We start from the raw sequence: 72,089 nt of genomic DNA, 5'->3' as shown, positions 1-72,089 counted from the left end.
CATGGAAGAAGCACACCAGCCTGTGTGATCATAAGGTGTGGAAGAATCAAGTACAGTATCAGGCATTAAAGAACAAAAAAAATCACATCATTGTGTGCCCACCTTCCCTGTTCAATCACTGAAGACCAATGGGTACATAAGCAAACCTGGTGGAGAAAGCTGATGGTGCCCAGCTATCAAAAGATAAAGCATCTGGGGTTTTCAAGGTTTGAAGGTAAACAAGCGCCCATCTAGCACAGAAGCATCAAAGTCCACATAGAAGAAGCACACCAGCCTGTGTGATCACGAGCTGTCGAAGGGATTAGGTATCAAGTATCAAGGGACAAAAATCACATCATTGTGAATGAGGGGGGAGTGCAGAGTGGGAACCCAAAGACCATTTGTGGGGCAACTGGACATCCCTTCACAGAAGGGTTGCAGGGAGGAGACAAGCTGGTCAGGGTGCAGTGTAGCAACGATGAAACATACAACTTTCCCCTAATTCTTAAATGCTTCCTCCCCCCAACTATCATGATCTCAATTCTACCTTACAAATCTGGCTAGACTAGAGGCTGTACTGGCTCAGATAGGAACTCATAACACAGGGAGTCCAGGACAGATGAACCCCTCAGGACCAGTGGTGAGAGTGGCAATACCGGGAGGGTGGAGTGAAGGTAGGATAGAAAGGGGGAACCGATTACAAGGGTCTACATATAACCTCCTCTCTGGAGGATGGACAACAGAAAAGTGGGTGCGGGGAGACGTTGTACAGTGTAAGATTTGACAAAATAATAATAACTTATCAATTATCAAAGGTTCATGAGGGAGGGATGAAGGGGGAAGGAGGGGGGAAAATCAGGAGCTGATACCAAGGGCTCAAGTAGAAAGCAAATGTTTTTAGCATGAGGAGGGCAACAAATGTACAAATGTGCTTGACACAATGGATGTATGAGATAAGCATTGTATGAGCCCCAATAAAATGATTTTTAAAAATATGTTTGTGCTTGATGGTATACTAGCATGTTCATTTGTTTCCTGAGCCTCATTAATTACATTCGGAAAATTAGGCTCACTACCTGCATTGGGAATACTGCATGTTTTACAATCAGGAAAGGTGTGAAACAGGGTTGTATCCTCCCACCATACTTATTCAATCTGTATGCTGAGCAAATCATCGGAGAAACGGACGTGTACGAAGAATGTGGCATCAGGAATGGAATGAGGATGATGAACAACCTGAGATTTGTCTATGACACAACCTTGCTTGCTGAAAAGGAGGTGGACTTGAGGCACTCGGTGATAAGATCAGGGATTGCAGCCTTCAGTATGGATTATGACTTAATGGAAAGAAGAACAAAATCCTCACATCTGGACTAATCTGCAACATCATGATACATGAGAAAAGGTTGAAGTTGTCGAGAATTTTGTCTTACTTGGATCCACAATCAAAGCTCATGGAGGCACCCTAGAGATCAAAAGACAGGTTGCATTAGGTAAATATGCACAAGTACTGAAAAGCAAGGATGTTACTTTTGGGACCAAAGTGCACTTGACCCAAGCCATGGTATTTTCCATTGCCTTATATGCATGTGAAAGTTGGGCACTGAATAAAGAAGACTGGGGAAGAATGGATGCATTTGACCTGTGGTGCTGGAGAGGAATATTGAAAGCACCATGCTCTGCTGAAAGGACAAACCCATCTGTCTTAGAAAAAATATGGCTGAATGCTTCTTAGAGGCAAGAAGGGCAAGACTTCATGTTAATATGCTTTGGACATGTTGTCGGAAGAGACCTGTCCCTGAAAAAGGACATAATGTTTAGTTAAGTAGAGCAACAATGAAGGAGAGGAAGTCCTTCAATGAGATGGATTGATGTCGTGGCTACAACAATGGGCTCAAGCATAGAAACAATTGTAAGGATGATGCAGGACTGGGCAGTGTTTCATTCTATTGTGCATAAGGTCACTGCAGTAGTTACAGAATCTGGTGTCAATTTGGGACTTGAGAGGATTAAGAGAGAATGAAGGGGTAGAGTCTAGTCTGTCAATCAGGTCATAGCCAATGAGGCCTCTGTTTGGGCATGGCCTTCTCCTGAAAATTCTGGAACTCCTGTATTTCCTCCTTGGAGGCGACTCACTCCCTTGGAGACTCTCTACTGACAAGACTCACTCCCTTGGAGACTCTCTACTGACAAGATTCTCCGGGAGACTCTCTACTGATAGGAAACATGACACCATGCTGATAGACTCCATGTCCTGGGAACTGAAGAAGCCACATGGAGACCCCTGCCAGTGCTGAGATGCTTTTACCACCACTGTATCTACAAGACTTTGCACCCACTGACCTGTGATCTTCCTTCCTTTGGCATCATTGCATGTGGTTCGTGAATCTGAAGAGGACTTTATAGATTGGTATCAGACATATGGCTAATGTCAGACTTATGGACTTGATCTGGACTGGGCTGGGATGTTTTCTCAATATTCAATTGCTCTTGTATATAAAGCACTTTCTTATAGACATTTGCATGTTTATGAATTTGTTTCTCTAGTCTACCTGGACTAACAAAGTCACTATGGGTCAAAACCAACTCAATAGCACCTAACAACAACAATAATTCTGCACTGGGCAAAGATTTTTATGAGATATTCTAAATACATATGTAAAAACACACTGCCACTGAATCTATTTTGACTCATATCGATCCTACATAGGACAAAGTCGAACTATTCCTTAGGATTTCTGAGATTAAATGAATTTTTATAGAAACAAATAGCCTTATCTTTCTTGCTCAGAGCAACTGGTGGGTTTGAATCACTGACCTTGTGGTTAGGAGCCCAATATTTAACCCACAGCAACACCAATGTATATAGTTAAATTAACAAAAATATAAAGATCCTAATAATGATAACATTTATATCTGAGAGACAAGATGAGCTCTATGTGTTATTTCCTGCTCTTCCCAATAAGAACAACTACAAGTATACCTTGGCAGAATTGTGAGGTTGAGTTCCAAACCACTGAAATAAAGAAAACATTGCAATAAAGTTAGCCACATTAATGTTTGGTTTTCCAGTGCATATAAAAGTTGTGTTTACACTATCCTATAGACTAATAATTAGAAGGCGCATTGATGGTGTAATAGGCTGGACGCATTGATTGGAGGCCCTCTGTCAACATAAACCAAAGAGGATCTATTGGCAGTTGTGCCATAAATAAGGAACCTGAGGAAGTACTCTTCTTCCTTGGTGAGACTCCTCTTTTCCAGGAAAATGATGGAAGTAAGCAAGAGGAATCAGTCAAAGAGACCCACGTTAAACAGATGGCCCAAGTCAAGGCAGCCTCTTTATCCTCACTAGTCAAGGCTCTCTTCCCATACCCAGAGATACCAGAGTTATTAGAAGATTCTACCAAGCCCCTGAATCATGAAGATACTTAGTAACCCGAATCGAACCAAAAATAAAAACCATTGCCATCTAGTTGATTTCATCTAGTTGATTTCATGCCATCTAGTTAACAGCCCTGTAGGACAGTGTAGAAATGCATTGCAGGGTTTCCAAAATTATAAATCTTTATGAAGAATGCTGCCACAGTTTCTCTTACACTGTGGCTGGTGAGTATGAATCAAAGACCTTTTGCCTAGAAGGCACTTGCTTAACCATTGTGCCACCAGCTTTTGGTGACCCAGGCAGAGGAAATTCCTTTTGCTACTTCGGATATCACTAACAGACCAGTGGGAGTCCCACAGCACTAGATACTCCCAGCAGACCAAAAATCCACCACAATGACTTTGATAAGTAAATGGCATTGGAACCATGGCTTACAAAAGTAGGCAAAAGCCAATATTCTAAACCGAAACAAAGTGGCTCCCTATGAAATCGAAGATTTACACAGGACCCAGAGGATCCTAATAGAAGACACAAAATGTATAGGATGACATTTAAAAAATCACCTATCATACCAAGAAACAAAACTTAACTTGCATGAGAATAAGGAATCAACTGATGCCAATACTAAGAAGAATTATTTGTTGAAATTTATCTAATATGAATTTTAAAGCAGTCAACATAAAAGTATTTCAACCATTAATTTAAAATTCTCTTAAAACAAAAAGAAAATCTGAACCAATGAATAAACTAAACACATTGCTATCAAGTTGATTCTGACTCACAGTGACCTTATAGGTCAGAGTAGAACTGCCTGATGGTTTTCCAAGGTTGTACTTCTTTGTAGGAGCAGAAAGCTTAATCTTTCTCCCTTGGGATGGCTGGTAGGTTGGAACCAACTCATAACTCATTATGCCAGCAAGGATCTAAGTGAAGAAATCGAAATAATAAAACAGTAAATTACAGAGCTGAAAGCTATGAGAAATTTAAAACTCAATGGATGGGCAAACCAGTAGAGAATGAAATCAGTGAATCTGAGGACAGATTTGTTTTGACTTGAACAAAAGAGAAAATTGATGGGGAAAAAATATCAACAACAACAAAAAACAGAGCTTCAGAGATCTGTGAAAAATAACAAAATAGCCAACATTTACATAATCAGAGTTCCAGAATAGAGAAGAGTGGGCCTAAAAGAATGTTTAGAGAGAGAACTGAACATTTCCTGATTGTGACAAAAAATACCAATCTAGAGATCCAAGAAGTTGAAGGAATTCAACACAGGACAAACTCAAAGAAACCCATGCCAAGATAATTTATAATTAGGCTTTTGAAAAATAAAGACAAAATCACCTCACAACATTATTGTAAGCATGCTATCTTAGCCTGAGTTCTCAAGAGTAGCAAACCCAGTGAAACTAACATATGTGCTATGCAGAGAGGTTTACATCAAAGAAATGGCTTGAAACAATTCTAGACAAGCAAGTTAAAAGTTCTGGGTCAAATGTCAGGCTAGAGACTTTTCCTGGTTCACATAGCTTCAGAGGCTGATGAATCCAAGATCCACAGGTCAAATGTCAGGCTTCTGGCTAGAGAGGCAAATAAATCCAAGGTTGGCAGCTAAGTTGGCACACTACTGACAACTCCCAGGATCAGGAAACAATACAGTTGGACACTGGCTCAAATTCAAAGAAATAGGAGTCTGATGATGAGCCAGATGCAGGAGACAAACCTAGCTAAAAGCAAGTGGGCTTTTTCATAGCTTCCAGTTATATTGGAAACTAGACACATCCAGAAGAAACCTCTTCTTACTTGATTGGTTGCTAATAGCAGATCTCATCGTAAAAGATTATTACCTCTAAACTGCCAAAGCACTGAAAATCTTGGCCCAGGATTTTCAAGTTGGCCAGTCAAGTTGACACAGAACCTTAACTATCACACATGCTACGCTAATTTTTATAGCAACATGTTTATTAAAAAAAAAAAGACAAACCATGCTAATGAATATATCTCATAGAGGATGACACAGTTGACAAAAGATGACAACATAGAACATGCATGTTATTTGCATAAAATACAGTAATTGACCTAAATGTAAATGGCCTCAAATCCACCTATCAAAAGACAGGTTGGAACAGTAGACTAGAAGCACACTCCTACTGTGTGTTGCTTAAAAGAAACTTCAAATTCAAATGCTGGTAGGTTGAAAGAAAAATGATAGAAAAAGATATACAGTACATGACAGAGTGAAGATGGCGTCAAGGTAGAATCACCTGCCTGGTGCTCCTGTTGTTTGATCAGAAAATTAAGAGGTAAGGAGACCACTATTGGGACGCTGGGTGCTAAAAATAGATTGAGTGTACTAGGGTCTGGTTCAGACCTCCCCTGCGATTTTCTCCCACAGAGCAATTCAAGACCTCGCTGAAAAGCTGTAAGGTATGTTCAATAACTGACTGGATATTAAAATGCCCCCACCTTATTGCAGAACCATATCTTGTTTGTGCTCTCAAACATAGCTTAAAAGTAAGTATCAGACTTACAGCTGAATTTTGTGGAGTTGTAATTTGACAATAAGAATACATTGTGATGTAGGTGCCAAAAATATTTTATCTGGTCATGCATTAACAGACGTCTATTTAGAGAAAGGCACATCCTGGTTCTTTTGATCAGACCCCTTGTGAAGTGTTGGTTGCATTTAACTCCATGGATCACATATTAAGGGGACTTTTGACCCTCTGCTGCATTCCAGGGAAAGCGCAGTTTTCAGAAAAGGAAAACCAGGGAGGTGAAAGAGCTGAGCTATGCACACCCTGTGAGCAACCGCTGAAGAACTGAGACTCTTTAGCTTGGTGAGCACTTGGTGATTATCCTCCAATTGATGAAAATCTAATTGATGAAAGAGGGCGTTATGCTTAGTCTTACTGAAGAACTGAGACTCTTTAGCTTGATGAGCACTTGGTGATTATCCTCCAATTGATGAAAATCTAATTGATGAAAGAGGGCGTTATGCTTAGTCTTACTATAAAAGAGAGGAAAGAACCAATGGTGAAGTTTGAGAGGAAGCTTTTAGTTCAGCTTCAGGAAAAATTGTCAAACATTTGTTCCCAAACCAGTGTTCTATAGACCACTGTACCACAGTAGGTTAAACCAAGTGTCTTGTGGGCCTATAATATGCAAATAATAGAGTTGCATTCCTCAGACTTGTTCTTTTTGTTGTTGCTAGGTGCCATCAAGTCGGCTCAGACCCAGAGTGGCCCTATGCAAAACAGAACGAAGCACTACTTGGTCCTGTGCCATCCTCACAGTTGTGCCCAGGCCTGAGCTCATTGTTGCAGCCACTGTGTCGGCCCAGCTAAGTGAAGGCCTTCCTCTTTTTGGCTGCCCCTCTCCTTTAGCAAGCATGATGACCTTTCCCAGGAACTGGCATCTCCTGACAAATGTCCAAAGTATGTAAAACAAAATCTCACCCTCCTTGCCTCTAAGGAGTGCTCTGGCCATATTTCTTCCCAGACTGGTTTGTTCTTTTGGCAGTCCATGGTACTTCCAATATTCTTTGCCAGCACCACAATTCAGACACATTATTCTTCTCTGGTCTTCTGTATTCAATGTCCAACTTGCACATGCATATAGGCAATTGAAAATACCATGTCTTATACCAGGCACACCTGAGTTCTCCCAATAGAATTCTTGCTTTTCTATACTCTGAAGAGGTCTTGTGCAGCAGATTTGTGTAATACAGCTTGTCTTCTGATCTCTTGGGTGCTGCTTTGATGAGCATTCACTGTGGATCCAAGCAAGACCACATTGATCTGGTTGTGAAGATTTGGGTCTTCGTTACATTGAGTTGTAGTCCATACTAAAGGCGGCAATCCTGGATCTTCATCCACAAGTGCTTCACATCCTGGGTCATCTGTGTCACCTCAGCTTGCTGAAAAGTCTTCCTGCAGTCTCGACGCTGAATTCTTCTTATAATCCAGCCTCTCGGATGAGTTGTTCAGCATACAGATGGAATGGGTATAGTGAGAAGCTACAACTTTGATGCATACCTTTTCTGAGTTTAAAACGTGCAGTGTTCCCTTGTTCTTTTCTCACAGTTGCCTTTTGATCCATGTACAAGTTCTGAATGAACAAAATGAAGTATTCTGACTCCTAAAGGTCAACATACTGACATTGAACTATTTATAGGCTTTTCTTTTTTTTTGTCCTTGGTTTGTTATTGTTGTTTTGTTTTGGTCTGTCTTGTTTTTGTGCTTATTATTGTCTCTGCATGTCTATCTAGATAAGGGAAGCGGGATAAACTATCCGGAGGAGAAAACAACAGGACCGATGGTTCTGGGTGGACACGGGAGATGGAGAGGCGGGGGAAAGGAAGTGGATGTTAACAAAGGAACAAGTGATCTAAAGTGGACGTTAACAAGCGAACAAGTGATCTAAAATCAATGGCAAGGAGGGTGTAAGAGGCCTGGTAGGTCTTGATCAAGGGCAATGTAACTGAGAGGAATTACTGAAACCCAAATGAAGGCTGAACATGATAGTGGGACAAAAGGAAAGTAAAAGGAAATAGGGGAAAGAACTAGGAGGCAAAGGGCATTTATAGAGGTCTAAATACAGGCATGTACATATGAAAATATATTTATATATGATAATAGGGAAATAGATCTATGTACATATATTTATAGGTTTAGGATTAAGGTTTTTGGCCTCCACTCAAGTACTCCCTCAATGCAAGAACACTTTGTTCTAATAACCTGGCATTCCATGATGCTAACCTTCCCTACACAATCGCTGAAGACAAAGCAGATACATAAGCAAACGTGGTGAAGAAAGCTGATGGTGCCCGGCTATCAAAAGATATAGCATCTGGGGTCTTAAAGACTTGATGATAAATAAGCGGCCATCTAGCTGAGCAGCAACAAAGCCCACATGGAGGAAGCACACCAGGCTGTGTCACCATGAGGTGTCAATAGGATCAGTTATCGGGCATCAAAGAACAAAAAATCATATAACTGTGAATAATGGGCAGTGTGGAGTGGAGACCCAAAGCCCATCTGTAGGCAATTGGACGTCCCCTTACAGAAGGGTCGCGGGGAGAAGACGAGCAAGTCAGAGTGCAGTATAGCACCATTGAAACATGCAACTCTCCTATAAAGTTCTTTAATGCTTCTTACACCCCCCCCCCACTATCATGACCCCAATTATACCTCACAATTCTGGCTAGACCAGAGCATGTACATGGGTACAGATAAGAACTGGAAACACAGGGAATCCAGGACAGATAAACCCCTCAGGATCAATATTGGGAGTAGCAATACCAGGAGGGGAAGGGGAAGGTGGAAGGAGAAAGGGGAAACCCATCACAGTGATCTACATATAACCCCCTCCCAGAGGGACAGACAACATAAAAGTGGATGAAGAGAAACATTGGTCAGTGTAAGACATGAAAAATAATTTATAAACTATCAAGGGTTCATGAGGGAGGGAAGGTGGGTGAGGGAGGGGGAAAATGAGAAGCTGATGCCATGGGCTCAAGTAGAAAGAAAATGTTATGAAAATGATAATGGCAACATGTGTACAAATGTGCTTGACACATGGATGGATGGATGGATGGATGGATGGATGGATGGATGGATGGATGGATGGGTTGTGGTAAGGGTTGTACGAGCCCCCAATAAAATGATTAATTTTTTAGAAAAGAAGTGTTCTGGAATTCCCAATCTTCTCAAGGTTATCAACAGTTTATTATGGTCCACCCAGTCAAATGCCTTTGTATAATCAATGAAACACAGTAAATCTCTTTGTGGTATTCTCTTCTCTGAGCCAAGGTCCATCTGACGTCAACAATGATGTCCCTAGTTCCGCTTCTTCTTCTGAATCCAGCCTGAATCTCTGACCACTCCTTGTCAATGTACTGCTACTATTGTTGTTGAAGAGTCTTCAGCAAATTTTTATTTGAATGTGATATCAGTGATATTGTTCTATAGTTTGAGCATTCTGTTGGGTCACCTTTCTTTGGAATGGACACAAATATGGATCTCTTTCAGCCAGTTGGCCAAGTATCTGTTTTCCAAATTTCCTGACATAGACAAGTAGGTGCTTCTAGCGCTTCATCAGCTTGTTGAAACATTTCAAATGGTATTCCATCAATGCCTAGAGGTTGCTTTTGCCTATTGTCATCTGTATAGCTTGAATTTCTTCCTGAGTATGATCCACTCTTGATCATATGTTACCTCCTGAAATAGTGGAATTTTTATTCATTCTTTTTGGTGCAGTAACCCTGTGTATTCTTTCTATCTTCTTGTGATGCTCCCGGCATCATTCAATATTTTTCTCATAGAATATTTTAATATTGCATCTCAAGGCTTGAATTTTTCTTGTGTTCTTTCAGTTTAAGAGATGCTAAGCATGTTCTTCCAGTTTGGTTTTCTAACTCTAGGTCCTTGAACAGTTCGTTGTAATATTTGACTTTGCCTTTTGGAGCTTCCCTTTGAAAATGTCTATTCAGCTCTTTGACTTCTCCTTCCTTCCATTTGCTTCAGCCACTCTTTGATTAAGAGCAAGTTTCAGAGTCCCTTCTTCTCCTGGTTTTATTTATTTTTTATTATTTTCAAAACTATTTTATTGGGAGTTAATAGAGATATCATGCCGTTCCATCACTTAATCACATCAAGCAATATTGTACACTTGTTACCACAATCCATTGCAAAACATTATTTCCTTTCCTGAACTCCTTGACGTTAGTCCCCTTTTACTGCACCCCCGCACCCTACCACCACCACCACGGTATCCCCCACAAACGATGATTCTACTTGCTGTCCCTATAGGCTCATTGATCCTGGGGTTCATATACTGAAAAACAAACAAAAAATGAAAATTCAAGAGGGTGATCCCCAATGACATAACACATTTGAGATAAATCCCAAAATAAACAGACCAAAAAAAATACAGAAAATGTTAAAAACCAGATCAGGTCTAACTGGCATCAGAGTGGGATCAACTAGCCAGGTTTTAACTGTTAAAGCCAGGTTTATCCTTTTGATTTCTGTAGTCATCTCTGCAATGCACTGTATTTGATTCCTAGTTTCCTCCCATCTGTCTATTATGGATAGAGGGAAATCACTAGAGGTTTATTTCCTGTGTAGATCCCACAAATGTATCTTGGACTTCCACTGTCATTCATAGCCTTCCGTAAACTGGATTCTCACAATTTAGGCTCTGATACTATTCCCTCCTTTGACTTCAGATTATATGATTTACAATCCTTTGGTCATTGATGTTGGTGTGCTTCTTCCATGTGGACTTAGTTGACATCTCACTTACATGGCTGTCTGTTTGGAGACAGGCCTTTTTCATCTGATAGCCAGGCACCATCTCTATCTTCACCACACTTTGCTATTATTACCCATATCTTCTGTGTTCCCTTCCTGAGAGTGAGTATTGAGCAGGGCCATGATGTAAGAATTAATTGTTCTTAAGTTGGAGCTAGGATAAATGTGAGCCCCAAACTCATCCTGGATTTGTGTTTTGATTTTATCTGCCTTTACTCCCTTTCAAAACATCCTTGTTAATTTATGGTAGAGAGTCTTATTGATCATCCCCCTGTGGCATCACAATCTTCCATTAACCCCTGGTACTAATTTTTTAAGGCCTGTTGAGAGAGGGATATTGGGCCAATATAGGCTAACTCCACATCACAGTAACTGGGTTATTCACTTGTACAGAATCAGTTCTTTTGTGACTGGAAGCTATTTACACAAACAATGTGAGTTGATTGTCAGGTAAAATTTACACTAATATCCACTGAGAATGTCAGCCATAAGTTTGCTAGAATAATATACATGGGGGTACACCCCCCAAAACAGAATTTTTTGTCAAAGCTATGTATTTAATTTTTTTTTACAAAACAACCTTATTTCCTTCAAACTACTCTCCATCCTTGGAAACATTTTTCAAATTCATCTGTTTGGATGGCTGACAGCACCTCCCTCAATTTTTTCTTTACCTCTCCCACATAGTCAAATCACTGTCCTTTTGTGTCCCTCTTCATTCTCAGAAACAAAAAGAAGTCACACAGAGCGAAGTCAGGTGAGTAAGGTGGATGGGGCAAGAGAGACATGCTGCTTTTTGCCAAAAACTGGAGCACTGAGATGTCTGCATGGGCAGGTGCATTGTCATGGTGGCAAAACCAGTCCCCCATCTGCCACAAAGCAGGCCTTTTTTTGTTGCACACTGTAATGTAATCTTTTCAAAACCTCTAGATATAAAGCTTGATTAACAGTCTGATCTGGTGGAATGAACCTCAAATGAACAATCCCTGTCACATCAAAAAAACAAATGAGCATCATCTTGATCTTTGATGACCTTTTTTGTGGTGAGGTGATGATGGCGCCTTCCACTGGCTTGATTGATGTTTGCTTTTGGGGTCATAAGAAAAGCACCATTGATGTCACAAGACCTTGTTTGTCTGCCTACAGTCTTGGTACAGCTGTCTTCCACGTCCTCAGACATCGATGACTGTCTATCTTCAGACATCAGGTTTCAAGTGTGTCTAAGGTAGAGTGCAGTTAACCCGGTGGATTGTCTGCATCGGATCTCACTGATGCAGCCTCTGGAGCAGGCCATGTGCCTTGAAGATCCAGGATCCAATGCCCCAGTGTTCTATGGCATCCAGCCTGGGTTCCCAGGATGTGCCCAGAAGCCTGAGTCAATGTGACTGGCCCATTTGGTGTGTACCACCAGGAATCCAAGTACCTTCTGACATCCACTTTGATCTTTTCTTTCTTTCCTGTCATCTAAAAAAAATCATTTTATTGGGGCTCATACAACTCTTATCACAATCCACACATACATCAATTGTGTAAAGCACACTTATACATCTGTTGCCCTCATCATTCTCAATATTCACTTTCCGCTTAGGTTCCTGGAATCAGCTCCTCATTTTCCTTTTCCCCCTCCCCCTCCTTTCCCTCTCCCCCCTCCCTCATGAACCCTTAATAATTTATAAATTATTATTTTATCTTATCTATTACACGTACCTGTCATTTTAATGACCTTTTGCTTTCCTCACGAATGATGTTCTTGGTGTCTTCCCACAGCTCCCCAGATCTTCCGTCATTAGTGTTCAACGCAGCAAATTCATTGAGATGTTCTCAAAATTCAGGTAGAATAGACTCAAGGTCGTCTTTTAGCTCTCATGACCTTGTCTTGATTTGCTTCAGCTTTAACCTGAACATACATATGTAATGTACAATGTCTGTTCCAGTCACCCACTGGGCTGGTTTTAGCTGAGATTGAGCTTCTCCATCCTCTCTTCCCACAGATGTAGTTAATTTGATTTCTGTGTGTTCCATCTGGAGAAGTTCCTGTGTGGAGTTGCCTTTTGTGCTGTTGAAAAGATATTTGCTATGAAAAAGTCATTGATTTTGAAAAATTTTATCATGCAATCTCGAGCTTCATTTTGATAACCAAGACCATATTTTGCACTACAGTTCCTTCTTCTTTTCCCCCCAACAACTGTATTCCAACCACCAATAATTATCAGTGCATCTCGATGGCATGTGAGATCAATTTCAGGCTGAAGACACTGTTAAAATTCTTCAATTTCCTCATCACTAGTTTTGGTGGTTGGCACATAAATTTGAATAATAATTGTATCAATTGAATGTCCTTGAAGCCAGATAGGTGTCTTATCACAGACTGCATTGCACTTCAAAATAGATCTTGACATGTCCTTTCTGACAGTGAACACAATGCCATTCTCTTGATGGGTCGTTCCGGGCACAATAAGCCATATGATTTTCTGACTCAAACTGGCCCCCATCAGTCTATTTCAGTTCACCAACACCTAGGTTATCAATCTTTATGTGTCCTATGTCATTTGTGACCACTTCCAGTTTCCTAGGTTCGTACTTCACACATTCAAAGTTAGAGTTTTGCAACTATTTCTTCTGAGCTTGAGTCGTGCCTGCCCCATCAGCAAATGAAGACCCGAATGCTCCACTTCCACAGGCTGGACTCTACTTTGAGAAAGCAGCTCCTCCTCAGTGCCTTCTGACGAGAGTCCCATCCTCTGGCACGATCTCCGACAATGTTCTTCCATTCAGTAGGCCTTCGGTAGTCGAACAGTGTTTTCAAAGCTGTTCCTCTGAACTGGGGAGTTGAGTCCTTCTTCATGGTCTGCTCTGAGTCTGGAAGCTCTGCTGAAACCTGCTCACTTTGAGTGACCCTGCTGGCATTGGAAACACCAGTGGCCTAGCTTCCGGCATCACAGCAACCCACAAGCCACCACAGTACAACAAACTGACAGACACTAAGACTACTTGTTCTTAGAAACTTTTATTTACAGAGCACTGTTAACATCTCCAGAAGCAATATTCCATATAGCAGTTTAAATTTAAATCTACTCAAAAGTGGACAGGTGGTCTTTTGAAGGAGAAGAACCTGATTTGATACCCTGGAGGTGCACAAGTTAAGCACTGGACTGATACTTCAAGTGTCAGTGGTTTGAACCCACCAGACACTCTGGTAGAACTATCAGACACTCTGCTTCTGTTAAGATTTCCTACCTCAAGAGCCAGCGCTGCTATGCGTTGGACTCTGCTTCAAGGTCTGGTTCATGTCAAAGTATCTGGGAAGATTCAGCAGCATTGCTACCACGTCTGTACTTTGGAAAGTACAGATTTGGCCCTTCCTTGCTGGACCAAATTATACCAGACATAACAATTCTTGATATCCTCATGACTACATTACTTATGCAAACACTTGAAATATTGTTTCTCCAGTATTCTGCAACTTTGTCCCCTAACTTAGCATCTCCACAAGTGAGAATATCAGCACTACACAGATGGTAAAATTATTTTCACATGCGTTTATATACAGAGACTGATATCCATTTTACATTTGTCTTTTCATGGCCATCTGAACACATCAGGCCAATTTCAACAGCACTGCATAAGGTTTACTGAATTCACATGTCGTTGGAAAGACATACAGTCTCAGAATGTACTTGAAAACCCAGTCCTAGAACCATCTTTATCATGAGAACAGGTGGAGGAGGTTAGCACAGATATGACATGCATATTTTCTGTCACCTAACCTCGTGAAAGAAAACAATACTTCAAGATGGATATTGATTGAGATAGGGACCAGACATTTAGGTTAGTCAGGGTTCTGGAAAATGCTAAAGCTTTGTCTTCTTGGTCTTCAGGTTGATCATGTTCCCTTGGATATGAGAAAGCTGCTTATTTTCTGGTCCCTGAGTCTCCTCTGGATTCGCAGGAACATAGTAGTAGCCCATTATGGAGAACAGTAGGCAGACCACCAGCAGGAGGCAGGAGAATAAAATAAATTCGGCCCACTGTGGGGAGAAAGAGATAAGAGAATATGAAAAGACCTGGATTCAGAGGGAATCTTCACAGGATAAGGAAGGTGAAACATATTGACCCAGAATCACGAGTTTATGCAGACATTTTCTGGGAAGAAGATTGGGTTCATTGGTCAGCTTTTGTGCGCCTATAGTGGTTATCATTGCCACTTACATAAGTCTACATGTAATTTCCTGGGAAAGTCTGTGTGTATCATCGAACGCATCCCATGACACAACACCGAGAGATGTGCGAGACAGAAAAACGGAGGGAGAGGACAAAAAGAAAGCTTTTGGAGAAACAAGAGCTCCATCTTTTGTCAGACCCGTACCTGTGCCAGGCCACTGAACTGTGCCACCGTAAGCACAATGACATTCCCCACAGCCACTGTCAGCAGCCACGCCGCCTGGAGTACGGATTTCATGCTCGAGGGAGCCTAGAGAGGACAGAAGTCTGTAAACCAACAAACTCCCTAGAGCACCACCCCCAGCTCCGGCAGTCCATTCAGAAGATGTCTCTCACCAAAGCCTCCACAGGTTGAACTCTCGTGTAGATTAAAGAGGTGATGATAAGGGCAACAGCAATAATAAATTCAAGTATTTTCATTCAGAAGTATTATCATCTCCACAATAATCCTAATCCATAAACTCTAAAGTACAACGGGATTCCAAAAGTTCATAGAAAAATGCCAATTTTTAAAAATTCAATTTTCCGTGAACTTTTTATAGCCCTCTTGCATTCTGATTTTACACATAAAGAAAACTAGTTGGGAGATCATCCACTTGCTCAAGCTAACACAATATGTCATGTTGCAAACTGACTCTCGAGCCATTGCTCTTCCTTTCCAAATATCCCTCCCAATAACTGAAACAGCACAGGCTCCCGCCAGGCCCCTGAGCAATGCCTTCACCTCCACCTTCCTTTCTCACAAACGTACCTGAGAATATGAAAACTCAAGTCCTGTGACAGAGAACATGACCTCTCCTGCTGTAACCAGAGCGTATTGTGGCAGCTGCCACGCGATTGACATTTTGCTTGTTGTCATGTCTTCCATCTCCCAGGCCTGAGGGCCCTGCCTGGTCTTCTAAGTGGAGGAAACAGGAATGGACTTGTCAGTAGTCTCGGGTAAACGCTCTTGACCTGGAAGCATTCTATGAGTTTATATTCATCCCTTTCTCAGCTGATAAAAGGCATCTATAAAAATACCCATGGCAAACATGATACTTAGTGATGATGAAAGATTTCACTTTCCAAGGATATTCACTCTCACCGGGTCTATTCAACTGGAGGGTGAAGGCAAGGCAATTTGGCAATAATATGAAATAAAAGTAGTTGAAAAAAATAAAGCTATCTCTATTTGTAAATGTCAATCTTATATGGATAGAAAGTCCTAAGGAATCCACTGAACTAAACTATTTGAACTAAACAATGAGTTCAGCAAAAACTGCAGGATGCTCACATCAGGTAGGGATGCTAAAGAATAATTGTAGGGAACTTAAGGGGGAGAGTAAACCCTGTTCCGTGTTTGTAGGTAGACACTTTGAATAAGTTTCTCCCCAACCCTCAGTGAGCCATGCCATGGACTGGGCACTAGGATGTCCTCAGGTGCTTAGCCTTACAGGGCATGCCCCAAGGGTCACACTGGAAGGACTCAACATGGAAACCTGGCAAGAAAACTGGGCCCTATCTCAAAATGACCTGTAGCCCTTGAACTTAAGATGGAAGTTCTGTGATGGGAGAGGAAGCAAAGGATGGCCATCCCAAGGCTGTGGAAACGGTAGTTTTTGGACCTCGGGTGGAACCCCTGGCTTAGTGGGTGTCCAATGAAAGGGGAACCAGAACCACCAAACATTTAGTACCTCAATGGTCTCCTTGCATTGATAAGACAGGTATTAACTGATAGGCAAGGATCTGCTCTTGTAAGAAATGTTCCAAGAAATTATCCCCTAGCAACCCCCATGTTCAATGAAAACAGAACTCAATCAATTAAGAAATCAATCTATACAAGACAACTCATGTATTACAGCTCAAAAATACTCACATAAACTCCTCATATCAATAGTACCTTAAATTCTATGCCATTGGATAAATCATTGATGTTATCAATGCAATTATTTTATAACTCAGGGGGGAGTGACTGACGATGTTTTTCTTTTTTGTTATTGTTCTTGTTTGTTTGTTTGTTTGTTTTGTCATAATATTACCACCAAAGTAAACCAAAGTTGTTCATAACTTATGGACAAGCAGATAAATTCTGGGCTCCCACTCAACTCTAGCCCTAATTCAAGAATAGTTAGTTCTTATAACATGGCCCTGCTCGGCTCATGAAGAGATCACTGAAGATAAGGATGCTACAGCAAAGTGTGGTGAAGAAAGCAGATGGTGCCCAGCTATCAATTGGAATATTAACTCAGGTCTTAAAGGCTTGTATTCAAATGAGCAGCCATTTCAGTGAGGCATCACCTAAGTCCACACAAAAGAAGCACAACAGCCTGTGTGATCCAGAGATGACAATTAACAACATCCAACTATGATGAAGGGAAAGATATCATAGCCTAAATTGTGAACAGCCAATTTGTAGAAGGCTATGGAGGACAACGAGAGTCCAAAATTTATCTGATGAGTGTCTAGTCAGATTAAGCCTCTGACAGATCCTCTCTGGCCACAGACAAGGGACTCGAACAGCTTTACTATCAGGTAGAGATGATTATAAACTTGATTACAGTGGATCAAACTAGGTTATAATATGATACTTGGTCAGCTGACTTCTCTCTTGACCCAACCTGAATTTGCTTAGGCTTCATTGTTTCTCACTTGTTCCACAACCAAAATGTCTTTTCTGGCTTTTTAAATACTGGTAATCTTTTCTTTCTTACTCTTTGTTTCTATCTTATATTATTATTAGTTTCTTCTTTCCATTTCATTTTGCTTTTGTTTTTTATTGTTTCTGTTAGGTTTCCCAGTTTATGAAGCACAAGGAATGGATAATGGAGATAATGACTGAAACAACAGTTTATCAAGGAAGGGAGTGGGCGAAACTGGAGCACAAACAATGAATTCCGAGTGGGGAGGGAGCACTGGAACTGATTGTGAGATGTATATATGAGTCTTTTTGGAAGCTACTTAACTATGGAGGTGTATGAATATGTGAATTTTATATCAAGAAAACTACTTTATTAAAAAAAAACACGGAACTAGAAGCCCAAATTGGCCATTGGCTACCATAGGTGAAGGAGGAAGGGTTTTTGCTTAGGGAGCATTGAGTTTATGTTAATGGTGGTAGACTAATTTAGAAACAGATATCAATAATGGTTGCACAACACAAAGAGCATAATCAATGGCGTTGAATTACACATGCAGAAGTTGTTGAATTGGAGAATGTTTTGCTCTGTATATTTCTGCCACAATTATTAAAAAAATAAAATAATTACACTAATAACAATGAGTATAAGGAAGAAGAAAATTTTCTAAAATTGATTGTCATAAGGATTGTACAACTCTTCTGATGTGATTGAACTAGTTGTAGAAGTGCCAATAAAGCTGTTTTTAAAAAGTTGCAAGATACATCATTATACAAATAATTTTTTCTATATACTTACAATGCATAATCTGAAAATTTAATAAATAATTAATAGTGAATTATTAAGGCACTTAAGAAAAAATGTAACAAAAGAAATTTGTTTCACTTTGAAAACTACAAAAATTGTTGAAAAAATAAAGAAGAGTTAAGTGAATTTCTTTATCTTTGACATTAATGGTTGGTATGTGAACTTGAATAAAAGCCATCTTTAATTGGTCTTACTTTTAGGCACATGGATTTTATCCTATCACTGATAGCATTGCATTCTGGACTCAATCTCGAAATGTTCTTTTTGACAATGAAAGTGACACCCCTCCTCTTGGATTTGTTATCATCGGCATGGTGGACCGTATGGTTGCCTGATTCAAAAGAGCTCAATAATGTCTGGAATATTGATTTTTTACTTTCCATTTTCATTTTTCCAAGGTTCATACTCCAGAAATTCTGTTTCAATTATTAGTGGATATTTTTAGCTGATTGTTCTCACTTTGAGTCATGGCCCATCAGCAAATGAAGGCCCTGAAAGTTTTATTCCATCCAAAAAAAGGTTGGCTCTACTTTGAGGAGACAGCTCTTCCCCATATGTATTTTAACTGTCTCCCAACCTAAAGAAGGAGTTTTGGTGGTACTGTGGGTTAATCATTAGCCTGTTAACTACAGGGTCAAAGATGCAAGCCCACAGCCTCTCCAGTGAAGAAAAATGAGACTGATTGATTGCTCCTGTAAAGATTTATGGCTTTGAAAGCCCTATGGAGCAATTTTTCTACTTTGTCCTGTAGGGTAGCTATGAATCAGAATCGACTTGAAGGCAGGGTGGTCTCATCTTTCTACTCTATACTGATTGTGGTGGTTACATAATCTGGTGTCAACTTGATACTATTAAGAGTGAATGGGGTGGAGTTTCGCCTGTCAATCAGGTCTCAACTTGATGACCTCATTTAGAGGCACAACAGAGTAAAATAGCTCACTGGAGGCAAGACACACTCTCTGCTGGGCAGTCCTTGATGACAAACCACATGGAGCTATGCTGATCTAGCCAGCACCCTGGTGCTAGAGGAGCCATGTGAAGACCCACACCAGTGAGGAGATGGTTCTACTGCCACTGGATCCGCAAGACTTTCTATCTACTGGTCTGTCATCTTCCTGAATTCAGCATCATTGCATGTTTTGCGTGAATTTGAAGAGGAATTTACAGACTGGTATTGGACATATGGGCTAATATTGGACTTACGGACTTGATCTGGATGGGGCTGGGATGTTTTCTTAATGTACAATTATTCTTCGATATAAAATTCTCTCACACACAAATGAGTCACCTGGCTTTTTCTCTAGTCTCCAGACTAACACACTGATGTTCCATTCAAATGGTTTTCACTGGCCAATATTTAAAGAAGCATATTGCCAGGTCCTTCTTCCAAGTCTATCTTAGTCTAGAAGTTTCTCTGAAACCCGCACACCATGGGTGATCCTGCTAAAGTGCTGGTGGTATTGTTTTCAGCATCATATTTACACTCAAGCCACCACAGTATTACAAAGTAACAGATAAGTGGTGGTCAAATGAATTAGAGACCTAAATATAAATACCCAAGCCTTTAAACTCTTTGAAGAAAACATTGGCATAAGCCTTTGTAGCCTTGCATTCATTAGGCAGTGCCTTCTTGGCTATGACATCCAAAGCACAAGCAACCAAAGGGGGAGAATAGACAAAGTAAACATCATTAATGTTAAAAAAAATCTTGTGCTTCAAATGATCCATCAAGAAAATGAAAAAAACAACATAAAGAACATGGGAATATATTTGCAAATGCATATCGGATAAGGAATTTGTGTCTATATGCTACAAAGAAAGCTTAGCACTCAACAATAAAATCAAGTGAAAGGGTCTCAATGAACATTTCTCTGAAGAAAAGACATACAAATGACCACTAAATCCTGGGGAAAACGTTCAGCACCATTAGCTGTCAATTCGAAAGCTATCAACAATGAGATACTACGTCATATCTATTGAAAACGCAATAATAAAAAAGACAGGTAATAGCAACTATTAGCAAAGCCTGAGACATTCATAACCACTCGTGGAAATGAAAAATCATACAATGTACTCAAATGTTCACCATTTAAAGAAGTGAATTGTATGGCATGTAAATTATATCCCAATAAAATTGTCATGAAATGTCTTAATTAAAAAACTGGGTAAATTAAATTAGCTAATTCACAAATTAAAACAAGCAGAGCTTTCCAGATCAATATTCAGCAATATCTTACTCTGGTTGCTTGCTTGTGATAAACCGCAGCTAACTGATTCTCCAAATTTTGTGTAAAGATTGACATCTACTAATAATCTGGATATTTCAAACTATGATGTGTTAACAGGTCAAATTTCCTAGGACCTTTTCAGGAACACAAATATTCTTTGTTTTCCTGGGGCCATTGTAAGAATGGAGCAGATTGAGTTGCCACATATCCAGCCACTACTACCCTGTTTCCCCGGAAGTAAGACATCCCCCCAAAATAAAACCTGGTTACAGTTTTGCCTCTCGCTGAAATATAAGGCATCCACCTGAAAATAAGACCTCCCCAAAAATAAGGTCCCCAGAAGCTACTATAACTCTGGACTCTGGACTGTAGCCGGCGCCACTGAGCAGCTCACTGTTGGCCGCAGCGCAGCTGGAGCAGACAGGCAGTACGAGGTCTCTTTTAATAAAACAATAAGCAATAACTGTGTACCATATTCTTCTTCATGCAAAAATAAGACATCCCCTGAAACTAATACCTAGCGCATCTTTGGGAGCAAAAATTAATATAAGACACTGTCTTATTTTCAGGGAAACAGGATAGTAATGGTTCGAGATAAATTATGTCTCCGATTTTCTCAAGCCCCTCTGCCTGCTGCCAATGTAATCCCTTTTCAAATCCTGTATGTCGACATTACTAACATTCTTCAAGTTAGTGTAGCAGCTGCTGCCTTACATGAGTAGGGTGTGCTTTGAGTGATCCTTGTCCTCTCTGTCCAAGATAAAAAGGATCTTGGAATAATAGATGTGAGGGGGAGGAAGGAGAGTGTAGAGCAGCATGAGATACTCACATTAGTAATAACAAATAAATACGCTTCACCGAAGTCCAGTCGACCCAAATTCAGATAAAAGTCCTCATCTTTTGTTCTGCAGTACACTGTCGGGTATCTGGATCAAGAGAAGTTTCGGTTAGAATAATCTTCGTGGCTTAGAAAAGCACGACCAGCTCCGGCAAAGCAATCTTACCTCTCTGCTAACTACCAAAGCGGTGAAGCCGTCAGTTCCTTTTAAGGGGAGAAGTCTGTTTTCGTGCCATGTTTTGGATCTAAGCTCTTCACTGAGAGCTTTTAAAATCTCAAACCTAAACAAGGAAGGTTCAAATCACCTTCTTGTCAAGACGACAGGCCCTAGTGAGGTGAGGCCTTGGTGGCTCAGTGCTAGAATTCTTGTCTTTCATGTGGGAGACCTGGGTTTGATACTTGGCCAACGTGCCTTGTGTGTAGGCAGTCCCCTACCAGTGAAGGCTTGAATGATGCTGTGACTTAATGGGTTGCTAACCGCAAAGTCGGCAGTTCAAAAGCACCAGCCACCCATGGGAGAAAGATGAGGCTTTCTAATCTCGTCATAATTTACAGTCTCAGAAACCCATGGGGGCGGTTGGACTCTGTCCTATAGGGCTGTTAATAATCAGAATAGACTCGATGGCCGTGAGTTTGGCTTTGTAGTATGAGAAGACCATAAGACCTCTGATTTGATAGCAGCTACAAATAGCAGGTTGTGGTAAAGTGTTTGTTTGTTTTTTCATGCAAGTTTTATGAATGAGTAGAACAGGATAAAACCATGAACCTGAGGGAATAAGTTCTGTGTACTGAGGTACTAAAGGGTGTAATGAGGTACTAAAGGGTAGGAGGAACAAGCGTCAATAATAAACTTTATGAATCTCCCAGAAATTGGCCCTTCTAATGACAGAATAGCCTTCACAACAACCATGATCTCAATATATCTGTGTGAAAAAAAGATGAGAGAAAATTCTAAACAGAACAGGAGTCTTCTCTGCTCGCAACTAGTCCCCTATACCTAAGTGGCCCCCATAGAGACGAAGAAAACACATAAAAATAAGCAATTGTTGATCAAGGTAAAATGTCCAGAAAAGTAATGTCCTTACTCTCCTCTTTCCACAGCTCTGGAGGGAGATACGCCAAAGGCCTCACCAACACTGATGATTGTATCTTTACCCAGGGAGATATTGATATCTGTCTGCAAAGTGTTGACAAACCTGAGAGCAGAGACATTGTTTACAAATCAGACAAACCTTCCTAAACAGAAACATCTGAGAAAGAAAGGTAGGCACCTTGCCGGTCTTGTCGACAACCATAGGCCCCAGTGCTGGCACATACGAGGCAGAATGCTCCCTGTTAGCTAGATGAATGAATACAATTCCATGTAAGAAGAAATCAGAGTCAGCTATCCTAGGGTTCTTCTTCCTGAGGTACTGACTTTCTATCAGCACTACCCTAACCCGATCTCCACCTGGGAGGGACTCTGCGACGACTCCTCTGGGAAGTCTGAGCGTCCTCACTAATCCCATTCAAGTGCATTGGATTTCTTTCTTCTGACGATGGGATTCCTAATTAAGGTTTGACTAAGAACATATAAATAATGATTTATAGATAAATCTATGCTAGTGTTTATATAAAACTGGTACCTGATCCTATTAGAAACAACGTCTGCTTTGACTTACTCACAACCTAGACTCTCAGACCATATTAGGCTATCGTGATTTCTGGGTTTGTAGACAGTCTTGAACCCTTCCAGAAGCATTTTCTGTTTTGCTAGCTTTTCCTCGATCTCTGACCCGTGGGATGAGAAGGGCAGTTCCCTCTAAACTTTCGAATACTGATTCCTGGGCTTTGGATTATCCTTCACACACCTAGCATTTGCCTTTCATCCTTGCCAAGAGGTACCTAAGGCTCGCTGGTCCAGAGCCCCAGAGAAATCTGGTTGTCACTGTTTGACTTATGTTGAGCAAGTTGTTGCTGCTGTTGTTTTCTGCGGCATAGTCAGATGAAAATCCTTATTCAGGGAAGCTCACATTTTTCATTTAAAAGTCTCCCCCAAACTGCTATTCTCAACAGCAACCACCTGATCTAAAGGGCTATGGGCATGTGCTTCAGTCTATTTCATATCTGCTTCCTAGCGGATTGTGATTTCTTTGGTGCACCATGCCTTGCTGTCTGTCAAGACTTTCAACCTTCTCTGAATTCAGAACCAGTCTTTTGGCTCCAAATGTGTTGCCTTTACTGCACCATGATGTCTTTACAAGCATTCATGTTACAATAAAAATCTACTTTCAAAACACAGTTAACAATGATTGATAGTCAACTACCAACAATGAAGGCATAATGGTTTGCTCAATTCTAAATTTCTCTCCAAGGATTACAGAAAAGAAAATACCCCATTAGCAGGGTACTGGGGGCCTTCACAGAGGTCACCTTTATAGATCAAGAGAACAGAAGGATCCCAGGTCTCCCTGACATCCCACCTCACAGTTGTCGCAGTGGTCTTGTTTCCAACATTCTTCACCTACAAGAGAGGAAAGTAAAAATCAGTTACGATTGACGGCAGAGACCCAATAATCGGACATTTTAATTATCAGGCAAACCCATTGATAAGATACTCAGAAAACTGGCTACTCTCACTGGGAGATGACAACTTGGAATCCAGGGAATTCCTCCACTTACCATCACACTGGATACATTTTCTCCATTTCCATGAAGGATCAAACTGTACCAATTCTTTTCCTCCAAGAAATGCTCAGTGTAAACAGAGAAGTTTTGATATTCCAAGAGGAAGTGTAAATCCTGTTTTTTAGCATTCAGCTGCAGTTTGAAATGGTGTGGTGTTTTCTGTAGAATAAGCCATTGTCACAGTTAATTTCTATCCCATCTCGAATATCACAACCTCAGCATCCTAGAAGGGGACAGCTTACTTAGATACTTCCAACATTACTCTTTGACCTAGTAATTCCACTTCTAGAACTTTATTCTAGGAAATAATTGAAGATTTATATGTAAGGATATTGCTTTAAAAAATAAAACTTACTCTCATCCAGCTGATGCCAACTCATATTGACTTTACGGGACAGGGTAGAATTGCCCCTGTGAGTTACCAAGACTGTAAATCTTTATGGGGTAGAAATTCCTGTTGTGATCCTTCCGGAAACAGCTGATTCCAAACTGCTGACCTTACAGTAAGCTGTCAAAGCGAAACCATAAAACAAGCAAACCAACAACTCCTTGCCATTGAGTCAATGCTGACTCCTAGGGGCTCCACCGGTGGGTTTCTGAGACTGTGCCTGTCTCTGGGACTAGAAAGCCAGTCTTCCTCCGTCAGAGCTGCTGGTGGTATCGAACTGCCAACCATGTGAATCGCAGCCCAACACATAACCACGACACTACCAGGGCTCATAGAGAGGTATATAAATAAATACAGGAAATTTTTAAAATAAATTCTGATAAATCCGTGAGCTATCATTGCTGTTGCTGTTGGGTGCGATTGAGCTGAGTGACACTATGTCCAATAAAATGAAAGGCTGCCCAGTCTTGCACCATCCTCACCATAATAGTCACTGTGTTTGCAGAAGAGTCACAAGGAAGTCAGTCAGAGTGCAGGATAACACTGAGGAAACACACAACCTTCCTCTAGTTCTTTAGTGCTTCCTTCCACCTACCATGACCCCAGTTCTACCTTACAAATCCTGCTAGACCGGAACATGTACACTGCTACAGATAAGAGCTCTAGACACACGGAATCCAGGACAGATAAACCCCTCAGGCACAGTAATGGGAGTAATGATACCATGAAGGTAGGGGGAAGGTGGGGGAAGAAAGGGGAGAAAGGAGGAATGGATCACAATGATTGACATATAACCCCCTACCCCAGAGAGACAAACAACAGAAATGTAGGTGAGGGACACAGCTGACCATGTAAGATATGAAAAATAATAATAATATATTATTTATCAAGGATTAACAAGGTGGGAAGGTAGGAGAGAGAGGGTAAAAAGAGGAACTGATACCAAGGGTTCAAGTAGAAAGAAAATGCTTTGAAAATGATGACGGCAACATATGTACAAATGTGATTGATACAATTGATGTATGGATTGTTATAAGAGCTGTAAGAGCCCCCAATAAAATTTTTTTAAAAATTCTAACAGTTATAAAAAAATTAGTGACTGTGTTTGAGCCCATTGTTGCAGCCACTCATCTGTCAATTTGTCATCCTATGGTGGTTTGTGTGTTGTTATGATGATGGAAGATAGGCCACTGGTATTACAATTATCTGCTGGGTCATCCACAGTGGATAGGTTTCAGTGGAGCTTGCAGACTGAGACAGACTAGGAAGAGTAGAGGCAAGCCATTTCTAAAAGGTTATTGTAAACATTATGGAACATGATGTGGCCTTAAATTACATTTTCAAAGATCGCCTAAGAATTTGGGGAAATGATTATGATTAATGTTAAGGAAAAAAACCAAAGATCAATGCAACACATAGAGTTTGAGAACTCTTTAGAAATTAGTTTGTTTACTCAATTATACCAAAATGCTAACTGTAATTATCTCTGAGTAGTGGAATTATGGGTTATTTTTATAGACATATACACATTACTTTTGTTAGTATAAAACAATATTTTAAAATCAATTTCGTAATAGTTACATGAATGGACATGAGAATATGCAAGACAAGCCCTTCCAGAGTGCCTGTGAATTAGGAGGCAATTTAAATAATAATAACAGCAATAAATTACAACCCATAGAGAGCTTACAATGTGCCAGATATTATACTAAGTATTTTACATATAATACTTACTCATCCTTACAAAATAATCTATGGCATAGAAAGTATTGCCACCTTTCAGATTGGGAAACTGAAGTTTAGGGATAAAGTAACTTGTATTATTGCTAGGAAGCGGCAGAACTAGGAATGGAACGGAGTCATTTTGACTTAAAAGATCCCTGCTCTTAACCACTCTATTATCCTGCTACTTCAGTGGGTAAATGCACATGGCTGTGCTGACCATGAAACACATACACTCTCTGAATGATTTTCTAACTCATTCAGGCCCATGACTCACCTGAAAGGGTTTGATGGACTTCTCCAACAGAGACTTGTTAGCTGCCAGCCCGGTCACCTTCACCTCGTTATCTGCCACGTTCAAGACTTGTAGGAAAACTTCCTGGGGACCCATTTGGGAAGGTACCATTTCCTTAGGACAGAGAAGACATGTCAGATTCACCAACTAATAACCCTTCAGATACAATAGGAACATCTATTTCAGTCCTGCCTCTGACAACCTATCCCATTAACCAAGAAGACGAAGTTCACTCTCTGAAGAGCATCTGGCTTAGAAACTCGGACGACAACAAAATGTGGGAAACACCAGCTCAATGGCACAATGACCAACCCCAGATACCAACTCTATGCTTTTTTTATTGGGCTTTCATTGATTTTTCATTATCATACTTCCTTTCCCAATAGTGACTACGTAGTTTATTCAACAGTATTTGTTGAGTATCTAGCAAGGTGTTATACAAGCTTTTTATGTCAAAGAAATGACTAGCTATCTTGGATTTTCGTGCTTGGTAATCCTCTGAGAATGTACTCTGAATCACTCAGATGAGAAGTGGTCCTCATTTGCATTGGAGCTCCACCCTTTTATCTATTCATTATCACAAGTACTTATTAAATATGCCCTGGTGGCATACTGCGTTACATGTTGGGCTGCTAACCACAAGGTCAGCAGTTTGAAACTACAGGGAGAAAGACAAGGCTTGCTGTTCTTGTACAGATGAACAGTCTTAGAATTCCACAAGGGCAGTGCCATTCTGTTCTACAGGGTCCCTATGAGTCAGAATCAACTCAATGGCAATGAGGTATTTTGGATATAACAGGTCAGGGCCATGGACCTTTGGTGGTAATAATCTTGCCTTCCATTTGTAAGATCTGGCTGATACTCCTGAAGTGCAGCCCCCACTTGTCTGTCGGCGGAGGCTTGTATATAGCCTTGATGCCTCACAGGTTTCAGCGGAGCTCCCAAACTCAGACAGATTCGGAAGAAAGGCCTCTTAATGTAATCCCCCAAGTCAATCAATCAATGAAAACCCCGATCACAATAGTTGCTCACAGGATTTTCATGAGTTCAAGCTGATTGAACAGGAGCCAGTAACAACACAAAACAGGTATTCTGTGTTGGTGGTGCAGTGGTTTACTTCATGTTGGGTTGTTAACTGCAAGGTGGGCAGTTTAAACCCACCAGCCACTCTTTAGGGAAAAGATGAGGCTGTCTGTTCCCATAAAGATTTATAACCTTAGAGACTCACAGGGACAGTTTTGGTCTGTCCTATAGCGCCACTCTGAGTCAGAATTGACTCAATGGGAGGGATTTTGCTTTTTCTGGTCTGGTGCTAAGTGCCTGAAGTCCCCATGTGGCCTAAGCAGTGAAGAGCTAACTAGGTTACTAACCTAAGGGCTGCTGATTTGAGCCCATTCAGAGGTCCCTAGAAGAACTACTTGATCTGCTTTCACAAGGTCACAGTCATGAAAAACAGTTGGAGAATGCTTCTACTCTGACGCACATGAAAGGGTGGGTTGCAAAAAGTCCATTTATTTCACTGAATTATACATGTAGAGGCCGTGGAATTGGAGAATGTTTTGTTGTGTATATTTTTGTCACAATTAGAAAACAAAAGAATTACATGAATAACATTGAGTCTAAGAAAGAAGAAAACATTCTAGAATTGAATGTGGTGATAATTATACAACTCTTCTCAATATAATTGAATTATTGAATTGGATGAAGTGCTAATTAAACTGTTTTAAAAAATCCTTTTGAGAATTGCCATTAGTCTGCATGGCAGTCGGCCTGGTTTGGGTTTGTGCTAAGTATCAGAGAGTCAAGATGGAACAAGACAGATGTGGTCCGTTCCGGCTCTTATGGACTTGGGTCTATTATACTCACATAGATTTTTATCTCTATGACTGCAGCAACTGCAAATGCCAGACATGCTAGGAGCATACCCACAACCATTTTCCTAATGGAGCTGCAAAATAAAGGGAGAAACAATTATAGCTAAACTCTATAAAGGATGAGATTGAAAACTCCTTAGCCAACAATTGCAGGCGTTCCCTGATTTGGTCCCCAATTCCTATGCAAAGCATTTCCCAGGCCTCCCTTGCCCCCCGTCTTTCTTTACCCCTTTCCTTAAGCCACATGGGACTACTCTTCTCTGAAACATGCAGCTTCTTTTGTACATTTGTAAGGACAAATGCACAGACTCTACCTTCGCTTATTGCGTTCTTTCTACCCATTATGCCATCAGAACAAGAAAAATAATGGTAATACAGGTTAAAAATCTATTGCATATACATATTCCTGATGTATTAGAAGCTATCCATGCATTACTTCATTTTGTATTGTACAAAAGTCTTTCCCAGTTCTGCCGCAGGAAGGCCTCGTCCTTCTTTTAATGCCCCTGGCACTCTGAGCTTCTTGTTTTAAGGACTTAGATAGTTTACTTGTAAAATACTGACACCAGCCTATGCGCTACCCCCTTACTAAACACTACTCTCCTCAAGGGCGAGATGTGTGCCTGACTTACACTTACATCACACTTGGTGCTAACTCTATCAAATTTAAAAAACATTTAAATAAAGTGGTCAAGGAAATTGTTGCCAAGTCAATGATGAAAGGAGACTTGAAACTCCCCTCTGTCAAATTTTACAAGGGATAACACTTGGGTTTAGAATGAAGGAAAAGCAATAAGGATGACTCATTCTATCCCCCACTTCTACAAGGCCCCAGTGATGCCTACACCTCTTCCCTCAAAATCACACACTTTGGTGTGTGGTAATGGCTTGGACTCTGTAACAAAAAAATTACTTAGATCTAGCCCCTCTCCTCCAGTATTAGTAGGTACTTAGTCTAACGTGGACAAAAAGAAGCAGATAAATGCTAAAATAAAATCAATTGTTACTAAGTAACAAAGTACTAACATTGAGTCTTTGTCAAACAGGGAAAATAAAATCAATCATCACTAAGTAAAAAAGTACTAACATTGAATCTTTGTCAAACGGGGAAAATGTGCAATAATAGTTGTACAGTGAACACTTACGAGAAGTGAATTCCACACTTGGAGACCAGACGATAAATGCCAAAGTCAAATACGGGGATGAAGACAAGAACCAAAAGAGGATTTAGTACCTGTAACACCATGATAAGGAGGACTAGTTAGAACAGTTCTTCTCCCACTTGCTGGACTTACTCTCTCACGTCACACCTACTTTCAGCAAACTAGGTTCAGAATGATTCCCATTCCCCAGGTCCTTCACACCCAAGACCCTACATCCTTGATGTAACATCTTTGCTTCCTAATAGCACCAGTCTTGTGCTGAGTCAAAGCTCTTCTGACAATCATATTGGTACCTCTTCCACCCTATTTTCAGTCTCTTTCCCAGATCCATGGTTCAAGGGGAAGACATCACAGAAGAAAGGAAAGAAAGCTAGGAGAATCTGGGATGGATGGACACAGGATTAAGAATAACACAGAGTCATCAATCAGCAGAGATTCTGATTTTATCGCTCAGGCAACACAACCTTAAGCTTTCATTGGCGACAGTTTCATTAAACTACTTAGGAATGGAAAGCTCCCGTGCTTACACTTTACCTGTGTCTTCCCTGGAATTGGGTAGGAACTAATTATTTAACAGGGGACATGAAGGAGAAGTTACGGGCTTCAAAGAGAACGGGTTTTTTTTTAATGGTGGACACTCCTCAGCATATAAAGAAAACAGCATCAAAATAGTATTGTTAGTCTTAATAACTATAGGAAGGGGTATAGATAAGGACAGAAATAGGTCTGTATAGCTATAGAGAAGAGACTTACTTGCATCTGGTCAGGCTGAAGCACAAAAAACCCCTGAAATATTATAATATATAACATTTAGAGTGTGGCAGAAGATGAGAAAAGACTACATTAACAATATTGCAAACTGCTAGGTGAGACTCACTCAGAGTAAAATCCATCAGGTTCAGGAGCACTCCCCTGCCTGTCAGGGTACTGGGGGCAGGGGAGAGGGTGGCAACAGATTGGATATGGCTTCTGGCTGTCTGCTAATAGCAAATGGACCTAGAGAGAGTATTTTTTTCTATACACTATGCTTTCCTTAGCTTGAGAGGGAACACAGCCCATGTGTTTTATGTATCTCAGTAACTGGAGTTGGAGATGGTATTGAGGGCAGAGTACACAGAAGGCATCATGGTTAGGGTGAAAGCTCTCACCACCGAACAATGCTTTCAAAAATGTCATCCATGGGCTAAAAGAAGGACCATCCTGGTAAATCCTAAACAGCCAGAGCAATAAAGAAAGTAAAATAATATTTGCAAAACTGGGCGATACAACTTTTGCATCACCTCACTCTGCCCTTTCATAACAGAAAAAAAAGAAAGAAGTGATACAATAGTCCATGTAGTGAAACAATTAAGAGGAGTGACGGTACCTTATTTGAGTGGACCAGAGAATGGAGATGGGATAAAGAGAAAATAATATTTACAATCGTCCCATCCTTTCCATATCTGTGTACAAACTTTCTCACTTCCTGGTCCTCTGCAGTGACGCGGGCCTAAACAATAGGACTAATTGTGTAGCAAAACCAATCAAACTTGCCAGATCCGAGCTTAGATCAGAAAAAAACAAAACACTGTCCTAGGTCTGTATAACTTCCTTTTTATACTCTTGATGATTCCTTGGATATACTTAAATATCTCCCATCTTTATGTTCCTGTTCTTTGTCTAAAGACAAAACTCTGGTTTTCATTTCTAGCCTAGCTTCTTTCTCCATTTACTCAGTGCCTTCAGGTTAAGAATGCCTCTTTTGTGATCTTAGGTCAGTTTTCAGGCAAAAACACAAAGAAATGACTTTTCTTAATGTGAATGATAAGGAAAATAGACTTCGCTGGAAATTTTTTTCTACTCACCAAATTCCCATCCATCTTGGTGGCTTGCAAGGTCCACCGTGAGCCCTAGGGCAACCAGATGTTATTATAAGAAATTGCTTTCCTGTGAGACTCAAGGCTGAGAGAAAGACTAGCTTTCAAGAGAATTGTTCTTACCTGCTGATCCAAAAGAGCCCAGAACATGGGCAGTGGGATGTAAAGGAACAGCACCCTGGTCAGTGCCTTCACATCCATAATGAGCTGCTTCTGCAAGAAAAGGAGCAGTGCAATTTGCTAAAAATGCCACACATGGCTTGCTGGCCCTCAGCAGACGTAGACGTATACCGGAGAAGGACAGACTCCACGGAGCCGTAAGATGTTCCTACAGTTCCAACTTACTGGGTACTTCTCAGCCGCCCAGTCCAGCCAGTGCTGTCTCCTTGGGATGGCTCTAGAACGGCTCTTGAAACGGTTGGAAATAGCAAACTGGGGAAGAATACAGACATTAGAGGAAAGACAAAAGGACACGAGCCTCTGTCTTGGCCAGCTTATTATACCTTCTTTCAAGCACTCTTTGGGTGGCTTACTCGTGAGTCATTGAATTTCAGAATATTTCAGATATCATTTTACCCATCCTATTTTCTGTTGATACCAGCCATAAGTGTGCTAAAAAGTACATTAAAAGCACCATGTTTTCATTTCATGACTGAGTAAATAAGAACAAAGGGAGATCAATTAATCTCAGATTGATAAATGTCACTGGAGTAGAACAGAGGTCACTGAGAAAAATGTATACACGTGTTTGAAGGTCCATATGCTCATCCAAGTATATCTTTCTTTACTCAAAAAGTTAACAATTGATGGCCTTACCCAGACACATTTGATAACTTGAGCCAGAATGTTTCCTTTAGGAGGTGGTTTGATGTACATCTTGCTTCCCATTATAAATACAACTGCAGTTGAAACACAAACAAAGTTGTTCAATTTCATCTAGCATATTCAGTGTGTCAATATTTATAACAGATTCTTGATATGTGAGAGTGAAGAGCAGAGATCATGAAGAGGATATTGACTTACACCTCCTGATTTGGAATTATAAAAATGATGGTATCCACAAGAACAAGTCAATTGTTAAGGGAGATGCTTTCACTGAATCACAAAAAAAATGGAAGTCATCTTTGACTCTCTATTCTCTTTTTCCATCTCCATAATGGGTATGCAACTGACTTTCATTCATTCTCCCTTTAGTATGTTTCCTACTTGCCCTCACTCTGGCATTACCACCACTACCTTTATTGCTCAGGACCTCGCAACAGCCAGCCTAGACTATTAGAATGATCCCCTACAACTTTCTCAATTCCTGGTCTCTCCCTTTTCTAATCTGATGCCAAATTAAACACTTCTTCCTGGATTTAATAAATCCTAGCATAAGTTTATTAAGATGTTGATGGTTATTATTTTCACCATAATCTGTTAAAGGTTTACTTTACATATGAATACATATTAAGCATTTATAGACTGTGGTGGCTGAATTTTATGCCAACTTGATATTACCTGTGTGAAGGTGGAGGTGGAGTCCAACCTGTCAGTCAGGTAGTAGTCTGGTGATACTTTCTTGGGGGTGTGGCCTTTTTTAAGAGAGACAATGAGAATCGTTTCCTTTGACCCTTCACTCCCCCAGCTTGCTGGGATTCTGCATCTATCTCCATGAGACGTCTCATATGGACCACTGACCCTGGGAACCAACCTGGGAATGGTTGGCGGCCTGCTTTGTTCCTACCAACCTTGTGTCCACAAGACTCTGCATTTACTGGCCTATGATCTTCCCGCCTCCTGCGGCACCATTCTGCATCATTGACCTGCAGCTACATGAGTCTAAAAAGGAGGGTTCTGGCTAGCATTGGACCCATGAACTTGATTTGGACTGGGCTGGGATGCCTTCTTGATATAAGGTTGTTTCTGATATATAGATGAGTATCACTGGTTTTGTTTCTCTAGACAACCCAGGCTAACACAGAGACATTGCAGGAGTTAACTGGACAAAATATGCACTAGTCCACCCAGAGGCACGTAGGAAGAGTGTGCTAGTTGTCTACTACTGTAGGGGGGGGAAACCAACCACTAAAAATGCCTTTGAAGCACAGTTCTAATGCTGACATACATTGATCGGGTCACCATGAGTCAGAATCAATGTGATACTAACAGGTGTTCATTCCATTTGACACATGAATAAATTGAAAATTAAAACATTTATGTAATTTGTACAAGATGACAGAACTAGAAATTACCAGAACCTGGCTTTTGGACCTGAGGCCTGTTGGACTAAAAATATCTCTTCCCTTACCACTCATCCCATTCACTTATTCTTCCATCAGACAATGTGCCAGACCAGACTGGGAGTGAAAGTTAACAAGGATGACTGTGCTCCTTAAAGGAGTGTTTCTTAGCCTACAAATGTCCAGCTCATGTTTCAGTCTTCAACAGGTCTTCTATTCTCTAACCACTATTTATTATTCCTAGAAACAAACAAACGATACCAATTCTGTACCATTTTTATTTCTTGGTTCATTCTGTTTCTCTTAAGGAGCGCTACTGTGCCAATGGTTAAGGCACTAAATTGCTAACCAAAAGGTTCATGGTTCAAAGCCACAAGCCTCTTCATGGGAGAAAAGAAACTGCCAGTCTGCTCTCATACAGATTTCAGTTTAGGAAACACGATGGGGCAGTTCTACTCAGTCATCTAGGATGTCTGGTGGCACCCCACAGTAACAAATTAAAGATCAATATCATGTTCTTAGTTTTCCTTTTCCCAATTACCAATAATGAGCTGGTATATATAATTATGGAAGTGTTATTTTTTCAAGTTTATAAATTCAATTAAAATCAATGGGGAGACCATATTAGTACTATCCTAGATATACTTTCTCCTTAAGGAACTTCCCTTTCCAGTAAGAGATTCTTCCAGTAGATATTCTAACAAACATAACTCTCAGTAACCAATAAAACAAAACAAATCTCTTTGTCAAGTTAGTTCAGGCTCAAAGCACCCTTCCTGGACACAATAGAGCTAGCTGCCTTATAGGATTTCTTAGGCTGTAATCTTTCTGAAAAGGAGTCCTGGTGGTGTGAGGAGTAACACATTGGGCTGCTAACCACAAGGTCAGCAGTTTGAAACCACCAGCCACACCTGGGGAAAAAGATGAAGCTTTCTACTTCTGTAAACAATTAGTCTTAGAAACCCACAAAGGCAATTCTACTCGGTCTGTCCTATAGGGTTGCTGTAAGTCAAAATGCGCACAATGGGAGTGAGTTTGTTCGTTTGGCGTCTTTATGGAATCCTTAGCAGGTCTTTTCTTCCATGGAGTTGGGGACTCCAGCCAAGACTCCTTCAACAGCCCAAAACTTTTCCCAATCTCCATACATAACAGAATGTCTTGAATTTCCTGACTTTTCCTTTTCTTTAACTTTATAAATTCTCTATTCTTCCCACTCTACCACATCCCCCCCCCCATTCATCTTCTCAGTTTGCTTCCCCCAAAGCATCTCCAAATATCACCTTTTAATACAATGCCATTCTTACTGTTGATAAAAATGATAGGTCAAGTGAAGGGTACTAATCTTTGAAGTCAAGTGGGAAAACAGAGAGGCACATTAAAGAGAGATTGCTCCTGTGTATAACAATCCTAGAAAGAAGCTATCCAACTTCAGGAATACTGGTCACAAGAGTGGCAGGTAGGATAAAAGGAAGTTTCCGTAAACAACTCTGCAAAGTCACACTTCAAATTTAAACCCACCTAACTAAGGAAGATGAGCCCTGGAAGCCTAGTAGTTATGCATTTGGCTGCGATCCTGCCAAGTTGGCTGTTCGAAACCACCAGCCGCTCTCTGGCAGAAAGGTGGTGTTTTCTATGCCTGTATAGTTACAGCCTTGGAAACTCACAGGGGCAATTCTACCCTGTCCTATAGGCTCACTGTGAGTCAGCATTAACTTGATGGCAATGAGTGTTTGAGGAGAACTAAGAAAGATGAAATATTTCCTTCAACTAGATAATGCTGTCTTCAACTTCATAAAGAAAACAGGCATCTTCCCAAGAAAACTCTCACATCTTCCTGCCACTAAATCTACAAATTTCTCTATCTACCCTTCCATTAATTCTTCTATGTATGTTTTCATATTGACATACCGTGTTTATCTTGTAACTTCAATTTCTCTACCAGATTCTTCCAATAATATTCAAATGTGCCCCATACTCTTTCTTTGATTCCATGCCACCCACCAGCTCACACTCTTACCTCTTAATTGCTTCCCAACGGGATTAGCCTCCACCAACCTATATAACTAACTGATAGTATCACACCAATGACTTCCCTGTTGCTCTATTTAAAGGACAGTTTTCATACTAATATAAATGGCCCATCAAAAACATTTGTCATGCTGGACCATTCACTTCTTGAAATCTTAGCATCCAAATACCACTAATCCACTTTGGCCATTTTTTTTTCTTAGTTTCATTGCTTTTCCTCTTCGCTTATCTTTTAAATGCTGGCTTCTTTAGAATTCTACCCTAGGCTTTCTTTTTCACCTTAATGTCTCTTAGTTATCTATTTTCACAGCTTAATTACTACCTATATACCAGTAGCCCCAGATCTACAGCTACCGCTCAAACATTTATTCTGAGTTTTAAGCCATTTTTCCAAATAGCCATTTCATCAATCCAATTAAATGTACTAATGACATCTAAAATGCAACGTGACCCAAATGAAAATTTCTCAAGCCTATTATCCTTCTTGAAATGTTCACTATCTGTCAATGCCCTGTCTACCCATTTGTTCAAACCCAAACCCTAGATTCAACCTTGACTTTCTTCTTCCTCATTTCACATATTCAATCACATGGTTTTATTAATTATCCCATTAAAGGGTATGATGGTTTTGTGTGTCAAGTTGGCTCAGCTATGGTTCCTGATTGGCCAGACACTAGTCTGTTATGGGTCGGCTACATGTGCTGCACAGTGTAGTTACATGTGATTAAATCAATTGGCCTTGGATAGATAGAATTACCTATCATAATGTATAATGTAATACAATAGCTTTATATTTATCATGTAATCATTGTTTGTGATATAATCTAATGTACTACAATCACTCAGTGAGTTGAGGGTCTTGACTCAAGGGTCCTCAAACTTTTCAAACAGGGGGCTAGTTCACTGTCCCTCGGACCGTTGGAGGGCTGGACTATAAGTTTAAAAAAAAAAACTATGAACACATTCCAATGCACACTGCACATATCTTATTTTGAAGTAAAAAACAAACAGGGCAAAAACACCCGGCAGGCCAGATAAATGTCCTCGGAGGGCCTCCAGTGGCCTGCGGGCTGCAGTTTGAGGACCCATGGCTCTTGACATATTTGTTACCTGGGGTGTGTTCTCCTACCAGATTAGCAATAGATCTTTTGGCAGAACTTTACTCCATTCTTCACTCTTCCTACTGCTTAGCCCGAAACTCTTCAGACACAAGCATAGGAGGCTCTAGCTGGTTACCTGACTTATCGATTTTGAATTTGCTAACCTCACCCATTGTTCCATGAGTCAATTCCTTGAAGTAAATCAATCAATGCTCCCCTTCCCCAGCCCCATTGTCTTTGATTCCATTATTCCAAAAAATGTTAAGCCCTTTCTTTATCACTGGTTCTATTTCTCCAAAGAGGTCTCATGGGGTGATTTCAGTAGACCCTTAAGGGGGTGGCAAATTTTTCATAATCAAGATAAATATTACCCTTGTCTCACCCTTATCCTAATCCCTTTTCCACGTTACAGTCATAGACACCATTGAAATCCATGCCTTCAACAATCTTTCTTCTGTTAAAATTCTTATAGCTCTCCATTGTCCTCTGGATAAAGTTCTGCTCCTTCTGTTGCTTAAGATGGCTTTCATTATTTGGTTTCTGCCCATTTTTCCTTCTTATCTTTCTCATTTTATTTTCTAAAACAAAACAGAACAAAACTCACTGCCATGAAGATATTTCTGACGCATAGTGACCATGTAGCCGTACAGGACAGAGTAGAAGTGCCCCTCTGGGTTTCTGAGACTACAGATCTTTGCAGCAACAGACATAATCATCTTTCACCCATAGAGCAGCTGGTGGGTTTGAACCACTGACCTCGTGAGCAGCTTAACCCACTATGCCAACGATCTTATTTCCTGTAAGGTCTTCAAACACGTGACACTATATGCAGTGAAGTAAAAATGCTTGGTGTGGTTCTTCTTTCCATAGTCTTTGTAACTCCCACCCAGGCACGGAGTGTAAACATGCAAAGGGGTATAGACTCACCGGTGGAACACATGCAAGATCCCTGTCTGAAGTGGCAGAGACACGAGAAGCTGCATCACCAAGACAGAATAGAAGAGCCTCACTGAGACCGTGAGTCAGAGCAGAGTTGCTGTTCTGAGATCATGAAACAGAGTAACTGGCTTCCTAGCCCACAGGAAAAAGTAAAGTTCAATGTCTTGAGGCAGGAAGCTAGCTTGCAGAATGGGGTGGCCCACTTGCCAGAGCAGGGCAGAGGCCAAGGGACCAAGTGGATGAGAGGCTGCGGCTGGTGCCTGTTGGTATGGCTAAGAAGAGACACTGTGGACAAAAGGAATGTATCTTTAACCTTTTCTGACTCTGACTTGTGGTTACCTCTTAACTTCCCTAATAAACCCTCACAATTGTGAGTGCATCCTGTGAGTTCGGTGTGACCACTGCAGGGAAGGACAGTGCCGTGGGACAGCTGGGGCTAGATGAGGATAAAGAAGGAAGCAGGGTGGGGATGTCTGACCTCTGCCTCCTTGGAATCATCCTTGGCCAGGTCCGACATGACCCCTGACCCATTTCTCACGATCTCTCATCTCCTTTTCTTACACATACTCTGTCCTGTTTCTGCAACACTTCAATCCCTTTGTCTGACTAATTGCAGTTGACCCCTTAGATGTGATGACTTTAGTCAATCCCTGTTGACGTTAAAAGTCTAAGGCTCTTTCCCATGTGTTCCCATAGCTCTCTCTTTGCTTCCTCAGTTGTGACATTGACCATACTAGACTTCAAATTCCTGGCACTTGTCTGTCTCTCTTTCCCCAATAGACTGGTATAAGTTCGTTGAGGGCATGGGTTTAGTAGCTAATTTACCACTATGACTCCATTACTTAGCACAGAACTTGGAGCATAATAAAATAACAAATAGTTTTGACTAAGCAACTAAATGAATGAATGAAGAAAAATAGAGGGAAAGGCCAGAGAATTGAGTTTTTATGCTTGCAGGAAGCTGAAGTAATAACAACAGTTAACACTTCTTTAGTGATTTGTAAAACATTTTCGTTTTCACTTGTAGCATTTTAAAATTCTGACAATTACTCTGAACTTCAAATGTTATTGTACAGTGATCAAAAAAAGGAGACATCATAGTAAACTCATATCCTAGTGACCCTGGATAGGGTTTCCAGGGCTGTCCATCTGGATGGGAGTAGAAGCATCAGATTTCTCTTGCAGAGCTGCTGGTAGGTTTGAACCTTGCAGTTAGCAGTTTGGCGCTTCTCTGACAGCGTCACCAGGGCTCCTAGACCTAGTACTAATTGGCAGAAATGTTTGACTTCGAAAAGAAAGCAGGAAATATATTAGCACAGCACTTCCAGAATAACACAGACTTTCCTGGAAATAGAAACACTGGGTATTTCTGTTAGTCCCCCTTTTAGAAACTAATCAGGCTGAACGTTGAGTCTCTGGGTTACTTTTCTTCTCTTGAGCTTTTCATGTGTTTAAGCTGGATAGTTTCCAGGAGAACAGCGTGAGAACAGGTTTCCAGCTCAATGCTTAGAAACAGCCTGATCAAGTTTCCCTTGGCCTAGATTGAGTAAACTAATCAACACAGCGATTCCTCATCTCTCCCAAGGCGGAACTCTCAGTGCTAAAAAGACTACAGTTCGATCTAATTCCATCAGTGTCCGCTGACCTATCCCAAGTCTTTGAGCTGTACAGACCAGGACAGACAGTTCAATCCAAAGCCTGTTAAAAAGACCTAAGGAATTTTAAGAGCCTTTCAGTTACCAGATGAATAAGTATGATCTTCTAGGTGTCCTTACAGCGTGTGATGTAGAACAGTGAGTGTCAACCTTGAATCACCAGAGATTCAAATTGAATTCTCTGAGCTTTATAGATGTTCAAGTCCTGCCCAGCAGAGATCCTGAGTTAATAGGTCCGAACTTAATTGGCTCAAAGTTCTGTCATTTTTATAGCTTCTTAGGCTTTGATGGACTTTTACATTTTTTAGGGTTCCTTGTTTCACTGAATTACCTTTTCTCTAAGGGACAGGGAAGACCTCTCACCCACATTATGGGTACTGAATAAAACAGTTTGTGTGAAGTGTCAACACAAAGTCTTCTTCTTGGTAGGTCTGAGTGGATAATTAGCTTCCTCTTCCTCATTACACTCACCAAGAGCGATCACCATAAGCAATCCTGGGATCCCAAAAGCTAAGGCATAACAGTCGTCCCCAAAACACTGGACATCTCCTAAAAGAAAATGACAAAAGAAAGGAAGAAAGTTTAACTCCAAATCTCGAGTCTTTGGTACCCCATTCTACAAGCTCAGTTCTTGAGGTTATAGGCATAGCCATCCTCCTTCCTCTCATCACCTAATCCCATAATACTTTTCTGGGACTATGAAAATCAAGACTAAAAGAAAACCAGAGAAACTCTTGTACAGCTTTTTCTGGCCAGAACACAGCAGATCCTAACCTCTCAACATGGGGGTGACAAATGTAGAAATCAAGCTTCCAGCATTGATGGAGAGATAGAAGACTGAGAAGTATCTAGTCCGTTCATTTGCCTGGGGGGATAAAAAGATAAAATCAGTACTGTCAATGTGTCTCTTAACTCCACCTCCATCCCATTATCAGGCTCAGCTGGAGGTGTACACAAGTTTTACTCACTTTAAAATCCCACTGGAAGCTTCTTTTTTACCTTTCTTTTATACCTTTACCTGGACAGAATTAATCATTGTGTCCTTGATGCCATTAGTATGCCCCACAGAAATGTATTATAATACTAATTTCTTCACATTAAATGCTTCTTTCAGTAGGTTATGATTTCTTTTAGTGAGGAAATTATATCTTGTTTCTGTTTGTTGGTGATATCTCTGTAGACCTGTTATGAAACGAAGCAGCTTCCATCAAATGTGGCTGACATCTCATTATGTTCTTCTCTGCTTCATTCTGGTACGGTAGCACAACGGGGCCTTCTCTCTTTTCTTTTTAAGTGTGTTTTCCTTTCTCTTCTGATCCCTATTTAAGCCTTATTTCATTCTTCTAAATTGTATAGCTCTTTATGCATAGAATCTCTTTTACCAAAGGTTGGCTAGCTCTCCAAAGATGGCAAACAATCAGTACATTCCAGGGCAATGGTCTCTCTCATATTTCTACCCTGAAGGCACTTTATATTGGCCTTCACTCCTAGGCTCTTTAACAGATGAAGAATATAATGATAACTAAATGGTCAGAGAGAACCACAGTGAGACAGAACAGGGAGTGAGAACACAGAGTTAGAGAAAGAGAGAGAAGAAATTATACCTATCTCGATATAACTAGAAATAGATAGAGAAGTCAGAAACATAATAAATGGCTACAGAAGAGAGAATAGATAGACAAGGAGGGAGAATGAGCGTAAAAGAGAGGAAAACAGAACTTAGGGTTTGTCTAGGATAGATTGTTCCCCTTATCATCTATTTATTAGTTCCTCATAATGGACCATCTTCAGCTTACTCTTTTTTGGGGGGTGGGGGCTGTTTTTGTTTATTTTCCACTAACAGTGAAAAGTATAAAGGAAAAGAAGGAAGGATCAGTCCAATGTGCTCATCTATAGAAGTCCGTTCTGTTTAATTTTTTTAAAACAGTTTTATTGGCATGTACTTCACATATCATATAATTTAATCAGTCAATCATATTAAGAAGAGTTGTACACATTCTGTTTCACTTTGATGTATCTTTCCCCCTTTCATACATCAAACCTACAAATGCTTAAATCAGCACTACACTACCTACCACTTCCTGCTTCCAAAGTGTTCAATAGCCTTTATTCTTAAGCATAAAAAATAGCATATTCTTGAGCATGAGAGAGTAAATTCACTGCTTCCAACTTGGCCCTTTGTAAGTTTTTCCCCTTCAGTCAAAGAGCTGGTTTTGCAGTAGACAAACTCCTGTCACCACATTTAAACAGAACTGTCAGGAGAACACTTTTCTTTGAGGGCATCCTCCCAGCCCCCTCTGCTTGGCCTGGGGTCATCTGTTTAACATCACAATGAAATGCGGGTCTGTAAGTGCCATTAGGGTGATTCTTGTTTAAACTAGGCCTCTCTCCTTAGCAAGAAAAGCCTTTCTTTCTCCCAGGGACAGGAGGGTTCATTCCACGTGGCCCCCAGGCCCCAAACTTTACCTAAATATGCTTTTGTTTTACTTCTGTCAATGCCACTTACTTAGTGATATATGAATTTTAACTTGCTTTTTATTCTGCATTCTGTATTTTGCCCTCCCTGAATACTATAACAGAGGCTCGGCCAGGGAAGACGGGCTCTGCAGGGTGGAGGATAGGTCCTTTGAACATCCCCCTGCAGTCAGGGCTAGCCTGATAAACAACAAAGATGTCACATCATTCTAACTGGACATTGTGGTGGTCTTCTTTTACCGGAACCCACAACAGTTTCCTATAAATTCCACTGATCTGTCTCAGGTATAGACAGCTATGACATTTCCCTCTGTTCTGGTCTTATCCAGCCAAAATATCCCCATTTCCTCTAGATCAGTGGATAACTTCAACCTAAACACCCTTGATAATATAGAAGTCAGAGGATTCTTACATGTTTTTCTTCAAACTGATCTCCACCAAAAGCGGCTACGCAGGGCTTGATACCACCTGTCCCCAAAGCTATTAGACTCAGACCAATCACCGCTAGGACTCTGAAAGGAAAGGGGAATATGCTAAGCAGGATGGTCTAAACACATGCAGAAATATAATATAGAGCTGAGAGGCAAACAGGGACAAAGGTCCCTCGCGCTTTCTACCCTGAGGGCACTGTACATTGGCCTTCATTCCTAGAAGGCGCTCAGGAGCACTTAAAATAGCTTATGAGTCTGTGACCCTTCCAGAAAATAAGGCTTACACAGGACGAGTTGATCCCGGGGACTCCATTTAGTTTTTGTGGGAAATACAAGCAGATAGGGAAGGGACACCAGCAAGGACTTGTTCCCAATCTTGTTTAATCCAAGGGGCACTTCAATAGAAAGAGTTCACAATAGCTCATTCTATCCCACACCTCCCATACTAAGCACAAAATGAAATGTTAAAATTCATCTTACTTGATAGAGAAAGTGCCACTAATTTTTCATGGGACACCAATAAGAGGCATGTAATTTTTATTAAATTTCCAACATAATTATTAACTCACAAGATAAAGAGGTGTAAAACCTATTGCCATCAAGGCAATTTTGACTCACAGTGACCCTACAGGACTGAGTGGAACTGCCCAACAGAATTTCCAAAGATGTACTTTATGGAAGCATAGTAGATTATGGCGGCATAGTAGATTATGAATTGGACTGCTAACCACAAGGTCAGCAGTTCTAATCAAACAGCTGCTCTGTGGGAGAAAGATGAAGTTTTCTGCTCCCCAAAAGATTTACTACCTTAGAAACCCAAATTCCAGGTATACTCTATCCTGTAGCGCTGGTATGAGGCAGAACTGACTTGAAGGCAGTGAGTTCAGTTTTGTTTTTATCTTAACAGAAGCAGACTGCCCCCTCTTTCTTCCTCAGAATGGCAGGTAGGGTTTAATTGCCAATCTTTTGATTAACGGCCAAGGGCTTAACCACTGCATGACCAGAGCACATGTATAAGTCCATTATACATGAATATATATGACATGATAAACACAGATACATATAATCTACTTCCTGAACAGCTATAATCCTCTCTGTGGATTATCAGCAGACATCAAATCTATTAAAAGCTCCTGGACTCAGACATCAATAATATAAGAGGAAAAAACCTATAATAAATATAACCCTATGTTAATGGATATATGCCAAAATTTAAATATTATTTCTACAATGTATTGAAGAAAAACTATTACTGGCTTTTTTAAAGGAGTGACTAGCTGAAAGAATATGGAGGGTAATGAGATATTAATCATCAAGCACACTAGGATTTTTATTAAGAACACACTAACTAGGCATTCTACAACCCAAATGCTTAACAAAAACAAAGGAGCTCAGATAAAGTAGGGAAGATTTCAACCGGTCACACATTTGTGGTTTTGTTAAGCAATTTGGTAATAAAACAGAAGGGTGAACGATAAAGAAAATGCTTAGTAAGAAAATAAAAGATCATCTGTTGTGAATGCTTGGTTTAGCTGTGTAATGGAAGCAGAGGGACCCATTGATTCCATGATTGTACTCACCTGTGCAGGCTCTGTTCCCCCAGCATTGGTATGGCACCCAAAGACTTGATCACATGGCCAAGCACATACACCAAGGAAAGGTAAACGATTGTCCTGTCAAGTTTGTAGACAGAATTGAGAGGCCGGAGTCATTACAGAGACATACCAAGTAATACTTTTCTCAGTACCAGGGCAAACAGAGGTGGAGGAGGAAGGGGTAGAGGAGGAAAGAATTACCTGAAAAAATGCAAACAGAAATAATACTGATGGCAAATAAAGTACAGGTTTTTCCGGCTATCCAAAAGTAGAGCATTCCTATCAGCCCTTTCATATGCTATTGGTGAGAAGTTAAGAAGCAATTGCTTTTTTAAATTTAACCTTATTTTTTCCCAAAACCATTTTATTGGGAGATAATACAGATATCATATTATTCCATAGTTCAATTACATCAAGTAATATTGTACAATTGCTCCCACAATCAGTTTCAAGAACATTCTCTTCCTTATTGAACTCTGTGATATCAGCTCCCTCCCCCCATTTTTTTTACTCTAAAGGGGATATTACTTATGTCTTGCACAGGACAGGGCAAGAGAACTATAGACATATGACCTAGATGAAGGAGACCGTTAGCCTGAGTATAGGGCTTTAAAAGGAACAAAGCGGATTTTTTTAATTGTCACAAAACATGGTTGGTGTAGATCAATGCATTCTAAGTATCAGTGGGATTCTCAAAGTTGGATCAAGGCCATGGTGGGGACATGGCACATTTTTTTAGACCGAGGCACTTATAATATGGGTCCAGGGGCCCCGAGACAGACAGGACATGACTCATGACTATGGTGATCTCCATGAAGGACGCAACCAGGTAGTTCCTATGGAAGATTGCCTGGTGGTGGTGGTGGTGTGTGTGGTGTGTGTAAGTAATCCACTTTCCAATTCACTCTGTCCAAGGGCAAGACAACTTACATCCCAGGTATCAATTACTATTTTTTAAAAATCATTTTATTAGGGGTTCATATAACTCTTATCAAAATCCATACATACATCAATTGTGTAAAGCACATTTGTACATTCATTGTCCTCATCATTCTCAAAACATTTGCTTTCCACTTAAGCCCCTGGCATCAGCTCCTCATTTTCCCCCGTCCCTTCCTGATCTCCCCTTCCTCATGAACCCTTGATAATTTATAAATTATTATTTTGTCATATCTTACACTGTCTGACGTCTCTCAATTACTATTTTTATGGAGATTTTTTATCTTTACATAGCAGTAAAATGTTAGCATCAGAAAGAGGCTTGGGAAAGTACATAGGTTATATCTGTGAATTCAAAATGTCTAATGCCAATGCACAGCATAACGAGTGAAGGCAGCAAGGAGAAGCTGGAGATGCTAGAAATTTCAAGATGTGAATTTCTAATTCTAGATGGTTATCTTTTTAGATTGGCTTTCTAGGTAGGAAAACCCAGTTAAATGAAACTCACTTGCAACCAGTCAGTTCCAAGACACTATATAGGATTTCCAAGGTGTAAATCTTTATAACCCCAAATCTTTATAACCCCATCTTTCTTGCAGAATGGCTGGTGGGTCAGTAGTCCAAGGCGTATCTGATAGCATCATTAAAAGAGTCCTTTTTTATGAAGAGGACTTTCAAAAACAAGCAAGCAAATGCACTGCATCACCGTGTATAATAGATAGTCGTTAAGACTGTCAGTGGGTAAGAAGCTTAGTGACTAATCCAGGGCTAATTAATTCAGGGCACAGGAGTGGGCAATCCAAGAGACCCAGTGATCCACTTCTATAGAAGACTCTTTGATGGAAAAAATAAACAGGAAGATAAAGTGAAAAATCCTAAGGAGATGGTCTACCTTAGACCATTAGAGAGAAAATACATAGAATCTGAATTAAAGAAGGAAAAGTCTGGGTAGGAGAATCCGATGGATAACAGGTTGTTGGGCTGAATGAATGAGATAAAGATGAAAGGGCTTCAAACAGTTCACGAAAAATGCAATGAGAGGATAATGAATTTTTTCTACTTTCTGAAGCCTCATCAGTATAAAGGAGAGTGTGTTCAGGAGGAAAATAGGTACACTTCTAGGTAATTCTTGGAATAATTATTCTAGAATATAGAATTAAATTGGGTTCCTCAAAAACATGTGTTATAAATCCTAGCTTTTATAAATAACAACAAACACACACACACACAAACTAACTGCCATTGAGTCTATTCCACTCATAGCAACCCCAAAGAACACAGCTGAACTGCGCTTGCAGGTTTTTGAGACTTTAACTCTTTACGGAAGTAAAGAGCCTCATTCTTCTCCCAAAGAACACTTGGTGGTTTCAAACTGCTGACCTTGAGGTTAGCAGCCCAAACACTATACCACCCACAGACCAGAAAAAAAATCTTTGGCAATGGCATATCAGACAAGAGACTAATCTGTAAAATTTCTAAAACACTTATATACCTCAACAAGAAAAAGACAGCCCAATGTAGAAACGGGTTGAGCATTAACACACACTTCACCAAAGAAGACATTCGGGCATCTTAAAAATATGGAGAAATGCACATGACCATTAGACAAGAGATGCAAATCAAAAGAACAATGAGATATCACCCAAAACAGGTAACAAATGCTAGTGTGGATATGGAGAGACTGAAATCCTTCCTCACATAGTGCTGGTCAGACTATAAAGTGGTACAATCACTGTGGAAAGAGGTATGACACTTAATAAAAAAAAACTAGGAATAGAAATACCATATGACGAAACAGTCCTTCTATTTGGTATAGATACTAGAGTAACAAGAGGCATGGAGTGGACAGATAAAGGTACACCCATATTCATCACAGCACTATTTATAATAGCAAAAGATGGAAACAACTTAAATCCCCATCAATGGAAGAGTGGATAAATAAACTTTGGTACATACTATACAAAGTCAAAGGATAATAATGAAACGATGACATACCTAGTGACATGGATGAACTGGAGGACATTATGCTGAGTGAAATTAGTCAAGCACAAAAGGACAAATATTGTATGAGACCACTGTTATAAAAAGCCCAGAAAAGGTTTTCATATTAAAATAAGCACTCTTTGATGGTTACCAGAGTTGGTAGGGGAAGAGAGAGCAGAAGAGGCTGCAGGGTAGCTGAGTGTTGACTTGGTGCAGGAGAAGGCAGCATCCACTGAGAGGGAGGTCAGCAAAACGTGGTGAAAGCAGGACAAGGCATTGGGGGGTCTGCAAGAGTTAAAAACAACAGGAGCAAATCGTGTTATACATATAATCCTATAATAGTGGTGGATTTACAAGTAGATACTTGCATAGATACACAGGCTCAACAGGTGTGGAAGGGAAAGTGGGAGCACACCCACGGATATATGTAGATTTAACAGATAATATCTGTACATGTATAGTTACTTTTGTTGCAAATATATTAATGAATGTGGTCAAGCTTACAAAGATCAAAGTTGTCAAAAATTCTTAGACATATCAAACACTTGGAGGGAACGAATCACCTGGAGTATCAAGACCAGACTCTCAGGGGTCACCGAGGTCAATTTGCATAACATAGTTCAAAAAGACAAAGTTCTGCACCCACTTTGTTAAACTATGCCAGGAATGGCAAAGTGAGGAGACTGGCTTCACATTCGGTGCCAAAAAAAAAAAAATTTAAGATCTGTCTTGAAGTATAATGCTGTCAGTGATATGTCTATAATAAGCCAGTTAATTTGAAAAACAATTTATATAATCCACCACATAAAGATAAAGAATAAGAACCACATGATCATATCAATTGATGTAGAGAAAGCATTTGACAATATCCAAAATCCATCCTAATAAAAGCAACTAATAGAAATACATGGGAAATTCTTCAACATAATAGAAGCCATATATTGAAAAACCAACAGCCAGTATCACGCTCAATGGAGGAAAGCTGAAAGAATTCCAAGTGAAAACAGGTACCAGACAAGGATTTCGCCACTCTTATTCAACATTGTGCTGGAAGTCCTAGCCAGAACCATGACAAAGCAAGAGATTGAAGGGGCACAATTGGGTGAAGAAAAAGTGCAACTCTCTCTATTTGCAGTTGATATGATTTTATATTGAGAGAACTCCACAATAAGATTATTGGAAATAATTGAGGAATTTAGTAAAGTAGCAAGATACAAAATTAACAAGCAGAAAGCAATTAAACTCCTACATACTAGTGAAGATAGATTTTAAAAAAGACATCAAGAAAACAATATCATTCACAATAGCTTCACAAAAATTGAAATACCTACAAATAACTCTAACCAAAGAAACAAAAAGGCTGTACAAAGAAAACTACAGACCATTAACACAAGAAACCAAAAGAGACCTACAAAAATGGAAGAATATCCCATGTTTGTGGATAGGAAAACTCAATATTGTGAAAATATCAATCCCACCTAGAAAAATCTACCAATTCAATGTAATCCTGATACAAATCCCAACATCATTCTTTAAAGAAACTGAAAACTAATTACCAACTTCATATGCAGAGGGAAGAGGCCCATGACAAGCAAAGAACTTCTCAATAAAAAAGAAAAAGAAGGTGGCCTTGCAGTACCTGACCTTGAGACAACTGGTTCTGGTATAACGATTGATACATAGAAAAACAGAACAGGATGGAAAATTCAGAAATAAAATCACCCACCGATAGGCAACTGATTTTCAACACAGGCACAAGAATCATTAAATGAGAAGGAGATGCCCTCTTCAAAAAGCGATGCTAGAAAAACTGGATATCCATCTTCAAAAGAATGAAACAGGACCCATACTTCACCCCATGCCCCCAAACGAACTCAAGGTGGATCAGAGACCTACATGTAAACCCCAAAGCTATCATGATCATGAATGAGAAAATTGGGACAAAGCTAAGGGACCTAGGGCATACACAGACTACCAGATATAAAAAAGGAAGCACACACGATAGAAGACAAAATAGATGACTGGGCCCTATTAAAAATAAAACACCTGTGTACACCAAAAGATTTCATTAAAAGAGTGAAATGAGAGCACAGGGATTGGGAAAAGCACAAGGACTGGGATTTAGCAATGACACAACAGACAAAAGACTAATTACTAAAATCTACAGAAGTCTGCAATACTACAACAAGAAAAATGATTAAATAGCCCTCTTAAAACATGGGCAAAGGACTTGAATAGATAATTCACAAAGTAGAATACCTGAGAGGCTAACAAGCACACTACAAAATTCTCTCCTTCACTAGCCGTTCGGGAATTACAATTCAAAATAACGAGTGCCATCTTATACCCATAACTATAGCCCAAGTAAAAACAAAACAAAAACATAGAGAACAAATTCTGGAGAGGAAGTGGAGAGATTGGAGCTCTCATACACTGCTGGTGGACTTGTAAATATGTACAATCACTGTGGAAAGCAATATGGCAATTGCTAAAAACACTGGCAATACATATATCTGAAGTATTCACTTGTACAGAGTCAGTCCTTTCATGTCTTAACACTATTTTCACAAACAATGGGAGTTGATTGTCAGGAAAAATTTACAATAATATTCACTTAAAATGTCAGTCACAGGTTTGCCGAAATAATATATAACTTAATGCAGTATATAGGACACTGATGTAGCCAGACCATGATTATCCCCCTACCAACAGTTCAACAGTCTTAGTACAGCTGTCTTCCGCTTCCTCAGACACCATGAATTGTCTGCCTTAAAGCTTCACTTTACAAGTGTGTCCAGGGTAGAGTCCAGTTGACCTGCTATAGGTTCAAATAAATGACAGCCACTATAATGTCTTCAAATTTAGAAGAGTCTTTATCCAGCTAGCTGAGCTACCAAGAAACTAAAGATGTTTCCCCTCATAGCAACCTTGAGTGAACTTCTCAGTCCATCTTTAAGGCCGAAAAACTTCTTTATCAACTGTCTAGGGTTCAAGCAAGCATGTACAGAAGCAGAAAGCAAAATTAATGGATTAATTGTAACTTCAAAAAGAGTAAGCATGCATTACAAGGTACATTCCTTATCATAAAGAAACAATATCAAAATTGATTATAACATCCTTTTTACCATAACAAAAGAAACAATACCAGTATTGATTGTAACACCCTGGTTATCATGACAACATTAACTACATCATTCAGATTACAACATCAAAAGGAACAACATTGAAAAAAATCAAAACAAATAATATATTGAAGACTAGTCTAAACTAATTGTAGTGTCCAGAGCCCGGAAACATAAGAGTACATTCTAAGGTTAGTCATCAGCAGAGTCTTACCCATAAAGGGAGGGAAAAGAGCAGGTCAACTAGCAGTCAACTTTCTGAGATGGGAGGGAAGAAGGGGCAATCACTCAGCAGCTAACGAAAATGGAGTTTCTTTTGCTAGTCTGCCTCACACCCAGTGGGTTTTCCACATCAGATATCACTGCTGCAGCCTCTGGAGCATGCTTGCACCCTGAAGATCCAGGATTCAATGTCTCGGCAATCTATGGCACCCCCACCTGGGTGCAGCATGGCCCTGCTCAGTACTCACCCTTATAAAGGAAACATAAAAGAGATGGATGCTGTTGCAAAGTGTGTTGAAGAAATTAGATGGTGCCCAACTTTCAGAAAAAAAATAGCCTCTGGGGTCTCAAAGGCTTGATTTCAAGCAAGCAGCCATCTAAGTGAGACGTCAACTCAGCTCACATGGAAGAAACACACCAACATCTCTGAATGTGCTTGACATACAATGGATGTATGTGTAGATTGTGATAAGAGTTATACGAGCCCCCAATAAAATGATTTTTTTTAAAAAGATAGTCATCCAAATCCGAAGGAGAGAATGGGTATCAGAGCTTCAATTATAAAATTCTGATTTGCAGACAGCTACAGATGACAGCAGAATCCCAAAATACATTCACGGGATCTACACATGGAATAAACCTCCGGTTATTCCCCTCTGACCACAAGTGAGGGATGGGAATAACTCCATGATTATCAGACAGATGGCTTATCAGAGTATCAGAGAGATGATTATAGTAGATCTAAATGATAACCTGATTTGAATGGTCAAAATCTTTTCATTTGATCTCCCTTTTGATACACTTTGAGCTTGATCTGATTTTTAATATTTTCTCTTTGTTTCAAATTGAGGCTTATCTCTATTATATATGGTTATTGTTTGTAGAATTCTTGACTCTGTTATGTATCTTTCTATGTTTTTCAGTATTTGAAACCCAAGTTGGGTGAATCTATAAAGGCAATAACTAGACTAAAGGGTTCCAGGGGGGTACAGTAGAGGAGGAGGAGGTACTGAGGAATACAAGAAGGAAGAAAATGTTTTGAAAATGATTGTGGTACAACACTGCTTGACATGACTAAATGACTGAATGGTATGATGTCTGGATTATGTCCTAATAAAATGATAAAAAGGAAACCAGTTAATATAACCATTATTCAAATTTACAAATCAATCACTTGTGCCTAATGTGAAGAAATCAAATATTTTTTATCAACTCTCGCCGTCTGAAATGGATCCAAACACGCAATAAAATACGTTGAAAATTACTGGTGCCTGGAATGGGAAAAGTTGAAAACAAGGAAGAAGAATCAGAAAAATACGGCCTTGGTGAAAGTAGAGATTGCATAATAAAATTTGGCAAGACTAACAACCTATTCTTTATAAATATCTTTTTAAAACAACCTAAACAATTCTAATACATGCAATCCTCATAAGGCAGATGGCATAGGAATCAAATTGATTGCATCTGTAAAAGGATCATGGAAAAGTTCAATATCATTAGTGAGAAAAAGACCAGGGGTCAGCTGTGGAACAGATGTGTTAGAGCTTAAATTCTCAACTCTAGGTTTATAGAAGGCTATGGTGTACAGTGAGAGCCCTAAATCCATTTCTGAGTCTCCACAGAAATTCAACCTCCTTTGAGTTCTTTCTGGTCAATAACCCAATAAAATCTCCACTGCCATCGAGTCAACTCCGACTCCCAGTGACCCTAACTGCAGAGGAGAACTGCCCTGTGCGTTTCCACGACTGTCGATCTTTACGGGAGGAGAAAGCCTCATCTTTCAGCTGGCGATTTCAAATTGCCGATCTTTTGGTCACCAGCCCAAGGAGTAGTCTACTATGCCACCAGGCTCCCTTACCATGGACCAATAATGTGGAAAGCTGTGCCCTCGAGGCCTTGCCTTGATGTGCCCTTGATAGAAATCGGGGTCCTAGGGCCACAAAGTCATGAGTCCTACTGAGACTGCCTTGGTTGAAGGGTCCTGACCCAATCTTACAAACTTTCTGATCTGCAGTACTGTAAGGATCTCTAGCACGACCCCCTGCCTATGTCTGTGTTCAGCCTGCATCTGTGAGGAATTGCTTTGCCACCAATTGTGTTTTTGCAGGTTTCCTTTGTTCTCTATGTCCTATTCAAGTGGCCACGTAGCTATGAATTTCTAGACATTGTTATGGCCTCCTGCTGATGCGCTACCTCATCCAGATGATATTTTTCTCCTCTTTCAAACTTAATGTTTCTATAAATTACATTTGAATTTAGGATCTCTTTACTCTCCTAGAACTATATGCAAGCTCAAAGACCAGACAAGCTGTGGGATGACACCAAGGAGATTATACATGCGGAAAGCAAAAGGTCATTAAAAGGAAGTAAAGAAGGAAAGGGCAGGGGAAAAGAGTGGCTATCAAAAGAGGTTCTGAAACTTTCTCTTGAACGCGGTGTAGCTAAAGCTAATGGAAGAAATGATGAAGTAAATAAGCTGACTAGCAGAGTTTGACAGGGTGGCTCAAAAAAAAGACAGCATAAAGTACTCTAAGGGAATGCAGGACCACCTGGAGTTAGGAAACCAAAAAGGAAGAGCAAGGTTGGCATTTCTCAAGCTCAAGAACTAAAGAAAATGTCCAAGCCTCGATTAATTCATCTGTAAAATCTTGGGGATGATGACCCATTTTCCTTACTTGAATTTCCCCAGCCATGAATCTGCAATGGCTGCTCCCAGGAGGGGGGTGAAGTAACAAAGGCTGCTGAAGGCATGGTAGACAGATGTGGCAGTGTCTTCATGCCAGTGCAGATAATACAAGAAATACAAGGTCAGCACAGCTGGAATGCAAAAAGGGGAAACAAAACAAGATAGGGATAATAAAGCAATTTATGAAGAGTTAATGCATTTGATCTCTGCCCTTCTAAGGTGATCCTGGCCTTCAACACTTCCATCAGTACTATGGATGGTCCTTGGAAGGCAGGGCATTGAATGGAGCTATGCTGAATGTACAAATACAATTCATGCACACTCGGCATCATTTAGGCCAATCTTAGAGATAACGTAGTATTTCCAGCACCCCCTTGCCTTCTTTTGCACTCCCCAACAGCCTTTTTTTTTCGTTCCCAACAATAATAGGGTTCAAAGGTCTCGGGAAAAGGTCTGAAGAATGAAACTCTGATATTAAGAGTTTTCCCACTTATAAACTGTCTCCTAACAGGTCTTTATGTTCTTGGCCCATAGGAGTTACTACATAAGTTCTATGAGACCTTTCCTGAATGTCTTAGGCAAAGGATGGGACCAATTCAAGTAGGAAGAGCAAATATCAATGGTCCACTGGCAACACGTGTCAATTTTCATTCATAATGAAATGCCTACATAGGGTTCCAGAGATCACAAATCTTTACAGAAGCAGACTACCTCATCTTTCCCCCAAGGTATAGCTAGTAAGTTGGAACTGCTAACCTTGCTGTTAGTCAGGAAGAGAAATGACCCCATCGAGGAGTGGGAGTGAGTGGGGAAGAGCAGGACTCGGGGCAATCAAGATTACCTTTCATGCCGTAATAGGAGAAACGTTCGCAGAATTCATTCACCACAATGAAGGCAATGCTCAGTGGATAGTTGGTGCCACAGATTTTCTATGAAACAATAAGGCAATTATTTAAACAGCATCATTTTCCCTATTTAAGTCACTAGATTGTTCCACATTAGAAAAATTCTTTTTTTCTACCTCAATAATGGGTGTTGTAAGAGTTCTTCACGAAACAGCTATTCTCATGCTAACAAGTGTTTGAATGGCTGATTTAGGATGAAAACACATCTGGATATTACTTTGTTCCTCATTCATTTAAGACGGAATTGCTCAAACATTCCTTAGCCCTAACTATAGGACCTGCTCCTCTCCCCATAAATGGGAAATCTGAGGCTCTGGGCAAGGGAATATTCCCACTCGTGGTGTGCGTGATGCGCAAGCAGTTAGATTCAGAGATCAAAATTCTGTTTAGTTTCACTGTGGAGATTGTTCCTTCTTCACTTAACATATATAGAGTGTTCACGTAACCATGTTGGACGAAGTCTAGGAAGCATAATGTTTTCCAATTAAGGGCCTGTTGGGCTCAGGTACAGAGCTTAGCATGGAGGTAAAGATCCAATAGGTCCCAAAATCCATCTGTAGGGTCCACACAAGGATTAAGATTCTGATGAATTTTCTCTAACTATAGCTGAGGGAAGTGAGTAGCTCTGTTATCAGACAGAGAGCATTGTAAGTTCTATCATGGCAGACATAGTTAGGGCAAAATGTAATATATTATCATTTGATCTCCTTTCTATCCATTTTAAAGCTGGCTCACTCTTCTTTCTTTCCCCATTATATTGAGGGCTCTTATAATGCTTATTCAATCCATACATCAATTGTATCAAGCATATTTGTACATATGTTACCATCATTCTTTTCTAGACAGTTACTTTCTATTGAGCCCTTAGAATCAGCTCCTCTTTTTCCCTCCCTCTCCCCCCACCCATGTGACCCCTTGATAGATTATAAATTACTATCATTTTCATATCTCACACCAACCATGGTCTCCCTTCCCCCATGGTTTCCATTGTTCTTTCTCCTGGAGGGGTGTGTGTGGTTGTGTCTTGATCATTGTGATTGGTTCCCCCTTCTTTCCCTCCTCCCCCACTCCCTTCACCCTTCCCCTCTGGTATCTCTCTTCCCATTCCTGTTCCTGAGTTGTGTGTGTCGTGAGTTCTTATCTCTTATCTATACCTGTGTACATGCTCCGGTCTAGTCCGAAGTAAGATGTTTCACTGGGGTCATGATAGTGGGGGTGAGGAAGCCTCAAGGAACAGGAGGAATATTATGTGTTTCATCAGTGCTTTACTGCACCCTGGTTGACTCATACCTTTCCTGTGACCCTTCTGTGGGAGATGTTCCATTGTCTACAGATGGGCTTTGGGTCTCTGCTTCAATCCCCCTTGTTCTTAACCATATGGTTTTGTTTGTTTGATTGTTAAGGGTCTTCTGATGCCTATAACCTGGTCCCAATGACACCTGATACTCTCACAGGCTGGTGTGCTTCTTCCATGTGGGCTTGTTGTTTCTCTGCTGGATGGTTGCTTGTTTCACTTCAAGCCTTTTAAACCCCAGATGCTATATCTTTTCATAGTCGGGCACCATATACCTTCTTCACCACATTTGCTTATGCACCCTTTTTGTCTTCATTGATTATATTGGGAGGGTGAGAATCTCCGGTTGCCAATTTGTTAGAACAATGTATTCTTGTATTGAGGGAGGTATGAGAAGAGGCCCAAAGTCCGTCCACTACCTCAGTGTATTAAATAGAGGTATTGGTCTATGTACTTCAGTGTATATTTAATATACAGTGTATTAAATATACACTGAGGTACATAGACCAATACCTCTGTTTTGGGGGATTAATGTATTTACATACAGACACCTCTATGCTTATACCTCTATCCATAGCTTTGCTTTCTAGATTATTCCTGTTTCCTTTTACTTTCCTTGTGCCCTACCATCATGCTTGCTCTACTTCTGCCTCATAGTACTTCCTCTCAGCTAGATTGCTGTTGCACCAGTACTCCAAGGATCTCTATATCCACCTCATTATTGATTTTTACTCCCTAGTTGTTCCCCTGTCTATGATGCTGTTTGCCCACCACACCTTTACCCCACCCCCCTTCTGGCCCCAAGTCCTCCCACCCCACCCTGTGGTCCTCTCTTTAAGGAAAAATTTAAAAAAGCAAAAGAGAAATACATGTGACTTAAGCTCTGGTGGGTGACTCTCTTCTGACTATGGACCAGAGTTGTGAATAGGCTTGCTAACATGAAGAATGCATTGGAAAGTGTGTTTTGCAGATGCGGTTAGGTTAAAGTTTAGCACCCTGTCATTTGATCTCCCTTATCATCTGTTTAAATTTGTTCTCATTTTTTTATTATTTGCAGCTTTCTTTTCTATGGAGATTTTTATCTATTTCACTTTGCTATTCTTGTTAGTCAGTTTCTAGATGTTTCTCTGTATATGAAATCTAGGACATGTAAGCGTACAGAGACAGTAACTGGATTAATGGTTCCTTGGATGTTATGGCAGGAGAGGTTGAGGGGAAGTGGGTAGTCAATAATGTTGAGTACAAGAATGAAGAAATGCTCTAAAACTGATCGTGGTGATGATTGTAAAAGTCTTCTTGATGTGATTGAATTACTCAATTGTATCTGTGGATTATATGCCAATAAAACTGTTGGGGTGGGGTGAAGATCCACAGGTATTCTGGCAGATCGTCTTCACTTTGGGGAAGGGAGGGAGGAAGAAGAGAAGAAGAGGAGGAGTAGGAGGACGAAGAAGAAGAAAACAGTTGCATGAGTCTTAAATCCTACAAAATTAAATGTCCACTCTTCCTGCCAAAGAAGAAGATAGAGTTGCATGAGTCTTAAATCCTACAAAATTAAATGTCCATTCTTCCTGTCAAAATAATGATAAAACATTTTCACATAATCCTACAGGGCACTGAAAGAAATAAATATTCTATTTCATGGAGCACATAAGCCAGAAGATGAGGCATATCATGCTTTATTACACGTTCCCTTATCCATTATGATAGCTCAACTAACATGAGAGGGGGAATATCTGCCCTTGATGGTCAGATCCAACCATGAGATTTACATTGCCTCTGGCTCTTAGTGCCTGATCAATATGTACCTCTTCATAAGCAGCCTAAAATTCTTTGGTGCTATTAAAAAATATAACTAAATAGCTAACATAAATGTGTGCTTACTTATCTGTTCTAACAGACAGTATATAAATAATACCCCTAAGTATCAGTATATGCTAACACATAATAATTAGCATAACAGACTCAATAAAGTAGGATTTTCAACTTCTCAGCTTACAACCTGGGAATAATGGAGTTCAGTTAACACACTACCACTAGCTATGTAAAACTGGCGCCAGCCATTTTAACATGCTGACTCTGGTTAGTACACCACAAGCCTCTCTTCCTTGGTTCTATTAATTATCCCAATGACAAGTGCACCTCTTCTTGGCCCACAGTAACACACACACACACACACCCCCTACACACGCGCACACACACAAATTCACTACCATGGAGTCTATGCCAACTCCTGATGACCCTACAGGGCAGAGTAGAACTGGTCCTGCAGATTTACGATACTGTAACTAAGGGAGAAGAAAACTCATCGTCAGAACTCAGTAAATTTTCGTTATTATTATGACATCCTCTCCACTTCAGAATTTTTATGCATGGATCGAATGAGATAATGAATTTGGAAGTGTTTTAACAAGTACATGATCCAAACCGTTATTAGCATTTCTTTGTTTCTCTGCCTTACCTTCCACTATAAAGTAGGAACAGATAATAACAGAGACGGAGTCTATTCTAAAACCTTCCTTGGTGTCCTGCCCTGCTCACAGGTAAAGCAAAATTTGGTAAAGCAAGAACAAGCACGCATGGTTCTCCAGACAGGCATCCTTGCCAACAAATCGCTTTTTGCCCCCTAGAGAAACTCAGAACGCACAGTGAACGACAGCAGAGCCCTGGATCCAAGAGGAAGAACTCCAACTACCACCTAGGTAACAAAAGCTTCTGTTCAGGCAGTCGGCCAACCCCCCTCCCCCAAATAATTATAAATCTAAGTGAGAATGATTTCTATATCGTCATTCAGCTCAACCTGGAGCTCCTGAGGCCAATCAGGAGGGCTAAAAGACAAGCCTGTTCCTGCTAGGGGCAGAATTGAACTTGGGACTTACCCGAGGTGGCTTCTTTGGAGGACTGGGAGGTCGAGAGGGTGCCTCTTCAAAGGAGACAGGTGAAAAAAGAGTCCTCTTGGACTCCTTTTTCTGAAAAGAATTCATGGCTAGCTCTCTACTCTCTGCCTCCTTAAGCATTTGGTTAGGGAGGCAGTCGGGACAGCTGCCAGCCTTTTGTAAGGAGGACCGACAGAAGGAGGGGGAGGTGGCTTCAGCGACTAGCTTTAACCCTGTGGGTGTTGGCTTTGCAGTTGCCCAAGACAAAACCGAAAGTCATGAAACGAGAGGATTGGTATTCATTTCAAAGAATGATTAAATCAAAGAAAGAGAGAAAAGAGAAGTGCAGACAATACACCTTGCGCAGAAAGAGAGTGATTGAGAATTGATGAGGAACAGAATGTTTAAGGAAATTATCTTTACAAGTGAGTGATAGTTAATGCAATTTGTTAAGCATAGATTAAAATGTGTATTTCAGGGTAGCAGTTTTGTGAATTAGAGCTTAAATTGAGCACGAGATTGACAGCAGTGTAAACATGGTTTACTGAAGAAGCCTTCAATTCATTTTGAGTCTCTGCTTGGGTTGGCCCTCCATTGAGTTCTTTTTGACCATTCACCCCAAAATGTGAGAAGCCCTCAGGTAGAGTGAATTTGCTGCCATTCACCTAGCCAGCCCTGGGAGGAGTGTGTCCTCAATGGAAATTGGAATACTAGAGTAGATACCATGGTCAGGAGGCATATACGAACCACCATGGCCAGAGGGCCCTGCAACAATTTGTAAACTTGTCTAATTTGCAATAGTGTACATGTCCCAATCAAGGCCATTTGCCTGCTTCTGTAGTCCCACTTGTAACTGTCATGAATTTATCTGCTGCCAATTTTGTGACACAATGTGGCCATGTAATTGTGCATCTTTTGGGCACCGTCATGGCCTCATGCTGATAGTCTCCCTCATCTGGATTTGTTGTCTGTATTACCTTCCAATTAAAAGGGTTTGGAGGGGACAAAAAAGATTTATAGTCTTGGAAACCCACAGGAACAGTTCTATTCTGTTATTTATACATCACTATGAGTCAGTGGCTTTTCTTTTTTGTTTTTGTTTTTTTGCTTTGGTGGTACTAGGAGGTTGCAAACCACAACGTCTGTGGTTCAAACCCACCAGACATTCCTCGGAAGAAAGATGAGGCTAGCTACTCCCATAAAGATTTACAGTCTCGGAGTTGGAATTGACTCAATGGCAGTGGTTGATTTTTTTTCCATAAAATGTATTTGATTTAGAGTTTCTTTCCCCCTGTAATAGTTGTCATTTATTGAATACCTATTATATGCTAGAATACATGATGGTCTAGTGTTTATGCATTGGACTGTGCTGTGATCAGCATGGCCAGCAGTTCGAAACCACTAACAGCTCCGTGAAAGACTGGACTTTCTACAGTTGCAGTCTCAGAAACCCACAGGGGGTCGCTAGGAGTCAGCATGTACTCATGGCAGTGAGTTTGTGGTTTATTCACAAGAACACACACACACACACACACACACACACACACACACACACCAGGGTCTTCCAAAAGTTCGTGGAAATTTTCCATTGTCTTTTAACTCCATGAATGTTTTGAGGCCTCCTTATATGTACTCACATATATACCATATATAGTATATATTAATATATGTACCCCTCCCCCCCAAAAAAACCCCAACCCACTGCCATCTAATCAATTTAGCTTTATAGGGATCCTACCAAGGATTTCTGAGACTGAAAATCTTTATAGAAGCAGACAGCCTCATCTTTCTCCCATGGAACAGCTGGTGGGTTTGAATTACTGACCTTCTGGTAGCCTAATGCACGGTGCCACAGGAATCCTTATTAGCATAGGTATGTTTACATATGAAGCCCTGGTGGTGTAGTAGCTTACATGATGGGCTGCTAACCACCAGGCTATCTGTTCAAAATCACCAGGGAGAGAGATGAGGTTTTCTATTCCTGTAAGGATTTACAGTCTTCGAAATCCTCAGGGGCAGTTCGACTCTGTCCAACAGGGTTATTATGAGTCAGAATCGACTTGATAGCAATGAGTTTGGCTTTGGGTTTTATGTTTACACATATACATATTTGTATGTAATATCTATACATCCCATACCTATATGGCACATAATGTGTTTTTTAGGAATTCTAACTATTGAAAAAACAACCAAGTAAAATAATAATTATTGATTCAATTTTGATCCATGGCAACCTCATGTGTGTCAAATATAGAACTGTGTGCCTTAAGGTTTTCATTGACTGATTTTTCTAAAGGTCTCGCTTCCAGGCACCTCTGAGAGGTCTCAAACCTCCAACCTTTCAGTTAGCAGCTGAGTCCCTTAATCATTTGTACCACCTAGACACTAATCTACTTCTTGCTCCCAGCTCCATTTTGTAGAAACTAAAAATTTAAGAGGTTAATTCTTCCAGTCACATGGCTAGTAAGCTACGGATCTGGAATTTCCACTCCACCCTGGCAGCCGTGAAAGGTAGGGATTAGTATCAGCAATGCCTATGACCCTACTTTGAAGGAATAAGAATCTACATTATGATGGAGCCACTATAATGGAAATAGAAGAAAGCTGGAAATTGAGATGGACGTTGGAGATAAAGGAAACACTGGAATTTGGAGATAAAGGAAATATATTCTTTGTGTTTTCAACATTTACCTGTAGGTTTTACACAAATAACACGTATATTCTATTTTTGTTTGCTAATTGCTCTCAAGAGGTATTTTCTTAAGTACCTTAAGTATTTTTGAAACAGTGCCCGGTCCTGGGCCATCCCCACAATTGTTCTCATGTTTGAGCCCATCGATGCAGCCACTGTGTCAGTCCATCTCCTTGACAATCCTCCTGTTTTTCTTTTTTTCACGAACCCTCTGCTTTACCGAGCTTACTGTCTTTCCTCCCAGTACCGGTCTCTCCTAATAACATGCCCTTAGTGCATGGGACAAAATCTCCCCATCCTCAATTCCAAGGAGCACTCTGGCTGTACTTCGTCCAAGACAGATTGGTTTGCTCTTCTGGCAGTCCATGGTATTTTCAGTATTCCTCACCAGCACCATAATTGAAATGCATCAATTCTTCTTCTGTCTTCCGTATTCTTTGTCCAATATTCATAAACATAGGAGGCGACTGAAAATATCATAGCTTGGGTCTGGCACACCTTAGTCCTCAAAGTGACATTCTTTTCCTTCAACACTTTAAAGAGGTCTTGTGCAGAAGATTTACACAAAGCAATACATCATTTGATTTCTTAACTGTTGTTTCCATAAGCATTGACTGTAGATCTGAGTAAAATGAAATCCTTCACATTTTCAATCTTTTCTCCATTTATCATGATATTATCATGATATTAGTACAGTTGTGAAGACTTGGACTTTCTTTACATACTGAAGGCTGTCGGTTTTAATTTTCATGAGTAGGTGCTTCAACTCCTCCTAGCTTTTAGCATGCAAGGTTGCATCGTCTACATATCACAGATATGCAGGTTGTTAATAAGTCTTCCTACAATTCTGGTGCCACATTCTTCTTTATATAGTCCAGTTTCTCAGATTGTTTGTTTAGCATACAGATTGAATAGGTATAGTGAAAGGATACAACCCTGACACACACCTTTCTTGATTTTAAACCATGCATTATTACATTGTTCTTTTAGAACAACTACCTCTTGGTCTATGTATACAGGTTCTGCATGAGGACAATTAAGTATTCTAACTCTTCACAATGTTATCCATAGTTTGTTGTGACCCACATAGTTGAATGCCTTTGCACAGTGAATAAAACAAAAGTTTTTTTTTGCTCTCAAAGAAACACACTATATAACCTACTGAGGAGAGGACATGGCTTGCAAATACATGCACTATTGCCATAAAATACATTAGTAATTTCCGCTCCAAATATCCTAAAAGCAATTGAAGAGTTAGAGCTAAAGAAAATAAGAGTAATAGGTTGATTATGTATATTTGTGAATGTCCTAGGGGAGAAAAGAGATCTCAAATTAAAATGTCATTAATGGAATCCCCTTTATTAAGTCTAAGGGGCCCTGGTAGCAGCTAACTGTAAAGTTAGCAGTTCAGAAACCACCAACACTCCTCAGAAGAAAGATAAGGATTTGCACACCTACAAGGATTTATAGTCTCAGAAAACCACAGCAGTTCTACTCTGCTCTGTAGGGTTGCTGTGAGCCAGAACTGACTGGATGGCAGTGAACTGGTGTATTAGTCTGGGTACTTTGGAGAAACAAATCCACGGCGACTCACGTATAAGAGAGAGTTTTATGCAAAGAAAAGGCGCATCACGAAAACATCCCAACCCAATGCTGCCCAAGCCCACAAGTCCAACATTAACCCATACCCAACACCAGTCCACAAAGTCCTCCACCTCACAAAACAGAGGCAATGATGCCGACTGCAGGAGGAAAGCTGAGTCAGTGAACGTGTAAGCATCTCAGCGCTGGCAGGGGTCTCCACATGGCTGCTCCAGCACCCAGGGCTGCATCGGGATAGATCCATGCGGCTTCTCCTTGGGGATGTCTTGGAGGAAGTCAATCTTGCAAGCTGAAGCAGGGAACTGCTAAGGCAGCTGCACCCGATACAACCATCACAAAACAAGAGACCCGAGAACTAGAAAGGCGAGGCTTCACCACCCATTTATCCCTCTGCCTTTCAACCAGCACCACATGTGATTATCGGCCAGGCTGGCACAATTAACTAACTCAACTGGCTTTGGTTTTTAATAAGCTTTAAGTAGGACAAAGACAAGACAAAGGCAGCTCATCCAGATAAAGGAGAACACAAGCAGGAGGCCGTAAGAGTGCCCAACGAGTCACAGAAATGTGTCCACTTAAGTAGGACATGGAGAACAAAGGAAATTGTCACAAAATGGACATGACAGGCTTCCAATCAATTCCCTGGTTACAGGCAGTGCTACAAAAATGGGAAAGGGACCATGATTGGGATGCATCTACTTTTGCAGCTAGAAAAGTCTACAAGATTGGCTCAGGATTCTCCAACCAAGGCCATCAGGGAATAACTCATGACTACATGATCCTTCGAAAAAGAAAACCAAACTCACTGCCATTGAGTGGATTCCTGATTCACAGTGATCCCATAGATGAGCCTGTGGGTTTTCAATGCTATAAATCTCTATGGAAACCGAAGGTCTCCTCTTTCTCCTGTGGAGAGGCTGGTGGGTTTAAACTGCTGACCTTGTAGTGAGCAGCCTCCTGCATAACCCAGTACACTAACTGGGTTCAATTTCCATCAAGGACACACTGAGACAAGTCCCTAGGGCTCGTCTGTCCTTCCCTCAGATGGCTAATGAGGGTAGCAGTAATCCACTTCTAAACACTCTGCCTGAGTTGCAAGTATTTTCACATTACCATTAAGAACTTTTCACATTGCCTTAAAAAACTCATTGAACACTGAATTTAGGTGGAGAGGCAAACATGGATTAAGGATTCCCATGGCGAGCAGTAGCCTTCCACAAACCTAGTGGTCAGAATTTAAGCTCAAATACAGGAATCGTGATCTTCCTTAGCTCCTTCTGTTTCTGTTCTCACTGTAAGATGAAGTGAAATTTATTAGAGCAAGTACTGTGACGCTATTTAGTTCTAGGTACTACTGAAAGTATTAGGAGAAGCCCCAGTGGCAGAGTGGTGATGAGTTGGGCTGCTAACTGCAAGGTCAGCAGTTCCAAACTCCCAGCCGCTCCACAGGAAAAAATGAGGCTTTCTACTCCCATAAAGAGCTACAGTCTCAGAAACCCACAGTGGGTTGCTATGAGTCAGCATTGACTCAATGGCAGTGAGTGAATATTTTTGCTAAAAGGTAAAAAAGAAGAAAAGATTATGGTGCCTTCCTGGTGGTCAATTCAAAGAGTTGAGCAAAGAATGGTCAGAGAACTACAAGAGTGGGGGCTGTGAGGACTAACCAATGAAATCAGACAACACCAGAGAGAATAGGAGAGAGAGCCTATGATTCTATCCCTTTGAAAGCTTTTCCGATTACCTATTTGAGTAATTTATTGACTTAAGACCAAGATAAACTACCCTTTCCCCATCAACTTTACCTCAGACTTTGACCATGTGTTCTTAGCTTCTATTACAGCCCACATTTCCCTTCTCTCTCACAAACCTTTACTCAAAAAGAGACTATTTTTTGACATTCATTAATGATTAAACTATAGTTATTGGGCTCATGGGGAATGTGCACCTAGACTAGGAGGGGGGTCATTTGAACAGCACAAGGGGATACTACACGGTTCAGAATCTGGAAAGGTGTTTGTGATATGTATTCAATGTGCAGGCTGAGAGAATAATCTAAGAAGCTGGCTGCTGAAGAAGAACACAGCATTTGAACTGAAGGAAGATGCATCAATGGTTTGCTGAAAATGAAAGACTTTGCTTGCTGAAAATGAAGAGTACGTAAAAGCACTTACTGGTGAAGAGCAAAGATTACAGCCTTCAGTATGGATTATATGTCAACATAAATAAAACAAACTCCTTTACCCCTGCTGCAAATATATCCGTGAATGAAGTGCAGTACACTGGGGTAAAGTTAGGAAACAACCATAAATACAAGAGAAATGAAAAGAAGTATTTAAAAATGCACAATAAAGTATATACAACTTTATGGCAACCAATTTGAAATATAGAGAAAATATGGGAGGGAAGTGGGGGAGAAAGGGGGAATCGATCACAAGGATCTACATACAACCTCCTCTCTGGGGAATGGGCAACAGAAGGGTGGGTGAAGGGAGACGCCTGGCAGTGTAAGATAAGATATAATAATAATTTATAAGTTATTAAGGGTTCATGAGGGAGGGGGGAGCGGGGAGGGAGGGGGAGGGGAAAAAGTAAAATGAGGAGCTAATTCCAGGAACCTAAGACGAAAGCGAATTTTGAGAATGATGAGGGCAACAAATGTATAAGCGTGCTTTACACAATTGATGTATGTATGGATTGTGATGAATTGTATGAACCCCAATAAAATGATTAAAAAATATATAGAGAAAATAAACGATTCCACCACAAGTTACAAACCAACGATGTGTATTCAGGAAATTTTGAGTAGATGAAGAGAAAGAGAAGAAATAAGAAAAGTCGCAGTAAACCACAAAATGTTTTAAAATTATTCCAGGCCATAGAAAGAGGTGGAAAGATCTCTAAATTTGTTTTATAAAACCAACATGATACTAATGTAAAAACCTGATAAAGATCAAATTAAAAAGAAAACTATAGACCCATGTCACTTAAAAATAGCAAATTTAATAAAAATATATTAAAACCACAAACTATAAACAGTAATATCTATTTTCACCAGGATTAATCAACATTGTTTTGCAGGTCCTAACAAATACAACACATCTGATATAAACCTTAAAGAAGTATAAAAGGATCCTTTTCTGTCAATCCTCACTTCTAAGGATTATTCTGACTGTATTTTGTCCAAGACAGATTTATTCATTCTTCTAGCAGTGCATGGTATATTCAACATTCTTCTCTAAAACTATAATTAAAAGGCACCATTTTAAAAAATCTTCTTTATTCATTGTCCAGCTTTCCCATGCATATGATGAGTCTATTGAAAATACCATGTCTTGGACTTTGGGCCTCTACTTCAATCTTACCTAAGTACAAGAACAGTTTGTTCTAATAATGTGGAATTGTGAGATCTCACCTTCCTGATACAATCACTGAAGACAAAATGGGTGCATCAGCCAATGTGGTGAAAAAAGCTGATGGTGCCTGGCTATTAAAAGAAAAAGTTTCTGGGGTTTTAAAGGCTTGTAGTCAAACAAGCAGCCATCTAGCAGGGAGGCAACAAAGCCCACATAGAAGAAGCACACCAGCCTGTGTGAGCGTGTTGACGGGGAAAGATATCAGAAGTTCAAAATCAAGCAACCAAATCAATGTGAGGGGTGGGGATGTAGTGGAGACCCAAAAGCCACCTGCAAGTTAATTGGACAGTCCCTCTCAGAAGGGCAACACGGAAGGGATGATAAATCCAGGGTGTGCTATAGCACTGATGGAAACACATAACTATCCTCTAGTTCTTTAATTTTCCTCCCCTTACTATTATGGTTTTTATTTGTTTTACCTCATTAATCATGCTAGACTTTGGTATGTTTATTTGTATAATTAAGATATATGAAAGCCAAGATAGATAACCAATCAGAAACAGTAACAGGAGAAATGGTTCCCTGAGGGAAGGGAAGCTGGAGGGATGGGGTGGGCAGCAAGCAGCTGACAACACTGATGACTATATAACCCCACTGGAGGGGAGCAAACAACAGAACTGTATGTAAATAGATATATTGGATGGTATAAGATTTGTCAATAATAGTAATAATAATTATAATAATGGTTCCTGCGAGGGGGGAGGGAATAAGGGGGAGTTGATATCAAGGAGTTCAAGAAGACAGAAAATGTTTTGAAACTGACTGAAATTGTACTGCTTGATGTGATTGATCTATGGAATGTTATGATAACTATAAGAGCTCCCAATAAAAATAATTAAAAAATAATAAGAAAGAAAGAAAAAGAAAAATACCATGGCTTGAATCAGGCACAGCTTAATCTTCAATGTGATGTTTTTGCTTTTTAACACTTTTAAAGAGGTCTTTTCCAGCAGAATTGCCCAATGCAGCATACCATTTGATTTCTTGACAGGTGCTTTCCATGGGCATTGAGCGTAGATTCAAGTCAAATGAAACTGTGAGTAACCAGTATTTTCTCCATCTGTCATGGCATTGTGGATTAGCCCAGGAGTGAGGAGTTTTGTATTCTGCTTAAAACTTTTTATTGTGATCTGGGTGAAGGTTTACAGATCACGAATTTTACACCCAATGATGTATACATATTTTGTTTCAAATAATCCATTTCAATTCCCTTAACCATTGTGTATTCCATCCCCCCCCCCCAGTGTTGCCAGTTTCTCTTGCTTCCTTTTTCTAACGCTCCATCCTTTTAATTTTAAATGGTGGATTATTCTAGCACAGGGGTGAGGTTAGGTCCAGAGCTGAGTGGTGACAAAGGACCAATGTCTTAGAGTCTCCACCTGACCAATCAACCTGCTCTCTTTACGGTTTTGGCTTATGTTCCCTATTTTCTCCCCTTCTATCCAAGGGTTTCTAGTGGAATCTTTTGCAGAGCAGTTGTCTGTGGTAGCTAGGCACCATCTGACTCTTCTGGTGTCAGGGTTGTGGAGACTGATGTCTGGGAGACTGTGGCCCATTAGTTGATTGGATTAATTATTCCCATGTCTCTTTCCGTTTCCTTCACTCTTCTTTCCTCTGGATGGGGAGAGACCAACAGTTGAACATAGAGGGCTGCTCAAACTTTTAAGACCCCATGTGAACTGTGTTATCCCAGTTGACCTTGGTGTCCCTCCCCTGAGACTATGATACTCATTTCTCCCTCTCTCCTTACTCAAATTTAAGTAAAATCTGACATGTTCGTTTATCTTTTCAAGAATGCTGATTTTGAATTTACTCATCTTTCCCATTATTTTAGCAGGATTTAAAACTGACACGTTCCAGCTTTTAAAATTAACGCTCTTTCTAGTTTCTTTTCAACAATAATTTTATTTCTTAGGATAAACACTTTTAAAAATTTCATTTTCTTTAATAATGAAGGCCTCTATGGTCTAATTTTTCTGTACCCTGTACAGGTGTTTATATGATTTGTTGTCCTTTTCATTGCTTTATTGATGACTTTTAATCTTTCCACCTCTTCCTTCGCCTTCATCTTCCCACTTCCTCACCTTTATCCTTCCATTCTACCCCCATTCTCCTCAATTCCCATCAGTAACGCATGTTTCTTACCATAGCTATTCAAAGTCTGCAGGTAGGGATCCGAGGATGTTGTAGGATATGTGGAGGGGTAAGGGAAAACTTACCAGAGCCAAGTAGAGGAAGGAAGCTGAAGAGTTTCACCATTTAACATGTAAGACTTATACTTTTGTCCACATTTTACAGTATGATAACCCCACTTTAACTGTGCCTGCCGTTCCCAACTCTGGGAATCTCTGATAAATCTTTAGGTCTGTTCTGGGATGAGAGTAAATTTAAATTTTCTTAGCCTATTGGCCAGAATTTCAATTCCTGAGGAGCCCTCCAGGCATAGTGGTTATTCGTTCAGCTTTGATCCTCAAGGACTAACAGTCTGAACCCACCCATTCAGATGAGGCTTTCTACTCCCTTAAACAGTTACAGTCCCAGACACCGACAGGGACAGTGCTACCTTGTCCTATAGGGTTACTATGAGTCAGCATAGACTTGATGGAAGTGAGCTTAGTTTTTTTTATTTTCCTGTTTCTGGGTATCCCCTTCTGCCCTGTCAAAAAAAAAAAATCTATTTCAATTGCTGGGAGTTGTTCTCTTTTGGTGGGGGAGAGGGTGTCGAGGGGGAGCGACAGGTAGTTGTGCAATATGAAATGGCAGGACTGCAATATTCATGCCCCTGCATAGATTTAGGCAGAATGTCACCATACAACCCATTTGAATGTCAACTTCAATTGTTTAATTAATTCTCTCTGGTCTCATTCCCATCTCCTTTCCTCTTTGTGGATTTAATTCTTTTGTAATATTCTATCATGAGAAACTTCCGTTTTGGTGAAATTTTAGGAAGAAGGGAGAAAATAAAAAGGTGGGATTAGTCTATGTTATTTCATTAGAGATTGATACTTGTCATTCCAAATATGTCTCTGTAAATCATGGATAGTTGGATTTTTTTTTTAATTCCAATCTCTGAACTTTAATGGAAAGTTGCAATTAGTTTACATTTTTAGAATCATTTTATTGGGGGCTCATACAACTCTTATCACAATCCATACATCCATCCAGTATGTAAAGCACATTTGTACATTCATTACCCTCATCATTCTCAAAATATTTGCTCTCCACATAAACCCCTGGCATCAGCTCCTCATCTTCCCCCTCATTCCCCACTCCCCGCTCCCTCATGAACCCTTGATAATTTATTATTTTGTCATATCTTACACTGTCTGACATCTCCCTTCACCCACTTTTCTGTTGTCCGTCCCTCAGGGAGGAGGTTATATGCAGATCCCTGTAATCAGTTCCCCCTTTCGAACCCACCCTCCAGGTATCAACACTCTCACCACTAGTCCTGAAGGGATCATCTGCCCTGGATTCCCTGTGTTTCCAGTTCCTATCTGTACCAGTGTACATCCTCTGGTTAGCCAGATTTGTAACGTAGAATTGGGAACATGATGATAGTTGATGGGGAAGAAGCATTTAGGAACTAGAGGAAAGTTGTATGTTTCATTGTTGCTACACTTCACCCTGACTGGCTCATCTCCTTCCTGTGACCCTTTGGTAAGGGGATGTCCAGTTGCCTACAGATGGGCTTTGGGTCCCCACTCCACAATCCCCTTCATTCACAATGATATGATTTTTTGTTCTTTGATGCCTGATACCTCATCTCTTCGACACCTCATGATCACACAGGCTGGTGTGGCTTCTTCCGTGTGGGCTATGTTGCTTCTCAGATAGGTGGTCACTTGTTTACCTTCAAGCCTTTAAGACCCCAGATACTATATCTTTTGATAGCCGGGCACCATCAGCTTTCTTCACCACATTTGCTTATGCACCCATTTGTCTTCAGCGACATTTTTCCCCCCTTTAGGAATAATAGTTTAATTTGTTTTATAGTTTCAAGGCAACTAATTTACATTTATAGCCAAAATGAATAAGTTGGATTTGGGGGGCGGGGGTTGTTATTGTTGTTTTGGGCTTTTTCCTTCCTTGCTATTTCTTGACACAAAGTCAGTAGTTCAAAATCACCAGGCAGCTCTGAGGGCGAAAAACAAGGCTTTCTACTCCTGAAAAGAGTTACAGACTTGCAAACTCACAGGGGCAATTCTACCCTGATCTATAGGGTTGCTATGAGTTGGCATCGACTTGATGGTGGTGATTTGGTTTTTCGGTCTGGCTATTTCTTTGCTTTGTTTCTCTGGTGACAGACAAAACTTGATTTACTATGCTTTTTTTCTTAATCCTATGGGTGGTTTCCTTCAAATTTATTAGCTATGTACTTAAACCTGTTTTTCTAGTTTTTGTAGTCATAAGGAAAAAACTATATATTTACTTTCCCTCTTTGAAAATGAGAAACCTAATAATCTCTTACTATTAATAAGCTAATCTGATTTCACACAAATCCTCACAACAATCAAAGCCAATAAACAACATTGCATTAAGATATATACTGTCAATCAGTTAATATCGCTTCTAGCCATTATCTCTCATGTAATGTATTGAAAATTCCAATTTCTATGCCAATGGGCCTGTGGTTATAATCCCATTTGGGAGGTTGTTTTCCATTATGCTAATGGACAGGATTAAGGTGGGATATATTTTGAGTCTCCACCCTTTGTTTCCTTGGAGGAAAGCAAAAATCACACTTCCATCAATGGCATTTGGGGTGTGTGTGTGTGTATGTCCCTCCCTTCGTGACTGAGGATGTATGGAAGCAAGATCTGCTTGGACTTTTGGAGATTTTTCACCTCTGGCTCTGTCCCCAGCCCTTGGCTTGCCTTTGCGTGTTCCCTGGTTTTTGGAATTTGAGTTGTGATCTACCTGACCTGATGTCACTAGTGTCCATAGCCTTGTGGATTGGGGTGTGTGTGTGCCAGATGGTCTTCTGCACTTCAGATTTGGGATTTAAACTGTATCCACACAATGTGAGTCATTTCTTTAAAGTTTTGTTAGTGCTGGGAGACATTGCAGTGGATTACAAAACCCTGAGACATGATGGAATATAGTAAGGGGAGGTGTCAGGACTGGTAATCAAGGATAATAGCATGAATAGCATTTTTGAAATTTTGGATATTTGTGGCATCTTTAACTTCCACCTCTTTGGGAATAATCTTGCATTGGTTTTTCTAAAATAAATTATTTTGTCAATGAAATGGAGAAAATACTGAGGTTGTCAAAGATTTCATTTTACTTGGATCCACAGTCAAAGCTGATGGAAGCAGCAGTCAAGAAATCAAATGACATATTGCATTGGACATCTAATGTCAAAGAACTCTTTAAAGGTTAAGAAGCAAAGATGCTGTTTTGAGAACTTAGGTGCATGTAACCCTAAACTCACTGCTATTGAGTGAATTCCATAGAACAAGGCAGAACTTCCCCCTTTTGATTTCTGAGACTTTAAATATTTTCATTTACGTCACATGCATGTGAAAGTTGGACAATAAATAAGGGAAACTAAACAAGAGTGAATGCCTTTGAATTATGGTGTTGATGAAGAATATTGAATATATTATGAGTTACTAGAAGAACAAACAAATCTGTCCTGGAAGAAGTACAGTAGACTCTTTCTTAGAAGAGAGAAAAGCAAGATTTCACCTTATGTCCTGTGCTCATGTCCTCAGAAGGGACATCAGGCCTGGTAAACCACAGAGCCAGTGACACAGAGAAGACCCTCAGTGAGATGGACTGACACAGTGGCTATAACAATGGGCTCAACATCACAAGTGGAGCATGATGCAGAGCTGACCATGGTTTTTGTTTTGTTGTACATCGGGATGCTATGAGTCTGTAGTAATTTCATGGTACTATGAATAACATTCTCATTCCTCGAGGTTTGTTATCTAATCTAGCTTTATAGATTGAGTTTAAATGCTATTCCTGGTTAGGATGAAATAAAAGAATCATTTTTTGAAGAAGATCAGATAGTTGAGTGAGACTGTCTATAGTCTGAAGTGTAGAGATAAGGGAAATTTGAAATCATTTCCAGAAGTGCAAATTTCAAACCAAATAGCTAAATAAATCTAGCACGAATTGAAAGGGGATAAGTCAAAGAGAAGAATAAGAGACAGCAGTATAAACAGCTATTGAAGACATCCCATGTCTTGAGGAACCACAGGTTTCAGGGAACTTCAGGATCTAGCTCCCACATAAGGTTAAAAAAAGTGAAGATAAAAATCTTGCTTACAATATAAGACCCTTCCTCAACCCTGCCATTCTGCCAATTAAATTGCCATTTCTAAACTTTTCTGGAGGTGCTGCTGGACAACACACATGAAAGACTTTAGATGTAGGATCTGAAAAGGTCCCTGTAATAAGAACATACAGGAATGTTTTTTGTTGCTCCAAACCTAGACTATAACTCTCAACAACTCACTGCCAACAAGTCAATGCTGACTCATAGCGACCCCTGTGGGTTTCAGCAACCGTAACTAACTGTCTACCAGAGTAGAAAGGC

The 72,089-nt window shown here is 40.2% G+C and overlaps 1 protein-coding gene across 2 annotated transcripts; it reads right to left on the bottom strand.

Moving 5' to 3' along the window:
• Positions 1–13,671: 13,671 nt before the first annotated feature.
• On the bottom strand, positions 13,672–57,956 carry SLC15A2 (solute carrier family 15 member 2). Of its 2 annotated transcripts, none has more exons than XM_004712224.2 (22): positions 57,833–57,956; positions 53,596–53,683; positions 52,744–52,885; positions 43,788–43,880; positions 42,189–42,288; positions 40,076–40,166; positions 39,773–39,850; positions 32,174–32,256; positions 31,703–31,789; positions 31,481–31,570; positions 31,346–31,390; positions 30,255–30,287; positions 29,484–29,572; positions 28,331–28,412; positions 26,447–26,578; positions 24,054–24,218; positions 23,855–23,895; positions 22,478–22,588; positions 21,384–21,480; positions 15,656–15,802; positions 15,050–15,154; positions 13,672–14,711 (listed from the first exon to the last, which is right to left on the bottom strand). In XM_004712224.2, the coding sequence occupies exons 1-22, from the start codon at positions 57,935–57,937 to the stop codon at positions 14,535–14,537; spliced, it is 2,181 nt and encodes a 726-aa protein (XP_004712281.1). In that variant the 5' UTR covers positions 57,938–57,956; the 3' UTR covers positions 13,672–14,534. The 2 variants fall into 2 exon arrangements, with proteins under 2 accessions (XP_004712281.1, XP_045143479.1); XM_045287544.1 differs by having other exon boundaries at positions 15,656–15,799.
• Between the last annotated feature and the right edge of the window lie 14,133 nt (positions 57,957–72,089).

The sequence above is a fragment of the Echinops telfairi genome, unplaced genomic scaffold (genome assembly GCF_000313985.2).
Source record: "Echinops telfairi isolate 266 unplaced genomic scaffold, ASM31398v2 ScPeMD7_17;HRSCAF=63, whole genome shotgun sequence".
In the NCBI taxonomy this organism is placed as follows: Eukaryota; Metazoa; Chordata; class Mammalia; order Afrosoricida; family Tenrecidae; genus Echinops; species Echinops telfairi.
This window is presented reverse-complemented; position numbering and strand designations above follow the sequence as displayed.

Bases quoted from the DNA above. Each gene is read 5' to 3' on its own strand.
- SLC15A2 (XM_004712224.2), bottom strand. From the start codon at position 57,937: ATGAATTCTTTTCAGAAAAAGGAGTCCAAGAGGACTCTTTTTTCACCT. The intron at 52,886-53,595 runs GTAATCTTGATT...TTTGCATTCCAG, and splicing joins CTCCTATTACGGCATGAAAG to CTGTGCTGACCTTGTATTTC. The intron at 24,219-26,446 runs GTGAGTCATGGG...CTTATTCTACAG, and splicing joins AGTCCATCAAACCCTTTCAG to AAAACACCACACCATTTCAA.